Source organism: Trachinotus anak, unplaced genomic scaffold, assembly GCF_046630095.1.
Source record: "Trachinotus anak isolate AG129_WGS33_773 ecotype Australia unplaced genomic scaffold, CSIRO_AGI_Tana_v1 ptg000017l, whole genome shotgun sequence".
Classification (NCBI taxonomy): Eukaryota; Metazoa; Chordata; class Actinopteri; order Carangiformes; family Carangidae; genus Trachinotus; species Trachinotus anak.
The window spans coordinates 2,890,998-2,963,086 of record NW_027273868.1 but is presented as its reverse complement, the minus strand read 5'-3'; the positions used below and the strand labels follow the sequence as shown (position 1 = coordinate 2,963,086).

The 72,089-nt window shown below is 42.8% G+C and overlaps 3 protein-coding genes across 4 annotated transcripts; all 3 read right to left on the bottom strand.

The window, feature by feature from the left end:
* Positions 1-1,474: 1,474 nt before the first annotated feature.
* On the bottom strand, positions 1,475-8,670 carry hoxb7a (homeobox B7a). Its single transcript, XM_071501465.1, has 2 exons — positions 8,009-8,670; positions 1,475-2,948 (listed from the first exon to the last, which is right to left on the bottom strand). Exons 1-2 carry the CDS (start codon positions 8,559-8,561, stop codon positions 2,686-2,688), a joined length of 816 nt encoding a protein of 271 aa, XP_071357566.1. The 5' UTR covers positions 8,562-8,670; the 3' UTR covers positions 1,475-2,685.
* A 3,674-nt stretch (positions 8,671-12,344) lies between these two features.
* hoxb8a (homeobox B8a) lies at positions 12,345-19,318 on the bottom strand. 2 transcript variants are annotated; one of them, XM_071501472.1, is made up of 2 exons: positions 18,283-19,318; positions 12,345-13,606 (listed from the first exon to the last, which is right to left on the bottom strand). In XM_071501472.1, the coding sequence occupies exons 1-2, from the start codon at positions 18,713-18,715 to the stop codon at positions 13,197-13,199; spliced, it is 843 nt and encodes a 280-aa protein (XP_071357573.1). In that variant the 5' UTR covers positions 18,716-19,318; the 3' UTR covers positions 12,345-13,196. The 2 variants fall into 2 exon arrangements, with proteins under 2 accessions (XP_071357573.1, XP_071357572.1); XM_071501471.1 differs by having other exon boundaries at positions 12,786-13,609; positions 18,283-19,233.
* An 11,605-nt stretch (positions 19,319-30,923) lies between these two features.
* On the bottom strand, positions 30,924-41,930 carry hoxb9a (homeobox B9a). Its single transcript, XM_071501415.1, has 2 exons — positions 41,191-41,930; positions 30,924-31,623 (listed from the first exon to the last, which is right to left on the bottom strand). The coding sequence occupies exons 1-2, from the start codon at positions 41,789-41,791 to the stop codon at positions 31,388-31,390; spliced, it is 837 nt and encodes a 278-aa protein (XP_071357516.1). The 5' UTR covers positions 41,792-41,930; the 3' UTR covers positions 30,924-31,387.
* Between the last annotated feature and the right edge of the window lie 30,159 nt (positions 41,931-72,089).

Here is a 72,089-nt window from a genome sequence, read left to right as displayed (position 1 = left end):
CCTGATCAGTTGGTGTCTTTGTGTTTGTTGCTTTTATTGGGGTTTCCAGCCTTTTCATGGGCGTGATAAAGACATTAGGGGCTGCTATAACATCCCCCCACTCACCGACGCTCTCCACCACTTTCTCTGATTTTTCCAGACATGCCGAGGACTTCACCAGGCAACTGGCTCCTACGAATTTCGTTTGGATTTGGTGAATATTTGCGCAGCTTCACAGGATCAGACCTGGATGGGTTTTTTTTTTTGTTTTTTTGGTTAACTGCATATCTGCATATCTGCAGTTAACTCAGGTAAAAGGTGAAGAACAGTGAGCTCAGAGCTGAGGGTCTCTCTCGGTCTGGAGCAAGAGGATTTCAAAATAGTCTTCTTCAATCGTCCTTCAAAAAAGATACAAGCTTAAAGTTCCATGGTCAACTTCATTTTAAAGGAAAACCAAAAGGAGATCTTCATCTTCTCTGTGTAGTTGTCTTATTGACGTCAGTCAGTGTGATGGCTGCAATTACACACACAAATCTGTGAGCACTATTTTAGTCAAGTTTATCATGGTGTAATTAGGCCTATTATATACCAGACATTTTCTCTATTCCATATTGAGCGGAAAACCAAATATCAAGTTTCAAATAAAGGATGGAGATATCAGAGTGTTCGAGGCGGACCGTGTCTCGTTTTGCCTCAGACAATAAAACCATAACAGAGCATGCTACGTCTCACGTCAACACGCCTCCTTATACACCTGTAAACAAGGTGAGGATGTTTTAAGAAAACATTGTTAATCGTTACCAGTTTATAACCTCTGGCAGTAACGATTTTACCCTCAAGTCAAAGTGAAACCTATGAAGGAAGATTATATATTATATATATTTATTTATCTTATTTTTTTTAATTAACAGATGTGACATTTTTGAATTAAAAATTCTCAGAATAGAAGCACTTTTTCCTGGACACGTCCCCGTTCATTTCTTCATTGTCTTCACACATGAACAGCAACAAATCCTCTTTTCATTTTAAACACAGCGTGTTTGGTTTAAATGTCTGTTTACAGGCTAATATTTTTTTTACAAGTGATAATCAAATATTTGAATTTGTAATTTCAGTTGGATTTGTGTGTGTGTCAGAGGCAGATTCCTGCAGCTGTGTGTAAGGACGTCTGACTAGACAGAAGAATTACAGAGTTTTTACAGGAGGAGATGAATGAAGAGTGACTGGTTACATGGGAAATCCTACATCTGTTATGGCTGACCTGCATAGACTATATCTGTTGCATCTACTGCTTGATGATTATCCAAACTGTGGAATATTTAGAGATCACGTTTATTTACTTACCTTCTACTGGAAACTATTTCAGAAGTGAATCCCGAATGCTGACTGGCAGTGTAACAGTGTTTGTGTCAGTCATATCGTTTGTGTGTTGTTGTTTTATCTTCAAACAGAACCACAAAAAAAGTCCAAAACCAAAATAAGAGGCAAGCAGCTCATTGTAGTTCACATATTTTATTATTTACATTTTAAAAAAAAGAAGACTATAACTAAACTTCAACAGAGTCATTTATGAACAAACACATGACAGACTATTCAAAAACATAAGAGCTTTATTTTAAACTGAATTATTAAATGGAAAATCAATTCACAGTTGTTTAGGACAACTTGTTTAATCTCTATTATATTTGACGGTTTGATATTAAATATATCACTCAGTGTACTTAATCATGTGCCTTTGCATCAGCAGCTTTAGAGACAGAATCAAACCCATATTCTTGCTCAAAAACAGTAGTGCAGACTGTTGACAGTGTAGCCACGGCCATGTTAGCTTTTTTTTTTTAATGCCAATTTTGATACCTGTGTGATTCTGATTAGACTGAAAAAATAAAATACTTTTATTATTAGAAGGGTATAGCATCCTGCACTAGAAGCATGTGTGTGGAGAAGGTTTTCAAACATTCGGATGATGAAGTTGTTTAAATGAACAATTCAAAGTAATAAAACGTGAAATTATGCATGTCTTTCTTAAATAGCAAGAAAAGTGCATAGAGTCTGGTTAATGGCTGAGCAAAAAGAAAATTCTATAGTCATTTCAGTCAAAATTCTTCAGTGGGTGACTCATGGCCTGAAGTCTGGTCACAACCTGGGTGACAGGAAAAAAAGCAAAAAATAGAAAAATAAAATAATAAAATAAAATAAAGAAGTATCCCTGCATCCTTTCACTGGCAGGATTACACACATCAATAAGCATCATATCCACATCTCATTTCATTCGTTACCTCAACAAACATTTTGTCCATTTCTGCTGCAGATCAGATGCTAAAACTTCTCTCATAACATAAATGGATTCTACGACCTGGACACAGAAATAGATCTCCTCACTCTGCGTGACCATTATTTTCCAGCTCCTCTCTCTGTTGCTCTTTGCTCAGGTTGCCACAAACATGATGATTATGCTGTAAACTCTGATGTTGGTTGAAGTTGCTAACCCGTTATGTGGAGAAGCGGTTGCCTCTGAGATGAAAACATCCATTTAAACACCTCAGCAAATAACTACACTGACGTGAGTAACACCTTATTTCCTGGGATTTTAAATGTTTCTCAGGCTGGATGATAGTAATCTGACTGCACTTCAGTCTACACCGTTAAACAGCTGAAACCCTTAGTTATTCTGCTGTTGGTTGACTGAAGAGTCCGGTCTGGTTGTTACTCATCCTCCTCTTCCTCAGCCTCCTCCTCTTCTTTCCCAACCGCTGCTGTGGGGCCGCCTTCGGTCACCCTCCTCTCCTTCTTCCACTTCATCCTCCGGTTCTGGAACCAGATCTTGATCTGCCGCTCCGTGAGGCAGAGCGCATGCGCGACCTCTATCCTCCGACGCCTCGTGAGGTACCGGTTGAAGTGGAACTCCTTCTCCAGCTCGAGCGTCTGGTGGCGCGAGTACGTCTGGCGGCCGCGCCTCCGGTCTGCACCTGCTCACACATAACACACGTTCTGGCCAATCAGAGGGAAGTCTGCCTGCACACACACACACACACACACACACACACACACACACAGTCCTCTATTGCGGACTAGCTCACAGGCGAAAACAGAAATTCATTGTAAAGATGTTCATAAGCTTGAAAACGCAGAGCAGCCTGCAGCATGTAACCTGAGAATATATATATATATATATATGTATATATATATATATATATATATATATATATGTGTGTGTGTGTGTGTGTGTGTGTGTGTGTGTGTGTGTGTATGTATATATGTTCCACTGCGTGGAAGCTGAATGTGAATCTGAATGTGAATGCGCATGGTTACCATCTTAATTTTACACTATTTTTAGAAAAATTTAACCTGCACTTTTTAAGTCACAACTGTGGGATTATAGCCTCCCTCCAACATGTTACTCACAGTATTATCTCACACTCAGGTCAGTTTGTGTAACAATTCATGATTTTGACTTAAGTGTACATTTTGACTTATCAGGTATATGTGTGATTTAGGTTTTGGTTTATTGGATGGAGTCGATATTAAGTCTAGTTTTGTGGTTACAGAAATAAAATAAATAAAATGTTAGGATTCCCCAAACTTACTGGTAAAATATTAAAATATTTTTAAAAATCTGATACAGTGAAATAAAATTTTAACTTTACAGATTTGAATTTGTGTATTTATTTGCTTAATAGTTTGAGACAGTCAAACCAGAAAAATAATATTTATGTTTAAGAAGTGGAAACTCAGAGTTATCTCTGATCCAGGATCTCATGATTTTATCTCACAGTTTTTGTTGTTTCTCACAGTCATGCCCCCAGATACAAAAATGTCCTTCCACCTCACTGATGACGTTTTGAAATGTCACCAAAATAAAGTCATGTTATGAAACTTAAGTGTCAGAATATCAACAGAGATCTGGCACAAAATATTGAGGCTGCTTTCAAACGATAACAACAAAGTTCAAGAAACTGAAAACTGCCACAATCTGCTGAGTTATTATTTGATATAATTCATTTAAAAACAATAATGGTTTACTTTAACATTCTAACAATAGCAGCCTATGAATCATTGTAAAATGATTTTATGAATGGAGCCTCTTTACTTTCTCAGCCAGTGATTATGATGTTTGTCATCAGGCTGATTCCCTCTTGAATGTTCTTGTCACCTCTTTGAATGTTAGGTTTGTTGACCAGTCTCAGTACACACCTGGTGGCCACTTGTTGCCACCTCCTCTTCCTGGCAAACCCATTTCACTTGTGGCTGGGTAAACACCATAAAGCAGTTAGTCAATGATGTGGTTCAACTGTGGGTTTAGCTGCTTGTCTTGTGTCAGTGCTCAACATTTACTTCAAAAACACATGCAGCACAATGAAAAGGGGAAAACAGGGAAGAAAAAGATGCAAAATGTGACTGACTGCCACCACTGATGAGCTCTGGACAAGCTTCCACCACAAATATCCTCCAATGGCTGAAGTCAGGCAGAGCAGTCGGGCTGCTGGTGTACAGCAGACATGTCAGAGCACTGCAAATTCAATTTAAAGAAAAAAAAATCTATTGCTCTTCATGTCAAATGTGCTTGGGTCAGTGCTGAGTAAGACCACAGAAACCATGCTGACCTCCTGTCTTTACGAGGTCAAACAGAGCCTGAAGGTTAAAGAGAAACTGGGTCACATTTTCACCACCCAGAGGTCGTCTGTGGGCCACAGACACATCTCAGCTCACTTCCTCTGCAGATTCCCTTCCCTCTGCTGCACCACATCCTCTGCGAGGATAAAAAGTTGAGTTTTGGATTTCTGAGAGACTGTTATTGAGATTTCCTTTTTTTTATCTGAAGCCTATAGGTTTCAGCTTTCTACTAGAGAATCTGTAAATATCCCTCAGCTCACACTGCCGCTCATCTGAATAACACAAAGCAGTGAGCAGCCTGGGCTTTGTGACTGCTGTCTCGACTTTAACAGCATTATCTGGTATTTAGTGAGGGCTCATAAACGTGTGATGGCAGATTTTCTGTTGGTCTGTATCCTTACAGTGAACAGAGTCATGCCAGAGCAGCCAGCTGTGCCATCTGATGGACAACTTACAGCCTGTATCAACACCTTTGATCTTCAGCAGGAAGATTTTTTTTTTTGTCACATGCTAATCAGAGACTAAGTCCACCACAGTTTTGTAGATACCGTTCCCCAAGCCTGACATTATCTGCTGGACAAACATCCTCAGACTCCTCTGTGAGTTTTCTGGGTGTAAATGTGCTGAAAAAAAAAAAAATAAAATAAACAGAAAAAGAAAGAAAAATGGAATTGGATTGATTTGATATTGATTTTCAAGTCTTCTCTGGTAAAGACTATAAGGTTTTCTTTGCAGCCACAGTCCTGCCTGTAATCTGACACTGCAGATAAGACCTTTATTACACTCACTGCAGGACTGCTGCACATAGGCATGACCAGGGTGGAGGACACTGAGGTCATGTCCTCTGTGTTTTTTTTCTGGGAATCTGGGCTTTTAGCAACCTGAGGGTAGTTTACACTCTACACTAAAATATTATTTTACACATGGTGACAGGCTGATTCCAGCGATTTTACACGTTTATGCCCACAAGATACAAATGCTAACAGAATGAAGGCAGGGTGATGAAAGCTGGACAGCCTAAATGTTTTGTATCCAATTCAAAGGCAAAGAATCTCACTGATCATGTGATACAAGTGTTCAGATCTCCACAGTGTTTAGTTGCTGCCATGTTCCAGGCTGTGCTCAGCTTTGAAATCCAGCCTTATACAGGAGTCTGAGCTACAGCGTTTTTTTCCTGGAAGTGTAGAGAAGATTTTAAAATAAAATGTAGACCTTCACCTAGGAAAAAAAAAATAATGCACAGGTATAATAACACAGTTATTAAATAATAATTGAATAATTTAATTCTGAAAAATCCAAACTGGGCCATGAGCTACGTCATTATTTCTATGACATGCTGTGACTCCTCACAGTATCTCACTGATAAAAAGTCTAATGTGTTCTTTCTGGTTTAGGTGTGTGTGTGTGTGTGTGTGTGTGTGTGTGTGTGTGTGTGTTTGACAATAATAATCATCAACCTGGTGAAAATCTTGCGATGGGATCACAGCAGCCGCGACGCCCGAAACCGTGTTGACGTTCAGACTCATGAGGAGTCCGTGGGTCAGACCACACCCAGTCCAGGAGCACACACACACACACACACACACACACGGACAAACAATACATTTATAGGTTTATAAGTATACGCACATGCGCGCCCCCGTTAATTAGCGGCCATGTGTCTTATTCGCCGCTGGTAACAGGAACATCCGGAACTTGACTTTTCCCTCCAATCATCTTCCGGCGCACTGGACTGCAATCAAATCTAAATTAAAATCTATAAATTCGTTACACACGCTGACTGCTTCGACCTCACCTCCCTCACACACACACACACACACACACACACTGTGGAGGGAGAGCAAAACGTATTTCTGTCAGCACGTCTATCATTTTGTCTCACTCTTGTCTGTGTGTGTGTGTGTGTGTTTTATTTACATATTTTCTCTTTGCCTTCCTCTGTTTTCTCTGTTATTTCATTTCATTACAGGGTTTATTAAAACGACTCTATTTTCTTTAATAGTCTGTCATCCCCATTTCCAAAAGCATGTTTTCTCATATCACGGTCAGGAACGTGTAAATTTTATTTAATGTTTTTTTTTTTGTTTTTTGTTTTTTTTTTATTTAATTTTTATAATTTGATCTGTTGCCGTCTCTGCCCCGTTTTACAACACAGACGTGCTTGTTTGATTTCATGACACTAAACCACAAACAAATTTCATTTCACACATACACAAATTCTTTTCATTTTATGATTTAGTTTTCTTCTTTCTACCCTTTTTATAACAACTCTTCAAATGAGAAGCACTCACAAACACTGCTACACACACAGAGAGACAAATTGGTTTTGGTAAAATTAGCGGGGTCCTCGTGGCAGTGATGTGTGTCTGAAAGTTTTTTATGTGGTGGAAGAAATAAAATCATGTCATTAGAAAGTGACATGTTCATGTTGGAACAGTGTTTCAACAACGGCTTTCCACATAAGCGAGTTTTACGCGTTTAAATGTGTGTTTGCGCTGCTCCTCAGTTCCAGTAACTTCTCCTCCACTCTCAGCACATTTCCCCGTTCTGACGCGCCACCATTCACTATTTTAACGCGGGCATAAAAATACTCTTTGTGCTGTGTGCTGCTTGGTGTAGTTCGAGGCTCGCATCCATTCAGCATCCATCACGCTGCTGGCGCACAAAGCCGCTTTTACAATCTCCAGAAAGGCCATGCATTCACGGATCAAACCCTTCTGCTAATTTATAGTGTTTATAGTATTAGCGGATTGTGGTGACAGTACAATAGTACAATGGGCTTTCAGTGGGACAGCGAGCACTGACAGAGAAACACAAGACTTTCAGGACGCAGCGGCTGAGCTGAACCGAGTCAAACGTTGAACACCGGAGAGGGCTGCGGGCACTGGGAGAGAGGGGAGACCTTCCTCACTTTCTAACAGTTTGGTAGAATACTGCCGCCGCCCCTGCGCTCTCCTGTGCAATTCTTAAAACAATACCACCTAATGAATATTCAGCAAGTCTTAAATTAGCCAGTGGTTTTATGGAGGTCGCCCAGCCATAAAAGATCTGCAAAGAGAGAGTGAGGCTGTAAAGAAAAGTGACAGGCAGTCTGGGACAGGCGGGCATAGTTCAGCTACCGCCAGTGGCCGCTGCGCAACCGGGCCAACAGTTTAAAGAGCGCTTAACACACACACATACACACACACATACACACACACACCCTCCTCCACCCCAACCCCACCCTTGACACACATACACACACACGCACACACACACATACACACACACACACACGCCACAACCACTACCCTCTCCTTAGAAACACATTGCCCACCCCTCCCTTACCTCTCTCACGCCACCTCACCTGTGAGGCCTTACAATTTATCTCATCACCTCTCAGAACCCACCGCCACCCCCCCACCCCACTCCTCACCTGAGCTTCTCATCCAGGGGTAAATCTGTAGCCTCTCTGGGTTTAGCTGGGGCTGTTGCTGCTGCTCCGGGCGTCTCTGCATCCTGCAGGCCATCTCAGGAACCCTGGCAGCCAGCGAGCAGAGCTGAGGCGGACTGGGGAACCGTTCGGCTGCGCATCTCTGCAGCGGTGCAGCTCCCGGAGCGCTATAAGCCCCTCCAGTGCGTGTTTCTGCGTGGCTCAGAGGATGCGCGCTGGGCTGAGTACCCCTGCTGTTCCCGTTCAGCCCCGAAAGGGACAAACAGAACCACAAGGAAGTAGGAGGGGGGGGGGGGGGGGGAGAAGAAGAGGAGGAGGGGGGAGGGAAAGGGAGTCTTCCGCTGCTTCTCCCATTGGAGACATGATGGTGGTGATATCCGCTGGAAACCAGGGCGCACGAAGAAGACCCGGCAGGGCAGGCGGAGGAAGACGGGGAGGGAGAAGTTGAAGAGTCTGTGACGGGCTGAGCGGAGCAGCTCGCAGCGGCTTGTTGGTATTTGGAAAACAGAGCATTGGCGAAGTGGAGCGAACTCATAATTTGGCGCTGTTGATTTGTAGACCTGGGGCGGTTTAATGTCGGCGGTGAATTATTGGCGGAGTATAACTGTCTAGAATTACACACACACACACACACACACACACACAAAATCACCCCTCCCCGCTCCGTTCCTCCCCTCCCTTCCATTACCCCGCGGACCACGTGACCACAGACTCACGTGATGTCGAGATGCCCAATGACCGGCCGGGGTTCCCTCCAGATGCAGGGTTATAATGGGAGAAATTAGCTGTAACACACAGGGAGTGACCGCCGCAGCACACACACACATACCAGGCAGTCTGTATTATACAATCAAGCATCAGCATTATATAATCAATACCCAGCGTGTCCACTAATCAGCTGGAAAACAAAACGGCTGAGGCTGCCAAACATCCCGCTCACACTTCAGCCTGCTGGAATGTGTCCACTAAAGGCGGAAAACGCCATTAGATGTGATATTGATTGAACTTGAAACGAATGGCGCGGAAAGTTGCCGCTAAGACTAAAAGAGGAGATGGATTCCCCTGTTGTCAGCGTTGGATCCTAACTCATTAGACTCATGTTGGAACCACACGTGTAAGAGAGAGAGAGAGAGTCCCACCAATCAGAGCAAGCTCCCGGTGTAGGGGACGGTTGCAACACTGTGACCCACCAAACGTTTCTATATTAAACTTACATCTGTCGGCCAATTGCCCATAGGCCTGCCATTTAAAGATGATTATATGTGACATATCACTCACAGTGTTTATCTGAATTGAAGAATGGGGATGTTGCAACTTAACCTAACCCTGGGGACAGTTGCAACATGGATCACGGAGGGTTGCAACATATTAATAATACATTAAATTTCACTTATTCATTTCTGCTTTTTGTCTCAATAAGCATTGCATTCTGAATATATGGGTTGTTTTACAATAATATTGTTGTGTTATTTATTTAGTAACATTTTGTTGCATAGAACATACTCCTACCTTGGGTCAAAATAGGCACAATTTATCTATTTTATTGCTCGTGATAATCAGAGCAGGCAAATACACTGTAAGACGACGAGAGGCTCACAAAATAATTCCCAAAAGAATATTTTCTTATACCTTAAAATAAGCAGTTATTGTTGCATCTGTTGCGCTGTGGGACGAAATTAGCTGCATATTTTGAATTGTTGTGTGGTCTGTCTTGATTTGGCTGGTTAGCCTGGGGACAGTTACAATAACTTGTTGCAACCATCTAACTGAGCATGTGCAGTGTGAGTGTCATCACTCTGGCATGTTTCTGATTGGAGGAAAAAAAACTTGTTGCAACCATCCCCTTTTGCAACCCTCCCCAGGCTCCTCCACTGTCCGGCCGTTGCATGCAGAGCTAAGACAGAGCGTGTGAACAGCGTTATAAAGAGAGGGACGTGTAGAAAAGCAGTCAAACGTGTCGTTCTGAAAATCCTTCTGCAATAAAGCTCACAGTGAAAGATTGCAACAGCTGCGGCTGCACCAGGCAGCACCACTCTGGTTCAACTAATAATCAAAACATGAAGAATTACAGCTCAATATTTTTCACCACTGTGTCCTCAGCCGTGAAATATTCGAGCTATAAGCAAACAAAACCAGACACCAGAGTGGGGGTTGCAGCAGCTGAGGATTGATATGTCAGAGAAGAAACACATTTCTGAATCATCACAAGTTCGAAGGAAAAAAGTTCAAGATAAATTCAAGATAAACCACCACCGCCTCTGAGCTCAGGTCAGATTAGTTTTGTTCCCTGGTCCCGGTCCTGCCCAGCCGCTCTAAGATCTGTACCTGTGACGATGACCTTTCACGCTGCCCTGACTTCGGCGGGATAAAATCTCTGTGCTGAGTGTACTGTTTAACAGACCGCAGAGGAGTTAGGTGTATGTGTGCATAAAAACCCAGTGTCTTTCTTTCAAACGGGAGGGAAGTGGGACAGTTACAGGATTAGAAAGAGGTTGTTTAATCCACAAACACTGAAAGAAGTGTGGGGTCCTTCCCCCTAAACTCCACTTTGCTGCTTTATTATGAATGTCTTCTAAATGCGTTTTATTTTATTTTATTCTATGCACATGGTAAAGGTCTGTGAGCAAAGCCTGGGGCATGTGAGTTGAACCTCCAGCTGGAACTGTGGATGTGACTGCCCCTCTTTTAACATCACCTGCTCAGTCACCTATAATCGGAAATGAGTCCATATCCTCTGGGCAGATGTGGTTTTAAAATAGGTCTAAGTTTCACACCAGGATCGTTTTCATCAATGTGAAAATAAGCAAGATTTGATTTGAGGTTTTTTTAGCTTTGAAAAGCAGGTTTAAGGTGGACAGCTGCCCTGGCCCCAAAACCTCCAGGGTCACTACAGGTCAGCTGGTTTCTGGTTGTTTCATTAATGGCACATTTATTTAAGAATCTGTGCAACTAATGTACCATAAACAATGGCAGGTTTTTGCATTGTTACTTAACGTAGTAGCCTTGTTATCCCCTCCAACCTAAACGACCATATAGATCGTTTGTCTCCATCCTCTGCTGGATACCCAGAGGACCCTTTGAATAAGAAAAACGTTGGTTACGTTTAGGCACAAAAACAACCTGATTAGATTTAGAGAAAATCCTGGTCTTCCTTAAAATATACGGGCTACTTCATAGTAAAGGATACAGACAGGTCATGGTTAAAAGGCACAAAGCTGAAATGCCTGCATTAAAAACTGAAGGTATGGACGACAGGTGCAAATGGAGAATCCAATGTTTTTGGAACTTGATCCACACCACAGAATAACAGACGGGATATCTGGACAGGATTTAAATTTAAATTTTTTTAATCAGCCTGTGGTGAGTCCACTCATTTAACTGAAGTGTGACACTAAATCGTTGGAGGAACAGTCAAATATGTTCATTACTGTCAATATATGTTTGTTATAACATGAATATATCAAGGCGGAACAACCTGTAAGAGCTTTGCTCAAACGAAGTGCATGAACTTGGACTTTAATCATGGAGTGGGCATTTCTGCCTGTTTTCACCTGACGGAGAAACTCTGGACGTGTGTGAAGTCTGCAGCATCTGTCTGTCAAACTGTCAAACTGCAAAACTGCTCCTCCAGATGTGTTGGACTTGAGACATGTGCACCCTGGATCTGTTTCCTAATTAACACCTGAAAACGTGATCAGCGCTTTGATAAAACTGGAGATTCCCGCTATAAAGACGGAGCCAAGAGCTCAGGTCCAAACTGTATGAAGATATATATGAATGTGTAAATGTGCGTGCTCGCTGTGTTTGATCTGCCCATATGGAAACAATCCGGCCTCAAGTCGTCATCGTGATGATGATGGAAGGCGGTGTATACAGGCCGGTATAATAATGTAAGTGGAGGTAGAGGACCAGGTCATAAATAAAGTGATGTTTGGATAGGATGTGGATTGTGTGTGTGCGCGCGCGCGTGTTTGGGGGGGTGGGGGGGTGGATTTCCGAGTAAAGGCTTAACTGTGTGGCCTGGTGAACTGAACTGTTTTATCAGTCTGGGTGCTGACAGAGAGACGAGAGGAGGAGGTAACGAGGAAGGGAACGAGAGGAGGAGAGGAGGTGAAGGAGGAGAAGAGGGAATAGAAGGGAGAGGGAGGGGAGGGATGAAGAGCAGGAAGCAAGGAGGATAAAAACTAAACTTTCTAACGTGTCTTTCCTTCTACCCATCACTTTCAGATCACTGAGAGGTGATTCATTTTTCACATTTCCAATAACACCACCCTCCCTCTCCTCTCCCTCAGATTAAATGCAGAAAACAACATTTTAATTGCATTTTTTTTCCTAATTTTTATTTTTATGAATGTTCTCTTTTTTAATCTGAACTGTGCGCATGCTTTTTACCCAAAAGAGAAAAAGGATGACAACATAAAACAAACACCATCGATCAAAAAAACAACTAAAACGACAATTAGAGTGTGTAAAAAAGAGACCCGACCCACTAAAATGGCATAAATAGGCAGTTTCATGTTGTTGGAAATTTCATTAATTGCTACGTCATCGTCATCGTCATCATCATCATCAATCATTACCATAACAACAACAACAACAACAACATATAAGTGAGAAGTACAGTAAAAAGTGCACCATCATCATCATCATTTTAACTTAAAAACTATACAGCTGCCAAAGATAAAATTGTTAATGATAAACTTCTAACAATATAGAAATGTTTCCACGATAATTGTTCCACAAAGAAATGAAGCTATCGTTTTTTCTTTCTTTTTTGTTGGTTTTAAACACTAGAGTAGGCTAGACTATGTTTGTTTGACTTGGATTGACCCCCTACCCTCACCCAAATCAATTTTATTTATTTTTTTAAAGTTCATGTTCTTGCTTCATTGCATCATTTTTTTTCTTTGCCGCGGTTTCTACAGTCAGCAGTCAGAGGCGTGAGCTGCCTCCGGTCCGTCCACCAGTCGCCATTTTGGAGACTAAAGTTTCTGTCCATGGATTGGATCGTGGAGACAGCGGGGCAGTCCAATGGCCTCAATTAAGACAAAAACAGCCCCCACCCACCCTCACCCCTTCCTGTCCAGCATTAATACCCTCCTCGTCCCCCCACCTCTCTCTTCTCTTTAACTTTCTCCCCCCTAAACAAACGTCCCTCTTTCTTTCCTCCCTAAATTTGCTTGTGGGTTTTCTCGCAGCAATCCTCGTTCACCGGGGCCTGTGATCCCGCCGTGCCCGCCACCGAGCCTCCTCCTCCTCCTCCTCCTCCACCGCCACCTCCACCTCCACCTTCTCCTCCACTTCCTCCTCCGCCATCCCGCAGTTCCTTCTCCCTCCTTTCCCTCTCCACCGCCTCCTGCTCGCTCTTGCTGCTGGGGAACTTGTCCTTGTTGTTCTCCTTCTTCCACTTCATCCTCCGGTTCTGGAACCAGATCTTCACCTGCCGCTCCGTCAGCGCCAGTGCGTGCGACACCTCGATGCGGCGTTTCCGGGTCAGGTAGGGGTTGAACAGGAACTCCTTCTCCAGCTCCAGGGTCTGGTAGCGGCTGTAGGTCTGTCGGCCACGCCTCCTGCCCGCAGCTACTGGGGGGTGGGGGGGGGGGGGGGGGGGGGCGGGGGGCGGGGGGGGGGAGAAATGGTGGAGGGGGCTATTAGAGACAAATCTGCATTCTTACATTTTCATCTTACATAGTCACATGGTTATTAGCTTATCACCGCCCTTCATATTAGTCCTTTACATAAAACCAAGCAGCCACCTGACCCGGGCACCACCCACTGAAGACAGCTTGTTATTTTTGATTTTATATGTATCAGGCTCCAGTATCTGTTGATCACTTTTAATCACATAGTCCAGTCAACACACACTAAAAACAAAGACGTTTTTCTCCCTTCACAATAAAACCTTTAACTAATTCCGGATTTACATTACATTATAAAAAACTCTGTGTCAACACTACTCGAATTTGAGATTTCACATGTTCTCTTATTTGTCATATCACTTCAAATCAGATGATTTTCTTCTCCCACTCACCCTAGTACATCAGTAATTTAATATGATTACTCTGACCATATTCATCAATAAATTCACTTGTCAAAATCTCAAAAATGAGAAGTGGTGCCCCCCAGATAACGAGAGTTGTTAGTCCCAAACACCCGAAGTCTTCCGTCAGCCCGAACCTATTTTGTCTGATCATTGCATTTATATGAAAAATGGCAAATCCTCACATTTACAAGCTGAGGGAATTAACTGATTATCAAATATCAACCAGATAATTCTGTCGACACTGGGATAAATACAGGCTATTTCATGACAAGTAATGGCACAATTTACACACACACAGACACAGACACACAAACACACACACACACACACACACACCACACACACACACACACACACACAATTTTTTACTACTACACTTCAGACAGCAGGAACTCAAACTGCACCATCAGCCGCTGCAGTCATTATGAAAAACTCTTCTATAACAAAGACAGATCTACTGAGCACTCACTGAAGTGCACATGAATATTTGATGCCGCGAACAGATCGTAAACAGTTTGAAAAGAGAAAAATGATCCCGCGCAGGAAAAAAAAAAAGATCAGAACTGAGCTGACTCCAATGACCGACAATTAGGAACAGTGCAAACGATGAAAAGTAAATATAAAGACAAATTATTACAGGTGTAACAGGTCATTTACTCCGCTGGAAGAGAACCCGGCGCACACACACATCATTAAAGGCCTTGACACTGACGTCAACGCACACAGATATTCTCTTTTTTCACACAGCCATGGAAGGAAAAAATGATTGACTTTTTTTTTCTTTAAAATAAACCTGTGAAATATCATTCACCAGAGCCAGGACAGACAAACGATGGAAAACATTTTCTCATCTCTACACCTGCATCATCTTCACACATCAAACTGGGCGATACAATAATTACACCTGCTCACAACAGCCCCGATTCTGCAGCCTAGGTGGAAAATAGGAACACGTTTTCAATTGATAAAAATGAAGTGACGCTTACTCGTTTAAAACCAACACTGCTCCTAAAAGCAGACACAGTATTAACTAACTTGTATTAAGCGGGAGAATAAAACCATGAAACCCTGGCGGCAGCAGACTGCCGGCAGCTCATACATACAGGACATTAACATTTTTGATTTTTGATTATTGATTGTGCATAATTGAAAAGTTCAGTATTGACCCCCCCCCCCCCCCCCCCCCCCCCACAGCAAAGTTTCAGGATTAAATGAAAGAAGAAAGAGATGACTTTGCATGTGTCGCTGCTATAACGGCGTGGAAGTCTTGTACAGTCTGTCTGCACTGACATATGAAGTCACACAGCCTGCAGGTGAAGCATCTATTATATAGATCCACCACGACGTGAGGTCCTGCAGGGTCGTCTCTACATTTAAAGGAGGTGCTGTGGCTGACTGGGTTTCCACGTAGGGTCTGTAGGCACAGAGCTGCTGTTCCTGTTCAAGCAGCGAGGAGAAGACAAGGGAGTCTTTATGGAAATGCATGAACTTGTAAGTGATGTAAATGTCTTGTATGTGTTATCTGTCACGGGGCTGGCGCCGTGATTTCGTGCTGTGGAGACTGGAGGGAAGTGGGCGCCACATTCACTGCTGTCACCAGCCATGAATTAAGGGAAATGGGAAACACTTTCCTGGATAAAATAACAGCACGGACGCTTTGATCCGAGGGGTTCTTGACGGAGCAACATGCATGGGGAATTTAACCCCCAACCCTGGCGGATTCACAGCATCACACCCGTCATACACCGCTCCACTGTGTCTCTGCTTATGTGGATCAAACAGCTTTTAAAGAAATATTTATATATTTTTAATTCATTTGGCATTTTCCTGTCCAAACGTGAGCTAAATGACCACATGATGTTTCATTGTTTGAGAAAACGATACAAACCGTAGGATTATGAAACATTTTTCAAGCCTATTGCACATGAAACCTTTACAAAGCCAATTAAATAAGCCCTAAACAAATGCATTGCACTTGGCAGTTGACATTTTGGAGGAGGGAGAGACGAGGTTTCCACTGGACAACAGATGCCAGTGAGAGCCGAGGCAAAAGACAGTCGTACCATTACGGACATACATTAATTCTGCGTCCTAATCAGATTTTTATTCTCATCCTTTCTTATTCTTTATTTTTATGGTCATACGGTGAAAACCACTGATCAACTTTTCCAACCGCGGCTGTAAAAGTCGTAAAACGGGCTCATATTCCCGAGTTCAGAGTCAGACTCGGATATTAAACCTGCAGCTCGGGGGCTCGGGAGGATTTCCAAACATATTCAGTGAGCAGGAGCCTCCCTCAGTACTGAGGTTATGACATAAAAGGTGTGGAGGAGTGGGGCAGGCGAGATTCCTCTTTATAATACAAATTATGAAATGTACCCCCTCATTAAAGGGAAATTTCCGAGGTAAACGTGATAACCACCCCGCTGCTGTGCTCCATCCTCCCGTTTCACCCATAAAATCCCGTCCGCCTTTTTCTGCTATTATAAGTAATAAATCCTGACACTGAGAAAGGACAATATCCCATGGAACCGTGCAGGGGCTGGAGCCCCCGTGCGCACAAAGCATTCCTGGACCGGAGCGGCGCAGCTCGCTTTGACACGCCTGGTTTCCTGTTTTCACTCCACTTCTCGGCCCCCGGGTGACTGGAGCTGCCTGCACCCGGGTCTGCACTGCCTTTAAACCCATGTTTACGTTCTGAAAACTATGAATCAATGGACTAATCAACGTCCTCGTTGGGAATCAAGGTCTGAAGAAGTCGCTTCAGCCCGCGCCTACAGGCAGCGTGTGTATTTAAAGCTGGGGGGGTTTGAAACGCAGTGACACACACAGGGGGGCAGAGAGAGACAGTGAGAGAAATATACACTAACAGTGGCTTTACATACATAAATTATAACAATTCACAAGCAGCACAAACCGGAAATCTTCAAGAAGACACACGAGGGCCGACACGCGGCTGGAAGGCTGCAGGGAAAGTTAGCACCGGTTTGATATTTATCCATCATTTCTTCTATTTCATGATCAGAATCATGAGGCCACAAAACTCCTGTACAGACCAGAACCTGATCTGCAGCCCCACTTCAACAAATACAGAAATAAAAAAAACACAGCCAAGAACATAAGCAATAAACTCTCTGTCTCTCTCTCTCTCACACACACACCACACACACACGCACGCACACATACACAATGGCAGCACAACAAGAAATATGGGCTCAAACAAAATAGGCTACTATACATGTCAATCCATTCACTGCTCTTCTCTCTTCTCTCTCTCTCTCTCTCTCTCTCTCTCTCTCTCAGTTTTATTGTGGTATTGCTTTAAGCCATCAATTACAAACCCGGCTATAATGCAAAGAATTTTTAAAACCCACATTTTTTAAATGCTCTCATGTGATTTATAATCTGATGGAGGGAAACCGATCGGCTCTGATCCATATTCACAGGCCGTGTGTGTGTGTGTGTGTGTGTGTGTGTGTGTGTGTGTGTTACACAAGACACAAAAGCATCTTGAATCTGAACCACGCCACACGGACGTTGCTTGAGGGATATCATAGATATTTGAGTTGACGGATCTCAGACAGGCCTGTGACTTTAGAGCTGTGAAGGCGCTAAATCCCGCTCAAGATATCTTCTTTTCACTTTGTTCTCTCTCTCTCTCTCTACACACACACACACACACACACAGACTGCCTCCTTCTTTAACCCTGTGGGGAACTGACCACCGTGTAGCCAATAGTGCCGGAGACCACAGGCAAGTCGTAAAAAAAAGAAACAGTAAAAGTTTAACCCGAGTCAGAGCTGCATGTCTAAATGGAGCTGATACATCCAACAACTCTTTCCCATCTGCTCTAAGCAGGGGTCTCTCAGTCTGTGGAGATGCTTCTATCCAGCATCCCCCTGTCTGTTCCCTCAGTATATGACCAGGGTCATTAAGCCTTAAAGTCATTCACAAGTTTTGGTGCTGCCAATAAAACCATAAACGCACTTTTGTCTCCCACTTTGAACGCAGGGAGCGCTAAATACGTTCCTTTAATTTCAGCTTTTAAAACCACTTTCAACTTTCTCCCAGTGTTTCCTGCTCTGTGTGAGTCTCCATTCTCTGCTGTGCTCCTGACGTGGACACTCACCTTCTGGGAGAGAACAGCTCTGCTTTGAACAAGGCAAAGGATAAAAAGAAAACTGCTCTTGTAGTCAGTCTCCGCTTCCTCACCTTGCGGCCTCATCCAGGGAAACAGCTGCGTCGGTGAGGGGCTCTGCTCGGTTCCCTCCGCGTCCTCGCCGCCGAGCACCGGTGCGCCTCCCAGCTTACAGTCGCTGTACTGGACCAGATCCGCGTCCTGGGCCCCGAAAAGCGTCTGCCGCTGCAAGGCGTCGTATCCGTAGAAGTTGCCCGGCTCGCCATGGCATGTAACCGCGCAGGGACTCTGCTGGTAGGGGTTGCTGGGCAGCGTGGAGGCGCTGTGGTGGTAGAAGTCCTGGATCTGCGGAGCGTGCTGAAAGGTGGCGCCGGAGCCCGGGCCGTAAACCACGGTGGGCCGGCTGCCGGCCAGGTCCTGCGCGAAACCGCACTCGTAGTAGTTCGGACGTAACGAGTCCCCGCTTTTATATTTAGAGAACAGCGAGTTGACGAAATATGAACTCATCTTTTTGTTGTTGTTTGATGTTGTTTGAGTTTGTGTTCAGCTCGGCAGAGTCAGTGGGGCTGGAGGAAGCGAGCGGCGGCTCTCAGTTATCTTTTCTTTTCTGCTGCTTCTGTCGTGCGGTTTGAGGCAACGGAACACCAACACACGGAGAGAGAGAGACGGAGGGGAGGGACGCAGAGAGAGAGAGAGTGAGGCAGGTCTGCCGCCGGAGTCGGTGACCGTTGTTGTGGTGTTTCCCCTCACGGCCACAACAGAGGAGCCGGGTGCGATGAGAGGAGCGGCAGCGGCAGCCAGCCAGAGCAGTCACAGCCACAACCACCACCGCCACAACAACAACAATTACACCGCGTCCATAAAATCTCCAGCGAAGAAGAAGAAGAAGAAGAAGAAGAAGAAGAAGAAGAAGAAGAAGAAGTAGAGGAGGAAAAAGAGGAAGGGCTCGTGCGCATCACAATTCCGGTGTTCGCGCTGGAAGCGGGAGCCCTGTCGCGCTCTCTAACGGGTTTTCCGTGATTTACTCCTCCGCAAATGAGTTGTTTCATATTTTCTCTCTCTCTCTCTCTCTCTCTCTCTCTCTCTCTCTCGGTCTCCCTCTCTCTCTCTCTGGCTTTCTCTGGCGCGCGCTCTCCCCCTCTCTTTCTCTCTCCTCCTTGCCCCCGTGTGTGTGTGTGTGTGTGTCGGTTGCAGGGATAATTTGCATCTATTATCAGCTCTCCGTCCCATTGGCTTTTCCAGGCACATAGACAAACGTGCACGGGCGCGCGCGCACACACACACAGTCTATTTCACTTCTTCTTTTGCGCCTGTGCCCGCACACGCCTGTAAGCCTAGATGATGATATTCTCCCGGCGTCGGCGCGAGGAGCCCCACGCGCCTGTAATAATGCCAAGAGAGTGAAGAATGAAGAAAGAGAGGAGGAAGAGGATGAAGAGGAGGAAGAGGAGGAGGAGGAGGAGGAGGAGAAGCAGAAGAAGAGGGTGAAAGAGAGTAGGTGCAGTATCAACCATAAAAGCAGGAGGGGTTAATGAGAGAGCTGCTGCTTCGCATCTGAGCAAATACATAAGCACACACACACACACACACACACACACACACACAAGCCAACAAGCCAACTACTCTTACATCCAAAACAAAAAGAGATGGAGGTTTTATTGTTGTAAAGCTGAGATTGAGGTCGCTTCATGATGGCAGTGGTGGTCGGGTGGAGGGTGGGGGTGCAGGGTGGGGGGTGTATTGCATTTCATCTCTCTCTCTCTCTCTCTCTCTCTCTCATTAATTGCTCTTTCTCATCTCTCTCCCCATGAATCCTTAAAGCAGGGAGCGGAGCTGTTTGGGAATGAGGCCTGAAAATGTCAGGGAACCTGGGGGAGAGAGGCTGACACAGACTGAGCAGAGCCAGAGACTGAGTGGAGGGCTATAGCTTCCTAATTGCTCTCGCTTTTAATAAGTACCAGTCTATAAATGTAATTGAGGTTTTAAAACTAAAATCAGACGGTGGAGCCTCTACCGTCTTCTCTTCCATTCCTGCTGCTCAGCTCCGGGGCTCCGCACACACGCTTTCTGATCATGGTATACTTTTATAAATGGGATCTCCATAAACGTGTAAGGAGGACTGGGGAGAGTAATATCCTGGAGAAAGTGGCTGTAAACACTTTGACAAACTATAAAGCTCCATAAAGCGGAGGGGCAGTGTTTGCTTGTTTACGTCCGTGCAGCAGAGAAACAAGAAGTATTCTTTTACGACGCGCCCTTTGCGCGACCGGAGGCCGTAAATGCCTCATCGTTGGCCGGTACTTAATTGTCATTTTCGCCCTGTTTTCCATAAGGCTGTGGTCCTCCCTGTTTGAGCTGAGGTAGAGGGAGGGCTTTTCTAACGAGGGATAAGTTGTGGGAAGGTTAAGCTCGGCCTTGTAGAACAGCCGGGGCTCGTAAAAAGCAAGATGGCCTCAAGTGCAGCGATTAGCCCAAAAAGATTCAATTGCGGAGTTATCTCTTCTTTGATAGAGACTTAATTTGTCTCCACCACTGCCTAAGCTGCCGATCAATCAGATTTGAAGAATCAGTGATGTGGGCTCCCGCAGGAACTGCAGCTAGTGCAAGAAATCAGAAGTTCATCTTTTGATTCTGGTAATATCATTTGGTTTTGGAGCAATTGCGCGCTCATGTCCTCCAAACAGATATTACCCATTACCCGAATTTAATTTATTTAGATTAAACCGCGCAACACAAGAGGCCCAAATGTTGCCAGCACACGCTTGAATTACAGACTGTGGTAAATCAGCTGATTGTACATCCGATTTCCAGAGGAGTAATTGCCGCAGTATTTTCCACTTTATTACCTAGAATATAATCTTATTGGAACTTCACCGCGCCGTGTTTTACACTTCCAGTAAAGGGGTTTCTTATGTGATGTGCTGTCTGCGTGGTGGGATGTGAATGTGGTGCCCAAAAACACTGTCACGTTTTTTGACCTGTGTCCACACGCCCCCGCTGTCAAACAGTAAACAACCGCGTCCACGCTCAGAGCAAACCCTCCTGCGTTAGGACCTGGACTCGTAAAACCTGGACCACATCAATTCAAACATGTCAGCAGTGGAGAGAATGGATTTGACTGGATCTGGATTTGGCTGTAGAAGTAGTGCACATTAAGGCCTCTCTGTATCTTTTATGCGCTTCTCACATGTTACCTGAGGGAACAGGAGCACAACCCCTCACGCACTCTGCCCACCTGAAGGCTGCACAGCCTGCTGAGGAGAACACCTAAGGTGCGTGCGCCCTTAGTGCGAATTTTGCACCAAGAAAAATAAACATTTCCTGGCAACCTATACATATCCCCGCCCGCCCTATGGGCTATTATTTTCCAAGGCCTCAGTCTTCCTCTCTATTCCATGTACGCTGTTAAACGACCTGAAACTGACTTCAAATGACAGGATGTTCTACAGCAAAGTCAAAAAAAAAAAAAAAGAGTTGCATAATCACTTCACTTTTTCTTAAAAAGATCCATTTACATCACATTAAGAGGAGGAACACGGCGAGTTTGGCCCCCTTATAGGAGCCCCTGCGTGTTGTGGCTTCTATGCTCGCAACAACACATCAGGCGAGTCCCGGTTCATCGGTGGAGCAAGCGCGCCATCAAGTGGTGAGTCGCGGTAAGGCCTCGGGGGGGAGACTGGCCTGGAATGCGACCCCGGTTATTTACGTCCGCACATAAAGGTAAAAAAGCTGTTTCAAAATTAAACTGCGTGTTGTAATTGGGGGCCAGATGTGAGGGCTGGGAGTGAAACGAAGGCGGTGCATCGAAATGTCTGACTGGAAATGGAGTGAGGGAAATAACCTCATCTAAAGCCTTCTCCAGCTGAGACATTTAATGACTTTTAAACAGTATATATATTTATTTCTCCCACTGTTAGACAGTCAAGTCTGAACTGTAGGCTGCGTTAGAAACTGGAAATAGGTGGACAAAGAGCAGTAGGTATAATAGGCCGCTGTGTGTCCTTTCATCTGGCAAATTAAATGAATAGCTTCAAAATAAAGATCAACTAAATGTATGGTGGTTAAAGAGTGAGTTTGCGCTCTTGTTCAGCCTCCACAGCGTTAACATCAATGTTAATACTTTACAACGCTTTTTATAGGCCTATTACACTGTATCAATGTGACTATACTGTGTATAAAAAATTCTGGCGAGATGTGTTCACTTTACTTTATTTCGTTTCAATGTTAGTTTTTAACCATATTTGTTAGATAGTCTGCTTTTGACATTATCAGCCTGATATTTTCCGAGGTTTGGAAATAAAACCCTTGGTACTGGTTTTTATGTATTGATTTATATTAATGTAATGTTACTATTATAGGCTTATAGCATATGTTATATTTTTAATAATATATAGGCTATATATAGGCTGTGATATTGATAATAACAATATAAAATAAAATATAATGTTTTAAACACACACACACACACACACACATATGTATATATATATATATATATATATATGTGTGTATGTGTGTGTATGTGTGTGTGTGTGTGTGTGTGTGTGTGTGTGTGTGTGTGTGTGTGTGTGTGTGTGTGTGTGTGTGTGTGTAGCTAGTGATAAAACAATATGAAATACAATACAATACTAATACTAAGTAGTAAAACTATTATGACTATTTTTATTGTATTCGTGGGCTTTTTTGGCTGCGTAGCATACATAGCTGATGTTATAAAAAAATCAAATCAAACACATGTAAATAGCTGAAAAATGAAAAGTGTAACTGCCGCATCTGTGGCGTCCACTTCAACCCACATATACCCGTTTTGTTACCACAGATGATCGTTTCATTTCTGTTTGTGGCATCGTGTGTGTGTGTGTGTGTGTGTGTGTGAGAGAGAGAGAGAGAGAGAGAGAGAGAGAGAATGTGTGTGTATAGGCTGCTAAATTGCAGGCTGTAAACAGTCAGTAAAAAGCGGTCGTTACCATTATCTGAAGCTCTCTCAACCCCTGTAAGGCCGGATTTCAATCTAAAACCTGCAGACAGCTGCTCAGGAGGCCAAAGCCCGCTTCAAGGTTCCTCTGTGTTTCAGCAGAAGGTTCAACATCATGTGGACAAGATGTTTACAAGAGAGCGGGCCCCCGCTCTGCCCTACAGGCCGGAAAAGAAGCCTGGGAGCCAACCACAGCTCACCCTGTCTGACGGCTCTGATGTCTGGGTGTGTTTTGGGTGTTTTTGGAGAGGAGGAGGTGGGGCCCCGGCTGTAAGGATGCATCTGAGAGAGACAAAGGGAGTTCAGACAGGAGACAACATACATACACACACACACACACACACACACACACAACAGCCCTTCAAAATTACCCCCATACAGCCAAACGGCTACAAAACCATAAAACTCCCAACGCTGAAAAGAAGAGGAGGAGGAGGAGGAGGAGGAGGAGGAGGAGGAGGAGGACGGAGACTCACCCTCTCCTCCATGCTGCTACAACACAAAAGTAGCACAAAATAAAATGAGCAGAATCCCACCACTGTTCGTTCTGTATCTCTAAACAGAAATTTCTGTCATATCCTCCGCAGATTCTGCTCCTCCATCATCCCTCCGCCTCTCCGGAGTCTGACCTGTCTCACACCTGGAAGCTGCCGGAGGTTTTACACTAATGTTTGCGCTCTGCCTCTGTCTTCAGCTTCCATCAGTCCCATTATAACCTCCAAATAAATGATCAAGCTGGGGAATTTGAAACTTTCCCTCTAATATTTCCTCTCTCTGAGTATATCTTCCCGCTCCCCCTTCTCCTTCTTTCGGCGTGTTTGCTTTACAGCCGTTTAGTTCTTAACCTTCAGAAATTTATACGCTATAAACTTTTATTGCCGTCATATTCTTTTATTGCGCCGCACCGCATTCAATCCCTTTTCCTCTCTCTCCTCTTTTTCTCTTCCTTCTTCCTCTTTGCTGTTTTTACAACAGGCGGTGGCGGCTTCTTTCAACCCGCTCGCATCCGCTCCCGCACCCCTCATCATCCACCCTTCCCCTCCTACCCGTGAGCTCGAGACACCCGGTGCGTGCAGCACATCCTGCTCCTCTCGTGCTGCTTGTTTCCTTGCCTGAAAATACAAAGTGTGCAAAACAACTGACGTGAGAAAGAAGAGGAGGAGGAGGAGGAAGAGAGAAAGCTGCTGGAGCCTTATTGGGCCAAAGGGACAAATACTATCAGATTTTTTTTCAGGAGAATAAAATAAAACAAACAAAACAAACCCCGGCGGCCTGATGTGACTGCCACAGTCCACTTATGGTTTTACAATTACAGAGGAAAGAAATGCCGGAAGCCTCATCTCTGCTGTGAAGCTCCACCGGGTGACCGCTGCAGGAAATCAAACGCGTCTGAGATTTGTGGCTTTGAAGCACAACTACCGTGAATGCGGATGGATGTGTTCGCGCCGTGTTCGCGTCGCTGCCTTAACGGTTTTCAAAGTAATGGTCCAACAGGGGAGAACTTCGAGCCAAATAATATGAAACTGACTGAAGCTGAAATCTTTACGCTTCCGTTTTGGTTCAATTAATATTTTTCAACAAAAAAAATAATAAAATTATTACTATTATTATTAGCCTATTGTTATTTTTTATATAGATTACTCTGTTTCTGTATTATTATTCTGTAAATAAATAATTCTATAAGAAATTATGCAGCTTTTTATTGTATTATCTTGAGCTTGAGCAGATGTCGAAGATCTGTAATATGCACATTTAATTAAAACCTATTTAACAACAAGAACAATAATAATAATAATAATAATAATAATAATAATAATAACAACAACAATAATAATAACAATAATAATAATGACAATAATAATAATAATAATAATAATAATAATAATAATAACAATAATAATAATAATAATAATAATAATAATAATAATTGTGTCTGGTCAGAGGCAGCTGTAATATCTGCTGAGCTGCAGCAGCATTTGGCTTCCTTTCCAACTGTTAATGAGTCCAGAATGGCTGATGTGATCTGATCCATACAGCGGTTTGTATCAGCGGGGCCATAACTCTCTTTGAGGAAATGTATGAATATGAATGATATTCTCCGCTACTTGATGAATTATAGAAGCTGTGCTGTGTAAAACAGCTCATTCAGTGCGGGGGACAGGGGAGAGCTGCTCTGGGCCCGCTGCACTCTAACATCCACCCAGAGTGTGTCAGTGAAGCCAGTTATTATCTGTGGACTCAGTTTTAATATGAGAGGATAAAGTGAAGACATATTGGATTGGCCACGTTTGGTCGGGTTGAAATATGAATTTTGCCAGCAGCGGCAGCGGCAGCGGCAGCGGCTCTTCTTCTGCGGCCCAATTAGTTTTTGAAAATATCACTGAAGGATGAGACCTGCACTGACTGCAGCCGCTAAATCACTGCGCAATGAGACAATCTGAGTGTTTCTTTGCCTCACGGTTGGGATATTCTTACAGAGAAAAGGAGAGGGGAGTTGGGGGGTAGGTGGGCTGCAAGTGGGTTGTGTGTCTGTTTCAGCAGCATAACCAACTCTAACAACTGACCCCAGACCAGTGATTTGCACATTTCAGCAACGTTATTAGAAATAGGCCGAATAGAAAAGGAATTTCTCCTGATCCAGGTTTGTGTTGGTGCAAACTATCATATAACTGACATAATGGTTTTTGATTGATTTTATATGTTAGTAATACTTGGACTCTTTCCTTAAAGAGAGCTACTGGAACCTGAAGAAATACTTTTTCTACACATAGAAAGTGTCTGACAGACTTACTTATATAATTAATCTTCCTAAACTGATGCATTTAAGAGAAAATGTTTGTGCAAGAATAGAAAAAGTGTTCTTTTTTTGTTCTACACCTACAGCTGGGTCTTTGATCCTCCCTCTCTTGCAACATGTAGAAATACAACTACCTCTCATGTCACCCATAACGGCAGTGCTGCTGCTCCTGTTTCTTCTTTAGATGTGACCATGATGTCCCCCTGATATTTCCCTTCCTCCGTAACTGCACATCTATGACCTGACGTCAACATGTGTCTGTATGTCAGGTTCCTGCTCACAATTTTCTCTTCTCCTCCCTCCTTGGGGCAGAGGGTTGAGAGAGGGAGGCCTGCAGCAGAGACCAGGGCTTCTGGATTTAATGAAGCTCCAGCCCTGCTAGACCTTAAAGAAGTATCACAATCATCTGCTGTAATTCCACAGATGGTTTATGGGATGGCTTTGTTGGGGCCTGAGCCTAAATCTGCTTAAATCCTGAGGCCTCATTGGTTGGGCCCCCGCACAGCAGGGTGAAGGAGGGAAGCTGCACTCAGCTGTGCTCATCACATTTCTGCTTTTTTCTACTGAGGCTGCTTACGCTGTTTTCACTGTCAGCAGTGTGTGTCTTTTTTTTACTGCTAATACTGCTGCTGCTCCTCATACAGTCCAGGTACCAAAATAATCATAACACTTTATTGCAACCTCACCTGCCACATTTAGCATCTAAGCATTAGAAACTAATTGTATTAAAGGTCTATAACACATAAAATAGCTCTTCTTCATGTTTATCAGTGTATGTGTGCACAGACATGACTCAAAACTGGTGTAGAAACAGTTAATAAATGCTTTATAACACACTATAGCGTAGCTGTAAGCAGGTGGACCTTTTAAGTGTATGTATATGTCAACAACCTGAACCACTCCTGTGCAACATCACCAGTTAATAAATGTTTTAAACCTATATGCATCTATACAGTTAACAGGTGCTTTATAACAAAGTGATGATTTGTTTATGTGTGTAATCAGAGGCTATATCATAGAATGTGCACTAGATTGACTTCTCAAGCATCCATGAACTGTTTATGAACTGATAGAAGGTGTTATATTTGCTGATTTTTACAAATATCAATGATGACTTGCAAAATTGCTTTATTATTGTTTACAACTACTTTATAGTGTGTTACAAGCTATTTTGTGCTCTGCTTATATAGTCTTAATAGGGATGTTAAAATAAGTGCTAGTGCCAGTGTTACGACCCTATTAATCCAGCTTGTTGTACTAGTGCTACTGAGAAAGCTTTCTGGATTGTAACAGTGTTGCAGATTGTATCACTACTGGTCTCACAATCAGGGCACCAAGAGGAATCTTAACAGTTCTAAAATGCTAAGCTGCAACCTCTCCTGCAACCACAAAAGTTGAAAATTCACATGGTGCCAGTTTTGCCTTTCACACATTTCTTGCAAATTACAGCAGAGCAGGCCGCCACTAATATCTCTGTGATGTCTGCTGTCAGTGTGAGTGGCTCCACTCTCACTTACCTCAGCTGGAGCTTCTTTTGCATGGACAGCAACCAAAAGGCAACTTTTACTACTTGTACAACTTTAGTCTTTTCTACTCTATTCAACTTTTATTATCAATGTTTCCATCATGTGAGGAGCCGCAGAGGAAATAGAGATCCTGCAGACTCTGTGTCTATCAGGGTCATTTGGTGCAGAGACAAACACAGGAACCTCAAGCTCCTAATGGACGGATGACGACGTATCTAATGAATGCACTCATCATCTGTGTGTGTGTGTGTGTGTGTGTGTGTGTGTGTGTCTGTTGGGGAGGAGGGGGGGGGGGGGGGGGGGGGGGGGTTTAGGGGTTTATGACAGTCTTTTGGTGTTGCAGCCAAACAGACGCCCCACTCCTTGAAGCATCAGTGTACAACTGAAGAGACACATATTTTAAACACATGCTGGCTCGTCCGTCCCCCTCCCTTCTGTTCCTCTCTCTGTCTCTTCCCACAGACCAAATTCAATCTGGAGAAGAATGAAAAGAAGGAACCGGAGGGGGAGCTGAGCCGCTGTCTCTGAATTGTCCCATCGCAGCCACAGCGACACCAGAGAGCAGCAGCAAAGATCTTTCGATTTTCAGTCATTAATCACAAATGATCTCCCGCCATTGTGAGCAGTGAGGGGCAGCAATGCATCCACACGAAGCAGGGTCGTACTGTAAAGTCAGTTCTTTAATAGGAATCCAGCATCAGCAGTGTCAACACACAAGAGAAAAAAAACGTACAAGAAAGGACTGGAACATCTGACATGGGAGAAAGGATCAGAGTAACTGGAGTGAAGGATGAATTTACTGCGGCCACATGGATCAGATTTGTCTCATTAAAAGCGGAGGGAAAATAAAAAAAGACCTCTGGATCTGCGTCCGTTTTTATCAGAGAGAAAATCTCCAGAAACTTCGCTCCCTCGGTCAGGAGAGTAAATACTGAGACAGGAAACGAGAGAATAAGAATCGAAAGCAACAGAGTCAATAACTCAAATAAAAAATATCATTTATACAGAAACCTCGCTTGGTTTGAATCGAACCTTTCGTCCCCTCTGGCCACACCAGCAAAGTCCAACTCATGACTTTTCACCACGAAACAAATCATCCATCAACAAATGAAGACAAAAAAGAGCTCATCGGACTGACGTGAGAACAGATCATCCAGACAGTCGGCACGGCAACATGAAACAGAATCTACACAACATGACAGAAAGAAAAATCATCTATATTACAGTAAGAGACAAAACAATATTCATCATATTAACTCATTCCAATAAGAAAGACCAGATTACTAACATTATATACAATAAATTAGAAATATTTCCAATCAAGAACTTCTACTTTTTTTTTTTTTTTTTTAATTTTCCATGAGCATTCACCTCCGACAGATTGAACACACAAAGAGCTAAACGACGAAATAGCGTCTTCAAAATGACGCGTGACTTGAGGCATGCGAGAACTATGTAAACATTTTGCTCCTGCATCAAGGATCTGACGCCGCTGACCGAGAAAGTGGCGCTCCTCTATTTCAGACTTTGCAGGAGGCTGTTTGTTCGACCCGTTCACTTCAGTTTGTACCAGAGAAATGAAAAACATACCAACTCAACTGGAGGATATTCTGTGTGTGTGTGTGTGTGTGTGTATTTAGGGTAGCCTCGAGAGCCTTAACGCGCTGCAAATTAAGAAAACACGTGCAAATAGACAAAACACAAACAACATCTTCATCAGTTTGACAACACATGAGCCGCAGATACTCACAACACAAGCAAATACTAAAAAAAAGACACAAAGCGAAGACACTGAAAAGCAACGGACCTGGCTGGGACGCACTTGTTCACCGCTTTGTGACTTTTAAAAGCACTGAACCACAAGTGCGCACAGATGTGTTATATTAGATATATATTCTGGTCCATCACTATTTATTTATTTATTTATTTATTTATTTATTTATTTATTGTGGCCCCTGGAAACATTCCCGCTGTGTTGTGAGTATTTGTAGCACACGCGTTGTCAAAATGATGACGTTTTCTGAACGTGTGTGACTTTGGTCTACTTGCATGTGTTTTGTTCAGCTGCAGCGCTGAGCTCTCTGGGCCACCGTATTATGAGAGTCTTTTGTGTTTGCAAGCCGCAGCGTCAAAACACACACACACACAAACAACACGACGTTGTAAACCCTGTGAAGTCAATGTGTTGTTTATGATCCGCCAATAAAACTGCCATCGGGCGCCATTTAACTGCGCCGACACTTCAAATAACGCCACGGCAGCGCGGCCTTCCAGCGTGGCCCCTAACACTCAGTAAAACGGAACTTCTAACCGGATAAAACTCCCAGATATTAAATGCAGACGCGATTTGCTAAAACTTTTAATGCGTGATAAATCTCCCCAGTGTGTGTCTGTGTCTGTGTGTGTGTTGATATAATCTTGTAACAAAACCTCTGGGAAAAAAATTAAATAAACCCGGGGGTTGAAAATATGAGGGCGTTTCGCTTTTCGGTCCCGGGTTGTGTTTGGAAACCGGCGCTGCTTTTCCTGAACTGAGACAGAAAGCCGCCTTGCATAGCAGATAATACACAATATACTGTATGTAGAAAAATAGAGCTGACTCTTTCTTCAAACGCAACGCAACAACCACTGCGAATACAGACTGGAGTATGGCGCCAGACTTTGTGCGCACCAGAATCTGAAATCAACATTTATCTTTACAGTATAATCCTAAAAAGTATAGCAGCTATGCACCGGCTGAGCAGTCCAGATGAGAAGCGTTAGATTCCTGTGTTGACGCGGTCTGAGGGTGTGCGGCACCAAAGCATGCAGAGCCAAGAAGCCAGAAGAAGCCCGCCAACCTGCATCAGGGTTATCTGTGGTCCAGTTCAGGTCAGGGTGGATACATCTGAACACATCTGCTCTGGATTCACCCAAACACCGAATTTTGCTTGAAGCCCAGTTGTTGATGGGCCTGACTCACGTGCTGGAGGGCGGGAATGCACAATATGGACAGCAGCCCAATCGGATCCCAGGTTGCTGAGTCGGGCTGAAACCCCCTGCTGAACCCCCCCCCCCACCTCCTCCTCCTCCTCCGCCTGCTCTGTTATCTGCTCCTTACTTAGGCCGACAGCCGGTAAACAAACGGAGGCTCTCTAACCTGAGCCGGCCGTAACACGAGAGGAGGAGAAGGGAGAGCAGGATGAACACGTGCGTGGGTACCCTGGGCCCCGCTGCTTATTAATGGCCACGTGAAAACCCGGTTCAGCAACTTCGCGCGCCTCCGGTGTCGGCGTCGGAACAATAAATAAGTAATAAGAGGAAGAGCAGTGCTTGAGAAAGAAGGAAAACCTCTGCCCGCCCCCCCACCCCCCTCCCCCCACCACCCCCCACTCCCCCACCACCACCAATGTCGTAGCAACACCAGGCGGTTCGCTGCTTCTTTCCTTCCATAATGTGGCCAAATATCAAAGATGAACGAATAGTATAATATAACATATGAATACATAGGACGCACAGTAGCCATCATTTCATCAGACAATCACAACACTCCACAAGCATCAGTCCGAGCCACTGAGTGGAGAGGAGGTCCAGTTTTACCCATCATCCCCTGGTGATGCCAAAGGTCCAGCCTCCTTACTGAACAGCAGGGCCTTCAGAGCTCAGTGTGAACCTGGCGGCGTCCGCGCCGTTTGTTCGGGATCAATAAAGCAATTGATCAGTTGATTGGACTGAAGCTCATGTGGTAGTGCCTGAAGGTTAAAAGAAATTGGAAAAAGCGGACCCGTGTGTGTGTGTGTATGTGTATTGTTGAGTTCTTGAGGCCATGTTCTGTACTAGACACCAGAAGCAGGGACTTTATGTTGGGGGTGTGGATGTGTGTGCGCTGACGGAGGGTCCCGCTAGTCCTTGGGTTGCTCCTTGCTCTGTTTCTTCATCTTCATCCTCCGGTTCTGGAACCAGATCTTCACCTGCCGCTCCGTCAGGCTGAGCGCGCGCGCCACCTCATGCCGCCGGTCCCGCGTGAGGTACATGTTGAACAGGAACTCCTTCTCCAGCTCCAGGGTCTGGTATTTGGTGTAGGGGCATCGCTTCTTCCTGGAGGAGCGAGCGTGTAGCCAGTTGGCCGAGGGGTCATCTGGAACAGGAGAGAGAGAGAGAAAAAGAAAATGTATTATTTATAAAATAAAAATAAATCCATGTGCAGTCTATCTAACTCTCTTCCTGTGTGTTCCATACCATTAAAACGTTTTGAACGCATCTCCGTGCGTAAAAGTTGCAGAACCTTGTGCATAAAAAAAACAAAAAAACATCTGACTCTGAAACTGAGGCTTTTGGTGCGTCAACCAGGTTTATGGTGTCAGCGGGACGCAATTTAGATACAAGTGGACACAAGTGATCCATGGCTGTTTTATTTGACACCAGGTGAAGGACAGACGGCCTGGTCCTGCAACACACAGCGCTGAGTGGACAAATGGAAACGGAAAATACAGATCTTCAGGAGAACAACACAGAAAATAGAAAGACCTTTGGCGTGTATGCTTAGGCATGTTTGAGCTTGCAGTATGATTTAATTAAGTCACAATTTAAGCATGAAAAATTATTTTAAAAAAGCAATAAGTATTTTTAAGTTAGTGAATCAGCTGGTCTGGTCAGAACCCTGATCTATAGCAACGGAAGACCGGGAGATGCTGTTTACGGAGATACGGTTTTCCTCTGAAGGAACACACCATCATCTGAAAATCAGAAGATGGTGCGACCAAGGGGGCGATGCTGGTTATAGGATATAAAATAAATAAAAAATGAAAATAATAAAAAAAATATATATAGATATATAAAAATGCAAGGTTACTGATCATCTCCCCTGCAGCGCTGTGAGCCGGTCTGTCGGTAAATCTGTGACCGAAACAAAAAAAACGGAAGCAGAAGTTTCCCCCGCGCGATGACAGCAAACAGACAAAACCACTTTTTTTGTGTGTTTGCGTGAGAATGATGATCACATTGCAGCTCAGCGCATTGTCACTGCGTCACTTCTGATGGCTCCGAAATTAATAACTGTCGGGAAATTTATGGCCCTTGTGGGATTAGAGGGGATTTTTTTCCCCTGTGTTCATCCACACAGGCTGGTTCAATATGAGTCTGACGCAGTTCATACAGCAGATTGCACCGAACCCGTTTGAACAAACAGTGAGCAGCAGGATTATTAAGAACGCGCACAGTCTCCATGAGGTCGTGCAGGTGTTGTGATGAAACAAAGGATTTCTGCGTCAGTGGAAACCTCCTCTCTCACTGTGGGAACGTGTTTGAAATGGTAAATTACAGACTCTTAGTGGGACGTTCTTCATTTTAGAGTGAGAGAAAACTATTTTGTTTTGATTTTCTTTCGTCTCTGTCTCTACCAGGCCACCCTTCCTCCTACACCCCCACCCCCACACCACCACCGCCCCTCTTTACAGCTTTCAGACCGATGTAATTAGCAGAGGCTTCGTGTTTTGGACGCATGGGTCTGGTTTGCTGAAAACTAGTCAGAGCTTTTCCCTCTGCAAAGCAGCAGGCATCTCAGCTATGAGGCAGCTTGCAGGGACTCTCAAAAGACAACCCCAGGATAAGAAAGAAGCTCTTTGCTAAATTTTCATCCCTCTAACCCTTTTTTTACCTGCAAAGTTCCACTTCTGTTTTGAACTAGTTTCTGAACAGAACACAGAACATAGAAACGCACAAACACCAATAGATAAATGTTTCCATAACACACGAAGGAAGACTGAGAGAGGCGCGAGCTGGTTCTGCTTGATTTCCACTTTTACATCTTCTAAATAAAACCCTTAACCAAGAGCAGTCATTCCGTGTGGTGAGGTCAGGCTCTTCCTCCAGTCAATCAGTGAAGCCAACAAACACACTCTCCCACTGGCTGGAGGCTGTGAAATCAAAAACAAAATGAAAAAGTAAAGCTTGAGATTTCTGCTTTCCCAAAAAAGTGAGGGGGGGGGGGGTACTTTTCTAAAATGAAGTCTGAACAGCTGGAAAAAAAAAAAAAAAAAAACATGTGGTACAAAAGCATCTGGGATGATGAAAAGCAGAAATTAAGACCACACAGGAACTATTTTCTGTAAAGCTTCTGTTTCTTCACCGCATTATATCAGTGACACATCTCAGTCAGCAGCGCAGTTAGTTCTGGTGCACAACTCAAACGTGACTCTAAGAGGAGACTGTTATTATGTGTTATTAAAAAAAAAACGAACAAAAAAAAAACTTTAAACACAGTCACTGTTTTTGTCAGACTAAAGCCGTCCCGCGGCGGTGGAGTCAGACCAGCCATCACAGTCAATTCTGGAATAAGTGCCACCTAAATCAGCTTGTGCAACATTTAGGCCAAAAAGCTGCTCTTTGTTGTCGTCTGACCACAAAGACAAAATATATGTCAAATGTAGCCAAAGCAGACGAGATGATCTTATCACTCACAAGCCACGGGGAAAGTCTGAGCTTCAGCACCTTTTGACGACACACAGGGAGAGATTGAATGTGTGTGCGTCTCCTCCCTGAGGAGCCAGTCTTTTTCTTAACTGATGCTGGGTGGAGGCTTCGTCTGTCTTCAATTTCACTGGTAGTATTTTACCACCATGACAGTCATGCGAGCCCTGATGCCAAAGCAATTCACACAGCTAAATATCACATTCACAACAATGTTCTTTTTCTCCCAGTTGGAAACAAAGTGCTGTTTTGTGGGGCACCGTGGGCAGTATTAGTTCATGTTGGATGGAATTCTCTGAATTTAAATGTTTTACATGCGCATGTGCAGCTGTGAATTCTTATGGAAGATCAGGTCCAACAGGAAAAGGGGAAAAGAGGGTAATGGTTAAGAAAAGAAAATATGCACTCATGATGATAGTAAGTCAAAATCTTAAAATTAGTTTTTTATTTTAGTCCTCAGTCTTTTTTCTACGTTTTAATTCTGAATTATGGGAAAGTAGGAGATAGTGTTGAGATAGTACTTGAAAAGTATGAGGTAATATGACAATTAAAAAAAATCTATAATCAAAATGTTAAAGATTTAACTATTATCACCCTTTGGATTCAAAAACTCATAATTATCACTTTGTCTTTGACAGTTTTGATGGATGAAGTTAAACTTTTGATTTGTTTTATTATAAATTTGACATGCCAGGACTATTTTTTTAGTTTTGTTATTCCTACGTTTCACCATATATATCCTTGAAGAAAAGACAGTGTTGGATACACTTAATCAGTGGAGCGAGGCCATCAGTTGGCTGTGGCATTCACAGTTTACACTGCAGTTATGATTATTCATTTTGTTGGTAGCATTTCTGGTGATGATGCAGTGACAGGGAGCGAAAATCCAGCAGGACGTGTTTGAGAATCTTAGTCTGAAGCGAGAATCAGATATCAGAGCTGATCAGCTTCCTTCATGTGAAATCATCTGTTCTGCCAAGAAATCACATGAGTTCACTAAGCCTGTGAAAACATCACGATCACAACAAAAGGAATTCTCTAACTGAGAAAACGGTCCAGCTGATTCATCACCAGGGTGTGGGAGCCAGTGTGAATGAATTCATGAGCAAACGCAGGAACAAAGACATGTGGCTAATATTTTGTACTTCTCAGACTTGAGTTCTGATTGGTTTGCTGGTGGAAACTCAGCGTGTCAGATGCTGACACAGACTGAGGGTTTGGAACTTGACTGTGGGGGCTAAGATGGCTGCCAGTGATGTGCACTGCACCCAGCCTCTGTCCCTGTGTGGATGGCCCTGACAGAAAATAGCCTCCCCTGTGTTGTTCCCATGAGCTGAGTTAGTCAGCAGCCATCATCAGTAAATACGTCCTTAATACCCTCTGAAATCAATTTCCTGCTACATGGCCAGTATGTAGGGGATCGATTTCATCACAGAACAAAATAATGCTCGGTAAAGAGGTGTAGAGAGGACCGAGGGTGGAGCGTGGGGTGCAGGGGAGTGAGGGGGGTGCTTTTGTCACATGGTAAAATGGGTGCTTTGCATTCCCTGGGTGTACAATCACCTCCGAGACCATCCATTACCCCCAGAGCTGTGCTGCGACTGTGGCTGTCACCCCGGGTGACGAACCAGTTGAGGAATGGGGGGAGGAGGTTGGTGAGCTGGGTGATGCTGGATGGTATACACTTTTCCTCGAGGGGTGGGAACACGGAAGGAGAGGATGTGGGTGGTGTGTAGTTTATGTGGTCCCAACATGCAGTTCTCTCTCCGGGCTTCATTCATGTGGCCACCGAGGCGATGTCTGGCCTGGACGTCATGCGGACAGGCGCATGGATGAAAAGATTGATATTCCTATAAAGATGCCTTCTATTGCCTATGGCCCTGCAGCATGATGTGTTCTGTTGTTGGCCTATTGTGTCTTTGCCTGCGTGTGTGTGTGTGTGTGTGTGTGTTTGTGAAAGCATAGTGATGAATGCATGGAAACAGTAACCGAAACGGCTACAAGACTAATATCACATCCCATCTCTTTTGCTCTCTCCTTCTCGCTCCTTTTGCAATTTCACCCTAATAGTTCCAGAAACTGACCTCTCATATATCCCAAAGGCACGTTATTACATTTCCCGCAGTCGTATTTTATCCACCACCCACCTCAACCCTTACACCCCCATGTCAACCAGCAGCACCAGCAGCAACACACCAATTAATGGGGTTGTTCACCTGGCGTTATAACTTAATAAACTTCGGGGGTAATAACTTTCTTGTTCTGCCCCGCAGCAGCAGCACAAAGACTGAAGTGTAACCTTGTAGTTTATTCTGGATGGTCGCCCAGCACCAGTAACACAAAGACAATCTGTAGCTTGAAGCTGGCTTTAAATGGATGGGATATTTCTAAAGGTAGGATTCTACCGATGTTATTCAGATAGCAGTCATTTTACAAATCAGACCAGATCTGAACTGCTGCTGCCTGCCAAGATACATCGAGGAGACACGCTTTAAGAGACAACTGAATTAAAAGAGTCCAGGTTTACAGTTTACCACATTTAAGCCACTGCCACACACTGCCACTTCCTGTCTTCAAGCCAAGCTGGTGGTCTTGGAAGTCAGACTTTCCACTGCCCTTCATTTGATCAAATTTATCATTTTGGAAGTGGAAAGAATTATTCTTTTAGTGTTGGCTGAAACAGCATCCTTTTAAGAACGTGTCCCTCTTTGGCAGCGCAGAAGAGAAACCAAGTTATTTACCATTAGAAAACCTTAAACACCAACAATCTGTTCAGAGTTCCTTCTCTTTGTCAGTAATATCAAGAACCTGCAGGAATTCTGCCATCCTGCAACGTTTCGCACATCAGCTCACAAGTCAAAGCCCTGAGAGGAACTTGGCTACTGTTCAATGCTACATCCACATACATACGATATGTCTACTGCACACTACAAAATATGACTCTCAGACAACATGAAACCCAGTGTGCCAGCAATGATGCAGCTCACATTTCCAGTATGCCAAAAGTTATTACTCACAGTAGTGTTAGATTGTCATGCAGTGAACTCACAGACATCGGTCACATGGCTGAGATCACACTGACTTTACTTAATTTGGGGAAATGAAGATTTGTAGACAATGATACATTTTAATCAAATTATTCAATTGTAGACACAAAGTTTTTCTGTCTTTGACTGAGGACTAAACCTCACTGAAATCTAGCATATACCTTGCAGGAATACTTCACTTTCCTGCCAATAGTTACAAACCTCAACATGCCATCTTTACAATTTGTTTGTTCTAAGTATTAAAGAAACAAAATATAACATCTTAATTAGTGAGCTTTAATCCACTGGTAGGTGGATTTTGTTAGCTTCAATAAGAACCAGGTTAGCTTTCTCCTCCTCTTTGCAGTCTTTATGAGAAGCTAAGGTAAGATAAATTAAACTAAGATAAGCTGCAGCTGCTGACTCTATCTTCATATTTACTCTATGGGCATAAGAACAATATCAATCTGAACATTGAACACTTTAGGAAAGTGAATAAATGTGACAACATGCCAAAGAACTCCTTTAAATCCCATATTATACAAAGTTAGATATCCATGTGCCTCAGTCCACAGAGAAATGCACACAGCCTGTATTCAGAAACTGAGCCTTAAAATGAGCCATCAGGACTTCTGGAACTTTGTGATGTCACAACAAAACAGTCACCGCCCTCAGCCATGCCCACCTGGATCCACCATCCAACCTTACAGGATTTGGTTTCTCTGAGCTTTTGCCTGAAATCTGTTATATTTTTATTTGATCACTCAGAAAACAGTCAGCCAATCAGAAGAGAGGCTCACTGATTTGTTGTTACTACAGCTCCAGAGAGAAGCCTGAGAGAGGAGATGTAAAACTACACTGAGATGGTTTTTGGTTCTTCAAACCACAAATATATTTTCTTATGGTTATCAACACTTAAACAACAAATAAAACCCAGGAAAAATGTCAAATATGAGCCAGAGTAAAACTGCCACAAAATGTATCCAGTCAGGGCAAGTTAATGATCATTTAGAAAAGACATATTTCTACACATTTGTAGATATGTAAAATATATAAATATAATCGTTTTTCAGTCAAAGGTTGCACAATTCCATGAGTGCAACATAAAGCAGTACATCCTAACTCAGCCAATTAAACTACAACTATAGCCATGCAGCATAATGTGTTTCCAACCAGCCTCTCTTCAGGGTGACATATGCTCAGGAGACAGGTTCATATACTCTGGTCATCCCAGCAGCTACTAAACTGAGGCCACACTGACCAACCTGTATTGAAGTAATGATTATAGCCTGCATGGTGAAACACATGTAGCCTACATGTTTGCACCCATACAGCGTTCAAAATGGCTGACGTGTGAACAATAGAAATAGCATTCAGTTTCTCCAGTACAGCTCCCACCACCTTCCAGACTGACCCGCTGCAATACATCCAAAAACCACCCACAAGAAAAACTGCTGACGCTTTAAAACAGCTCAGATAGACACTTTTTTTTATTGAGAAGACTCAAGTTCTGTCTGTTCGAACAGACCATGTTTCACCAGCACCCAGCCAGACTGGGATACACAATGTTACTGGTGGAAAGTCTAATAATTCAGACTGGAGGCTGATGGGCTCCATCCAGCCCTGAACCAGCCCTCCTCTCTGATGGATAGCACACTCAGCTGCTGTAATAAGGTGAATGAGTATGTGTGTATGCATGTGTGTGTGAAAGAGAAAAACAGGGAGAAACAACTGTGTGTGTGTGTGTGTGGTGCCAGTGCAGTAATAAAATGTATAGCCCTGTATGATTGTGTATAGTGTTTGATATTTGTATTTCTCCCTCTGAAAATGTGTGTGTGTGTGTGTGTGTGTCTCTTTCTCGAGCACGCGCTCCCACATACAATGCACCTACGTGGATCCAACGCTCACGCGCTCCGACTCATGGATCAGACTGCTCTGGCAGAAATGTGGATTTATTGGGCGGGATTAGAGGAGGGAAACAGAGCCCGCTCACATCCAGCCCGGGTTACAAAAATATAAGAAAAAAAAATCAAAAAATCCAATGAATATCTTTTAATGGAGCGTTTTCCTGGTCCGCCTGAAATAAGTCAGGGAGCTCAGACTGAGCCAACCCGCCAGCACATGATGGATTAAATGTTGTTGTTAGTGCGACTGATGATAGAGAAACAGAGCAAACCCGTGTTGCACTGGCCAAACCGTCCGCGGCTTTAGATCAAGATGATTGCGATTTCATGACAGGTAAAATGTTATTATTATTACAGCGTGAGCAGATGAGTAAAACAGCAACTCTCCTGCGACTGTGCGACCAGCAGACTACAGACCAGAATAATGTGAAAACACTGGAGCTCGGTGTGAGATATTCGGGAGTAAATATTCAATCAGCTGCATTTGCTCAGTGGTTTGGGAGATCAAGGCCTTTTAACACTGATTCCATGTGGAACGTTAATTTGTTTTTAAAAAAAAAAGTTTTCACAAAATGATATAGCCTAGAAGTTTAGGGGATCGAAAGGACAAATCTTCACTCGTTTTTCATCCTCTGCTGTTCTACAGACTGAAACACCATCAGAGCCGCTGTGGGATCTGCATGATCCTCTGTAGATGTATACAGGCTTTTAGAGTCCAGAGTTCTGGTCCCCACTGGTGACTCCTGCACAGCGGACTCAGTCCACGCTGCGGGCTGAGTTACGAGGCGTCTGCTCTACTGAGAACTAATCCAGGCTGCTCTGCGGCTCCGAGCCGCTGCGTCAGTGATGGACGGCCTGACTCCTCTTATATTTTTATGATTTTCTTTTTTATTTTTTTTTTTAGAATTAACATAGACAGGCCATGCATATGGCTGGCATGCAGAGGAGGAGATGGGGGCGGAAGCAGTGAGAGGGTTTATTATTATCATCATGTTTACAACTCGGTGCTACAGAAAGGTGCAGCTGGGATTTTTGAACAGGAATATGACAGTTATAGGACCCTCCTGGAGAAGTAGGCAGACATGTGTCCAGGGAAATGATGGAAAGTTGTTGGCTGAAGAATTTATATCAAAGCAAAGCAGAAAACAGTGAGGCTCTGTGTCTGACTGGCATATTAGGCTATGGGCTACAAGCCGCCTTTATTATATGACTGTCCATCTTCAGAATGAAATCTGTAGCTGGTGTTTCCACAGTGGAGATGATGACCGTTGATTAGGAGTCTGCATTAAACCAGTGGAGCAGAGAGCAGGAGGCTTCGGCGGAGGTGTACACCAGAGTGAAGCTCTGGGACTGAGCTCTAAAACGCACACAGAAGAGCATGTGCGCGCACGGGCACCTATGTGAGAAAAGGACGGAGGGAAAAGAAGAGGGCCCTGGGATCTGCAACCTACCTCCAGTAAAAAACACAAATCTAAAGCAGGAGCCTCTTGGTCCTTTTCAAACGAGACAGAAGTGCGCATGTCCCGGTCAACAACAACAATCCTCAAACTCAGCAACCTTCTCTCATTTCTGTCAGACTGATATATTTAAGAATAGAAAACACTGAAATATCTGACTATGATTTTTTTAAAATTCCCTTTCTCTCGCATATTATGTTTTTCCACTGACCTACAATCCAAATAAACTTCCTCCCGAGTTGTTCACTAATTTTAGAAGGTTCTCACAAGTCTCTGTGATAACAGGCTTCTTCTTGGATCATGCATATGAAGCTATAAGCCTGTTATATGTGATTAATTGAGCTATCGGCAGGTATTCAAACTAAAAATTATGAGTAGGCTACTTACTTTCAACCTATCGTATGTGGATGACGTAACAGCCTCACCTAACACAAATAAATCCAATTGGCTGTAAAAAGCCCTTTTTGATTACACCAGTGTGTCGGGTGTCATTTTTTTTTTTAATTTCTGCATTTATTCATCTAATTCTTCATCGCACGATGTGCTGATGATCTTGTAAGTGGTCCATATTCTTCTGTCAGGCTGTGTGTGTTCCAAAACTGCGCTGTACACTGCGCTTGGTTTCGGATGCAGTTATTAAGCATCTCTGTATCTGTTCCTACAGGAGCCGGCGGTTGGCTCAGGGATGATAGGGACAGATACCAGAGTAAACTCAGAGAGCAGGAGGGGGGGGGGGGGCTGTGGCTCCCCGGCTCTTTGTTCAGGTTTTATGGCGGCATTAAAAGCTTTTACAATCTCTCACGCTCCGCTCTCACTCTCTGGCGCGCTATTTCCTGCTTTAATAACTTACTTTGATCCGGGCCGTCTTTGTCCTCGCTGCCTTCACAAAGCTCCTTGTTGTTCTCGAACCGCGCTCCCGGGACGGTGGCGGGGTGGTGGCTCAGCTCCCGCACAGCCGTGGATGTGGACTCCAGGATGTAGGTGGTGGACTCGTGCTGGTGCTTGGGTGCGATCTCCCCGCCGAGGTGTCCCAGCTGAGGCTCCAGCTTGACCTGTCCCGCCTGGCCCTGCCCCGCCGCAGGCTCCGAGCCGCGCGGCGCGCAGTCCAGCCACGAGCGGAGGTACCGTGTGTCCGCGGCAGGCACGTGCTGGGCCGGGATGTAAGGGTGGTAGACGGTCGGGACGCCACTGGCCCCATGGTGCGGACTGAACGGGCTCCAGGACGACGAGAAGACCGGAGGCTTGGGCTGGAAACTGCAGGACGGGTACGCCTCGGGATGGGGATGCTCTGTGTGCGCGGCGCCGCCGGGCTGCCTGCCGCCGGCGGCCGCAGTGGAGCTGGAGCCGGAGTACTGGAGGCTGGGGAAGCGAGCCGGGGCGGACAGTTCATCGCTGTCGTGACTTATGATGGAGTCCACGTAATAGTTGCTCAGAGTCCCAGAAATGGACATTCTCGGACATTATCTGCGAAGCGCCGCGAGTTCACTAAGCAGAGAACAAGAAGAGGGACATGACAAGATTTTTCTCTCTTCCCCTCTCTTTCTCTTTCTCTTCCTCTAGTGTGTCTTCTGCTCGCTCTCCCCCTCCCTTCCTCTGTGTCTCTCCCTGTCTGTCTTTCTCTCTCGAACCCCCTTCCTTCCAAACAACTTGCTCACTATAGTGAAACAAAGTGCTACAGCCTCCAGTCTTGCACTGTGCAGTGTGTGTGTGTGTGGAGGGTTTGGGGGGGGGGGGGATTTTGCGTGAGGCGCAAACTGATTGGCCGGACTTTTTCTCCAAGCCTGATAAAGCGTCAATGGAGCGTAAATCAACCTTCACCAACCCCCCCACCCCCCACCCCCCGCCTTTAATAGATTGCCCCTCTTCTAAATAAATTGTCTTGTTTATATGCAATATGCAAAATGCACAGTGGGTTCTCAGAGCGGTGTATCTCTGGCTGCTGTCATGCTACAGTTCCACAGACCCAGACAGCGTGCGTGAAGCTCAGAGCGGAGACAATGGCTGACAACCAGCTGAAGTAACGCCATTGTTTTTACTTATTTATTTATTATTTATTTATTGACTTCATGAAAATAGATGCGCGTGTAGTTCAATATGACGCGCACGAGACGCTTTATCACATCACATCCACTCTTGTTGAACTGTGCACGAGTAATCCCCTCAGTGGGGCCCGGCATCAGGGAGCGCCGTCAGCACAGGGGCCAGTGGTCTTACACAGGCCCATGTTCTGTGCACAGGACAAGACAGGCAGTGAGATCCACACCTAGGTGTGCTTAATTGTTTAGCCGCTCTCTGAACGTGCTCTGGAGCCTTCCGCTGAGCAGCAGAGCGCCTGACACGCGCTCACTGGCAGATGAACAGTCACATTTGTTAACGAGCGCCGTTAAACCGGCTCCTGCGTGCTTATGATCCTTGTCTTAACAGCGCAAACTACTTCAACTACTTTTTTGGGCTCCGTTTAATACCATAATAAAATCCTACATGAGGTGTGATGTGATGGTGCGGACCGTAAACGCGGCTGAGGCTGTTGCTGCCTTTTCCCCGGTCGGGTAAAGGGCGCATCTCACTCAGCGGTCAGACCGCCGAGAGTAAACACAGCTCGGGCCGGAGCTGGATGGAGTTTTCGGCACTGAGGCTGGACGCATGATGGACTTGATGGAACCTGGCTCTGTTGCTGTGTGTTGGAGCTGTCGCTGCTCTCCACTTGTGCGCAAGTGGAGAGACATTTAACTTCCTGCTGACCCTTAGCAAAGTCACCGGGACTGTAAGTGTGTATATTTCTTTACAATTATCACAGACGTGGAGTCTTGAGTCTTTGGGGAAGGCAGGGTGCTGGCCGGGGCTATAAATCTGAGCTCTGCGTCGCATACACGGCTAAGACAGTTATTTATGACAAATAAATATGAACTACGCATTGCTCATAGGGGCTAACGCCTTTATTTACGAGGATGAACGTAGGCTGTAGCGCAGCTAAGGAGAAATGATGAGTTGGGCCAGAGACAGACCGAGTGGCTGCATGGTTGCACTTTCATTTCAGGAGCAGCAGCAACAACCCAAACCAAGAGTCCTTTAAACACCAGCTTTGGCCTCTGAGCTTAAATCCACCACATCCATCTGTCCTCCCGCCTTAAAGGACCTATTTCCACCTCATCCGGACAGCTTCCGTTGGACCACAGCGAACCAGTAAGGATCACACTGAAAAGTGCATCAAATGTGTAATCTGTGATAAGTATCTGCATAAAGTCACAACTGGAAACTTTAGATATGACCTGAATGATTAGTCACCGACAAATCTAGAAATAACTGATAGTACTGACAGCGCTGTGTGGTATGGAAGAGTGTAGCCTTACTTTCAGGATGGAGGGTGCGCCCTCATCCCGGGGTGTCTTGCATGTGTTAGTTTGAATAGGAACGGAACTTGTTTTTCACAAACACAATCCCAGCCCCGTTGGCAGCATTTCTGATATGCTCAGGGTAGAAACCGACTTCGGTTTCCAGTGAGAGATGCTCGGGATATTTTTCAGTCAGCATGGCCTCTCCTCAGACCGCAGGCTGTGGGATTTTAATTGTCGCAGGGCCCCCGCCCTGCAGGCTGGGCCGCCAACCAGATTGTGCGTTAATTGGAGACACTGGTGCTGAATAAGCTTGAAAACATTATCTGCAAACTACCTTCATTTTGCACACGTTGCCTCACTGCTCTAACAGAAGAGACGTGTACTAACGTTCTCCACGCTTGAAAAAATGTATAGGCCAACGGGGTGACATCAAAATGGCTATGTAATATTGTGAGTATTGTTTTCTTGTTGCAATTCACTTTGGCCACATGCTTCAAAGTGCACTTCCAATATCATGAAGTTGCAATAGTTTTCCATCAGTCACTGCACAGAGGAATCGGCCAGAGGGAGGTTATTTACGGCCGAAAACGCTCCTTTTGCTGCCAGTAATGAGACCTACAGAGTAACATGCAGATTACAGTCTCAGCTCTCTCTGAGCCGTTGTTTTAAGTTTCTCCAGACTATTAAGGTGAAAAATTACCATTTCAAACATTCAGCTGATATAAATCGATTAAGTTCTAATATAAGTTTATTTACAGTGAATGACAGTGACCAAGTGAGTGGATGCAGTTTACAAGCCAGGCTACCAGTAAAACTATTTACAGTACAATAAATGGTATTTATGGTGGCCTAGCTTCTCTCCTCTTCAGGCATGTGATTTGATGTTAATTCCACTGGACATGCCAGTGAACGACCATAAAACCAGCTGGCTCATTAAAAACGAGATCAGAAACCCAGTCAGTTCATCATGGAGAAAATCTTACATTTCAGCGTCGCACGGTTGTTGCCCGGAAGATTTTAAATAATAGAGACACTCCTGTCATAGACGGTGAGCCGCAGTCTTCTGTGTTGATTTGAAATGCTGACATGTGAATTCCGGGCGGGAAGTTGCTTTTCCTGGAGCGAAACCCTTCATTTCCACCAGTGGACCTAGATTTAGAAAACATAAATTCAGCCCGTATTTCTAATTACACTACACACATCCACTGGGTATTTTATTTTGAAAGTGAAATATTGTCTGAATATTTTGGGATTCAGCCACTGCCCCAAAAAAGAACTGAATACATTATAATCAGTTAAAAAATTCATTTTAGGTTTAAAGTTCGCTATTGTTTGTTAAACCTACCTCATAAAAAAAGTTAAATTATAACACCTGCTCAGTAAAATATCCCAGCAGCTACAAAGACAAGGTAACGGACAGAAATCTCAAAACAACAGATTTCCTTGTGACATTTTTAATGAGCAGGACGTGTCAGTCCAGTCAGATCCGTTCACAGCTGTAAGGTAGAACATCGTAGGTTAATGACTTCGTTGAACCTTAAATTCAAGCTTGTGCGTAAAATGTCGTGAACAGGATTAGGATTTATGAAATATCACACAATGATCAAAACTATTTCAATTTGAAGATTTCAATAAAGTAATAATAATAAAATTTAACTACAGAATATCTGAGGGAGAAAGTCGAAATAACTTCTCTGGGCTATATGTTGTTTTTAATTTGGATTATTGGAGCCACAGCTCACAGAGGCCTGTTACATTAAAGCGGGAACAACGGACAAAATAGTGAACATAGTTACAACGAGGCGATTTTTAATCCTCGTTTCATCAGATATTTTTTGTTTATTTATTAATTTATTTTTTGTTCTCTTATATTTTTGTGAAAGATGACGCGCTTCAGTGTTGTTTCGGTGCTGGATAAAAATCAAAAGCTCCAAAGCTGCTTCAAAAATACTATACTTCAAAAAATTCTCTCTCTCTCTCTCTCTCTCTCTCTCTCTCTCTCTCTCTATATATATATATATATATATATATATATATATATATATATATATATATATATATATATATATATATAATTTTATAAAATTTAAAATAAAATAAAATTTTATATATTTAAAATAATTTAGGTCAATGAAAAAAGATGTCGAGCCCAGCTGCTCAATGAAACACAATCTAAATTTAACATAATGAAGAACATGACTTTATTTGAATACCGGGCCTACGTACGCGATGTGTATATGTTGAATATATAACTGAAACATTTCATTACAATTTATTGTTTTTCAATAACTCACTATATTAAAATCACATTGGACTCTCGGATCAGATCAGATCAGATAAAGGGTGAAATACTAAATAAAATGATGGGATCGAGGTGGATTATGTATCTGGCAGATATGACTAAATATTCATCATAGTCTTTAAATTTAATACGCGCACGTAACAGCAACACTAAATTCTGCAGTGTAAAAATAAATAATTGAACAACATCATTTGGAAAGACTGATTGAAGCTTTCTATTCTCATGAAAAAGCATCAGTAGATACCGAACAATAATGGCTCCTGAGCGTGATAACCTGTTTGATTGAAACACGCTATATATCTCAATAACAGCCAGTGCCCGGGCCTCATAGATCATGCACAGCATCGCATTTTTCAACTGAAACTCTTGAGGAGGCTCCAGGCTTCCTCCCCGAGCCTCTTTACAGCTCTGATGCTAACGTTGTCTTTGTAAACGAAGTCAGCGGAGGCTTATTAACTGACGGTCCATGAGAGCAGGGAAAAGTACAAATGTAGTGGGAGCAGCTCCAGGAATTGCCCTGAGACACATCTTACTGAGGAAAGTCCAGCTGATATGGAATGTGGTGTGTGTGTGTGTTGTGTTGTGTTGTGTGTGTGTGTGTGTGTGTGTGTGTGTGTGTGTGTGTGTGTGTGTGTGTGTGTGTTTGTGTGTATGTGTGTGTGTGTTAACTCTACTTCCTCTTTCAATATCTTTGCACCATTTTGTCTCAGTGAAGATAAAACAACAGTGTTTATTAAAAAGTCTGTTTGAAGCTTTGATGTAGAATGATGTCTGTCCCATACAAGAAGATATGAACATAGCACAGCAAGACCTGTGTGACATGTATAATAATTATGTTATTAAAAGTTGTATCATCTTATAATAGGTTTGTGAGAGACGTGAAATACAAAAAAAAAACTTTAAATGTCAAAGTTGGTGTGTTTATTGGAAGGACTTTAACAAACATCACAACAGACTAAACTTCTAGACTTTGGACGTCCTCAAACCAGGAGAGCCACTGCACCACTTTGGAGGAGTATGGATGATCTGGAAAGATGAACTAAGGGCAAGCAGGAACCATACATGAACATTATACATGATGCAAAAGTACAGGGAAATATATATATAAATATTTTTTTATGCTACCTGGTATCAGTGAAACTAGATGTACATGTGGTTGTATGCATAATGTATGTATTTTTGATACCAAACTGTTGTATTGTTGCTGTATTTTGCATTATGTATGGGATTTTAAAAGAAAATGACAATAAACATATTAGGAATTTTTTTTTTTAAATTCTCAACCAGCAGTCGAACACACTTGAGGCTTCAGAAAGCTTGTCCCAACACTGTGGTAGAAATGTGTTGCACTCATAGGCTGCTTTGCTTTCACCTTCCGTCCAGTTCATCCCAAAGTAGCTTCTCTTCCATCATGTGAAGACCTGTATCACCATTCATATAGCAATATACAATACTACTATTAGTAGTAATGCAGTTTCTTCCAACACTGCCTTTGTACAGACAGAGGGGTTTGTAAGTCATCAACAAAAGTTGGGACACATGTAGACATTGTTTGAATTAATCTTAACCCCTGAAAAAGGCCTGTTTTGGATGAAATTTAGATTGGGAACTCCTTGAGCAGCAGTGACCACATGATCCTTGGCAGAGTAAAGTGCTGGTAAACCCACGCCTGGCATTTTCCCGTCGACATCTCTCAGCCACCCCTCCAACTCCCTGCAGATGTTCTTAATGTAAGTCCCAGTGGCTGCCATCAGGGAAAGTAAAGCAAGCAGTACTTGTCCAGTTAAAGCTAAAAATAGACACCAGTTAGAATAATACTGAAGTGATATCTCCCCTTACATCTGGTCAGAACCATGTTCTGTCCCATAAAGGATCTGATGTTGCCTGTTTGCATGCATCTTGTAATTTGCTGCCCTCTTGTGGTGGCTATTGTCACTGAAAGCTAGCTTGCCTGCCAGCCTTGGTATGAATAGTTCATGTCATTCTTGTGGGTGTGACTGTGTCCCGTTGATAAAGGCTAGGCCTTGTTGAGCAGGAGAGGGAGCAGCATTTCTTTTGGAGGTTTTGTGCATTGAGGATAATCCTGGGATCTTTGACGAGTGATTAGCTATGGCCAAAGTGTTCCTGTCAAGCTGTGCATGACTCAGCTTCACCATTCTAAGATCAGTTATAATTATAAAGCATGTGCAGATATGTGCAGAAACTAAACTTGCCCATAGAAATTACCTCTTGTCTTTCCTTCCTTTTCTTCCTGATTAAGAGGCAGCAGTAGCAAATAAACAAGCAATTCACACTACATTTATCGTCTCTGTGCAAAATCTGCCGTGAGTTTAAGAAGTTTGAGACAGAATATTGTTAGAGCAGCAGAGCAGCTCCTTTCAGGAACAACTCAGTATGTAGTCTGTGTGCGGACCAGGTGAGAGAGAGAGAGAGAGACAGAGAGGTGAAGCAGGTGACTGGAACACAGTTAGAAGTTAGCAGTGTAGCTGTGAACATAATGCAATGTTTGTGTACTCTCAGTCGTTTGTCAGTAAATAAATGTGGCAACTCCTCAAGACCCCCGTGCTTCCAACTACAGTCCAGATGCGCATATACTGCACATTTGATATGTTTAGAGTCAGTTCAGAAAAGTAACCCTACCACATCTTCAGTGAGGAAGGAGTGCAGCAAGATGCAGAAGAGACTTACCACACAGGAAAGACAACAGCACAAAACTGTGAGACAGAACAGGCCCTAAATTAAGGAGATATCAAAGAGAGACTTGGTGCTGCTGCTGTCGTGAAACATTGTTTTAGTCTAGTCCATATATTTTCTCATTGTTGTTGTAAACAGCTGAATCGCACACTGAGATGGTGGTTTTTGGAGTATTGGTGGCGGAAACAAATCCTGTGATGGCTTCCACCTCCAGCCTGTGCTTGTCAGGTGTTGTTGGCCATCTTGAGACTCTCAGGCTGACATTGCTGTAATAATCCAGGATGAAGTCTCTCACTGAGACATTGTGCCTCTTAAGCATCTCCAGCACCAGCTTGTGGGGCATCGAGCCATGGGTATTGGCCAGGCCTAGCCTCAGCACCTCCAGATCACCCCTGTTCTCCTTAGCTTCTCTGCTGCACCGAAGAGTCAATGGATCCATTCCTGTGGAAGAAATCAGTCAGTGGCTTTGTTACAATGCTGAAGAAAATCTTTCCTTCCACACAATGACATTATACTAAACTGCCTGATATTCTTGGAGTCCTCCTCTTTAAGAATCCACACTGCTTCTGCAAACTGCCACTGATGTGCTGTTGAGCTTAAAGATCTTCCCTAGCTGGTTCAGCAGCTTGGGGCAGTTCTTGTACACCTTGTAGGATGTTCTGCTTGGTCCTGGTGCTGACCTGGACCTTGCTTTCTTCAATACATCTGTTACATTTGTTTGTGTATGTGTGTGTTGTGTCCTCGGCCCCTCCACTTTTTCCAGCAGGTGAATCAGCACAACTGTACCTGGTTTGACAATAAGAGCTGGAGTATGAGGAGGATTGAGGAGGCCTGGTCTTTGCCAGTGTACCAGACGGCAGCGTGAGGCTGTGTGTGCGAGCAAGCGAGTGGTGATAGTGCTACAATTATTGTTATTGGCCAGTGGGCCAGTTTTCTAAGTGTATACACAAGGTAGTGTCTGCGTGTTACTCCCTGTGGCAGGTTTTACCGGCTCCACCCATTTCCCGGAGCTCATTTTGCATTACTATGAAAAGATTTTGGTTACCTTATTTACTTTTTAATACTTCATTTATACTCCCCTGGACCACCTGGAGACATAACATCCTAGACGTCTTTTCAGGAGTGTCTCCTTCAGGTCAAGTGGCTCTGGTGGTCTCATCACACCTCACAGTTCCCTAGCTCTTGCTCTGTGATGAGGTCAGTGAAGGTGATGTGGAGGTGTAGGTTGACTTACCCCCTCGACCAGGCTAGAACTCCACTGCATCTCTGCCTGAGGAGACGCCTGGTTAATCCAAACAGATTTTTGATGAAGACAGTCCACATCCTAGACCTCTCCCTCCACTGTCCCATTTGGCTGTGGCGTCCGAACCGAAAATCAAACAGTTTAATAATGCTGTAGTCACTACAAGTGGATATTATACTGCATGTTCATATATTTTGATGGAAAACAAACATATTAACATATTTGCGACTTGCCAGATATTTAAAATGAACAACTTGTTATATGTTAGTTGAAAACATAATCCACTTTTCAGCAAAACAAATTTGCTGTTTTATTAGTTTAATTATATAGAAACATGGGATTAGATGAGCATCCATGTTTGCCAAACAGAACCAGTCAGACAGTTTTCACTGCATTTAACAACAGGAAGGAAACATTTGCTATTTAAAAAAGCAATGGCTTTGAGGTTTTAGGAAATGCTGACACGTAGCTTAAAAGATGTTCACATCCACATAGTCTGAACAGTGAAGGATTTTGTTGCCCTTTATAAAGTCGCCCAAATGTATAACAGTGCTTTGGTACTATGACTGCAGACATTATTATTATTATTATTATTATTAATAACAATAATAAATGCTTCATTTAAAGTAGTCTCATTGAGATCTCTTTTTAAAGAGTGACCTGTGTACAAAAATAGACAAGTACACACATAGATTCACAGGCATTGAAATGAACACACACAGATAATTCACAGACATACATTTTACATTTTCACATAAAAAAAAAAACAAAAAACAAAAAAAAAACCCAAGGGGTGGCCTGGTAGTCGAGTGGTTAGGGCGCATACCATGTGTGAGTGCCAGACGCTCTTAGCAGGCAGTCACCGGTTCAACTCCCGATCGGTCTGACTCTTTCCTGCATGTCATTCCCCTCTCTCTACCCCCTTTCCTGTCAGTCTCCACTGTCTATCATAAAGGCACAAAAAGCCCCAAAAAATAATTTTAAAAAAATGTGCAAGTGTGATTGAAATTAAGTACAACCTTTTAAAATGTTCCAGTCAAATAAAAGAATGTATTTTTTTTCTTTTCTTTTATATGCTGTGTAGTATTTGAGACCGATTTTTCATAGTTCAGTGTGAACAAGAGGTACAGCTAAAGTTAAAATGCCCTGTGAGCTGACAGTTTAAGTGCTGTATTTCAATGTAACCAGAGGGCAGAGGTAACTATAGGCAGTTTCTTTGCAGCAGAGCCTTATAAATAAACTACATACAATACTACTCCATTCTAGTTGTTAAGAAGGCCCTTCCAACCTTTTCATACATGGTGTCCAACCAGAATACTAAGTATTTATAACATTCAACTGTTTCAATTTCATCACATACAGACAAGGTGACTGATGAGTTTTCAGGGCCAAACAGCAGAAAGTTCTTGAATAGTCACTTGACCTCAACCCAGCTGATCATTTGTTCACTGCTGAGGACCAGAACAAGTGTCCCCTGATTTCTCTAGGTCATTGACCTCAGACAGTCATTGACAGTGGGAGAACATTTCTCAGTTCTTTAGTACTACTTCAATGTAGTTGTCCTTAACTTGATCATTTCCATCTTGAGATTCTAATTTTTCCTCCACTGCATTTATCTGGCAGCAACATATACTCGGCAAATTCACATTTTACACAAAAAAGTATATGATGAGTTTATAAAATATGATGTTGTGGATCAAATTAACAATAACATAAGATGTGGTTCAATTTTTACCATCTAACCAGCTCCAAAAACACTGCTTGGACAGGCAATAAAACAGTAATATATAAAATGATGTCCCCTAAAGTTTTGAACTACCCAGGCCACAGTCATTGCTCATCTCCAAAGATGTAATCGAATTAGCTGATATTAACCTACAACCCTTGGGAGCATGCTAATGAGCATGAAAAATTTCTAAATGTCTAAGAAAACTGCAATATGATGATAGTTATATATGATGAGATGATACTTCCATGTTATTAATTAAAGTAGTGATACAGGAACTCATGATTACAGCTCTGAAAACTAACAGACTTATCTAAATTTACCGTGGTAATGATGAAATACTGTGAATTTCAGTAAAATGCACAATTACTTTTTACAGTGACCTGCTTCATTTACAGTCTGTATGTCAATAACATTCTACACCCTGTGTTTGATGTAACATGAAGAGAGCGGGGAGCTCGTACAGACGGCAGCGCTGGTGCCAGAGCACAGTCAGACAGTGGACTGTGGTTGTTAAATGTTAATGTGCTATTAAATGCACTGCAAATTACACAGGGACCCTCCACCGCTGACACAGGAGAGAAAGAGCAAGAACAGATTTACAGCTTGATGGCGGCACGCTCAACTTCATAAAACATATGATGTTTGAAAACGAACAGCCAGAGTTCATCATCACAGCACTACAGTGGAGGAACAGGGAGGGCCAATTCCATCTGACCTCTCTGCCACACATACACACAAGTGTGTGCTGTACATAAATATTCTGCTACAAATATGAGTCCTTCATTGAGAACTTTACTTGAGTAAGTTTTAGAGGACCAAGAGTAGCAGTTCTCATAATTTATTGGATTATAATTATTTTCAATGTGTACATGTGGAGACTGTCCAACTGTAAAAAACAAGCCCACAGGTCGTCTGTCGGCAGGTTATGATCCATAGTTAGGTTCTGTTGCTAGGTAACATCTAGTGGTCGTAGTAATTATGACAGGAGCAAAGGGAACAGTGCAGTGACATAGTTTATAGAGCAACAAAGTCCACGTCAGGAGGAGGTTGGGGTGGATGGATGAATATGACACAGGAGAGCGGTGTTCGATTCCCATGTGAAAGTAGCAGTTTATGATGTTTCTATTACCCATGACCATTCGTTGTTTTTATTGTAACCATGACAACAAAGATCGTCTAATGCTGAGGAAGTACTCATTTTAACCCAAATCACCATCTTTTCCTAAACCTAACCAAGACTTGACCATATGGCTAGTATGGTATGCTGCTCTTGGTACAGACCACATGTTTATTATTGTTACCATGATTACCAAGGTTTGGTACACCTGTCACTATTTCAGGAGACACTCCTATGAGTTGTATCAGAGGGTAAAAAAAAATGTCCTGTATGGTTATGCAGGTTGGAGGACTCGTTAGCGTGGTCCCAGCAGCACACGTTTCAGGAGTCACATTTTGTAGCTTGGGTAAACTTCTAGTTGTTGCAAGTTGGAGCTTCATGTTTATATACTGCTGCTTAGCTAAATTGATAAATCATTATTTAAGTGTTCCATGTGTTGTCAACAAGCTGAATCTAAAAAGGGTACAGTATAGGTCCAAACCTGCAGCCATTTCAGGGGACAGTTTTTGAATGTATTAGCTATGTAACAGAGTGATGGAGTTGGGGGAGATATTTTGGCCACCCCTGGTTCCAGAGGCGTAATTTCCATTCATTTTTCCTACAGATGTTACATGACTCACAGTAGGAGCTCTTCTACAGCTTGGATGAGATTCTCACATTTAAACCATCAGTCCAAAAGATGATTGACTGCATTACAAAATATCAGGTTCTTTGATTCAAAGAGTGCAAGCTTGTGTAAATAAAAATTTTCATTTTATTAGACATCAATTACAACAACTACAACAAAGATGCATGTCAGCCAGAAACATAGGCTACTGTCACCAAGCGTAATGATCTGTGACATTTGCCACTGAAGGCAGATGGATGCTGAAGATTATGCTGTTGCAAAAACTAAAAACACAATCTGCTGTTTCTGTCAGACCACTTTTAGATTCAGTAACAATAGCACTGCGTTTTGTTAACAACTGCAACAGTGAATTGCTCTGATTGGCACCTCTGACTGGCCTCTGCTCCACTGCAACAGCAGCAGAGGCTCGTGGGTATTGTGGTATTTAGAGCTGTCTGTAATGATAAAATAGGATTTATGAATCAGAAACAAAGTGAAATAATTACATGATCCTACATGATCATCTGGGAGAATCCTGTGTCTCTATGTTAAACAACATCGAGGATATTATTGAAGAGAAAAACAGAAATGGGAATATAGACTGAAGAAAAACACCTCTGGAAAAAATGGTCTCTCCTACTTTGGGACTACAATTTATCCACAGGCCTACAAACTATTACTTTGCAGCAATAATTGCTTTTTGACTTTGGATGTCTGTAGGCCTGAAGGACAATGACGCTCTTCTGGAAAACTATGGACACAACATCTGTAGAAATGTTGAGAAAGGAACTTGCTGCCTGTTTTTCCTTGGAGAGATCGACCTGTGTTGTTAAAGGGGAAAGAAATAACAATAAATATAAAATTTGTACAGGAGTTAAATGTAGTTGCTGTCCAACACTGGTACAGCCTTAAATGTCTGTCAAAATCATTGCATCAGTGGCACAGCCTCATGCAGTCTAACTCAAGAAAACTCATGAATAGTTGCAATTTTACAACATTTACTATTTTACACACAAATAAAATGGACCCTGGTGTGTGTATAAGTCCAGGTTCTGAGGTATCTTCATGATAGGAAGACACAGGATTTTGTTTTATTGACATCTCCCTCACATTTCTGTTAGCACCTACTGTTCTACCTGTTAATGCTACAAAAACAAAGGCTCTCTTTAACCTGAGCAGAGGTTTAATCAGCCAAAACAAATGAATACGCTTGTGTGAATGGACCCAGTCTTTAAATACTGGAGTTGCACAACACTGTTGTCATTAAAGTCAATGAATATTCCTCACTTTGTGTGTAAAAAAATGTAAAGATGCCGCAGGTGTTTTGGATAATTCTCTAATTTTTTTTTTTTTTTTTTTTTTGCAGGAAGTTAAAACCATTTTTTTTTTTTACGATGGCAGCAGCTGACCAGCTGAACCTTCCAGAAATTATATTCATGTACATGTAAAAGTGCCATAAGTGTTGATATCCATAAGAAGATATATCTGTGGTTTAAAGTACCAAAAGCAGTCTCAATGTAGTTTTACATCTCCTTTCTCAGGCTTCTCTCTGTTAAAGGCTCTGAGCCTCTCTTCTGATTGGCTGACTGTTTACTGAGTGATTGGATGAAAATATAGCGGATTTCAGGTAAACACTCACAGAAACCAAATCCTGCAAGGTGGGATGGTGGGTGCATGTGGGCAAGGCTTGGGAAATAGCTGAGAGTGGTGAGTGTTTCATTGTGACATCACAAAGTTCCAGAAGTCCTGATGGCTCATTTTAAGGCTCAGTTTCTGAATACAGGCTGTGTGCATTTCTCTGTGGACTGAGGCAAATTCACAAGATAGAAAGACAAAACATTTCAAACCCACTACAGGTACTTTAAAGTGGCTGGAGATGATTGAAGCTGTCACTCTGAAGAAGCCTTTCAGCATATGCAAAAAAGGTCCCTGTGTTTTATTACATTTCATTATAACCCATCATAACATTTTTTCTATTTTATTTTTCCATTTTAACACAGTCCTCCATAAAGATTCATAAAGAATGAGAGGGATGTACAGATGATCTCCACCTCAGTAAAATCTTACATCTGACTAACAAGTTAACAAACTCTGCAAAGTCTGACAAACAGGTGCTTTTCATACACAAACTGCGATTCACAAAAACTATATTTTTTCGTGTTGTGTATGATTCCTTCTGTACATTTTCACCAACACTTTAACAATAATTATATTTCTGTTTGAAAACTCAGTACAAATTACAAAAAGGAACCATGCTGGTAAAAATGTAATTTTCACATTTAATGATATCCAGGTCCAGGTTTTGAATACACATGGAGCTTTTTGAAAAATTAACAGATCTGAAAAGGCATCAATTTGTTTTGTCCATCAGATCGTCCATTTAGAAACACTGAAAAAATGATAATTTTGATGACTGAAGAAATGCACAGTAAACAGCTGGCAGAGGTGGTCTTGGGTTCAGTGCTGGCTGTGCTTGGTTTCCTCCTCTCCTCAGTCTGTTGGTGTGCAGCTGGTGTGATTCAGGCAGTTTCAGGTTCCTGTGATCTTAAGTAACCAGCCCAACAACTTGAAACTACCTACATCACACAGCTCCCACATGAATCCAGTGACTCTATTCATGGTGAAAGTGGAAACACTCCAGCTGGTTGCGGGATTTCACACAAGATCCACAGGAGGACAGGGCAACATGATGAGGCCCAAACTCTTCAGTGAAGCTAATGGTGAGAATCTGTGAAACAAACAGAGAATCTCCCAACGTTTTGTTAAAACTTAATGACAACATCTGCTGGGTGGACTGTTTGTACCATCCTTGTTTATTGTCCCCAAACGGCCAGTGAACAAACTGAACATGCATTAGCTGTGACACAATAATCAATGCAATGCATGCATCCGTGCATCAGGTCATACTGCTATACACGAATTAGCATCTGCTCATGTCTTTCCATTGACTTTGATGCTGTCACACCGCCGCTAAAATTCTGTTCCCATTCTACCTCAGCACACAGGAAGGAAATGAAGTTAACAAACATAAAGACATGCGAGGAAACTGGTTGCTGCTCATTGTTTCAAATGTTTATGATTTTACAGAACAATACAGCACAAACTCTTTGTAGTGTTAGGTTCTTTTATCTTCTTTCTCCACAGCTATGTTGCATCTGTTTTATATATATATATATATATATATATATATATATATATATATATATATATATATATATATATATATATATATAGTACCAGTCAAATGTTTGGACACATTTTCTCATACACTTTGATGGGAAAGTGTGTCCAAACATTTGACTGGTACTGTATATATGTACCACAAGTCAGACAAATGTAAAGACCTTTTAACTGAATGACAAAAGACCCACGTCAGATGCCAAAACTTTGCAGCATTGCTTTCCTGTGGTTATACTCAAATGATTAGAGTGCATGAGACTCAATCCAGCAGCAGGAGGTCAGACTGCTGCTGTAAATCACATCTAACAAGTAAAATCCCTTCAGCACCAGGTTCCTGCTCAGCTTAATGAATATCCAACTGTGTGACCCAGGCACGCAAAGAAGTTTGGGAACCTCTGGAGCAGCAAGGTGATAACACATTATAAACTTTGTGAGAAAACAGGGATGGCCTGAGGCCAGCTGGCATGTGGGTTAAATAGAAGAATTTAATTTAGGAAGGGAATGGTTTTGTAGACAAGGATGCCTGTGAGAGAAAAAAAACATCATATCTGCTCATCCATGTACATTTGAAAGACAAAGTTGACCATCAAAAGAAACTGAGACAGACAGGAAGGACAACAAAGGAAGCACAAACCTTCTTTGGAGCATCTTTTGTTGACCACCATTAGGAAATAAGAGCAATAAGGCTGCCATAAAACCACACTGTGTAGTAATCTACACCACTGGTACAACCACCTCCTCCACTTCCTTTAACCACCAATAAACTAGTTGGTCAATTACCCCTTATAAGTGAGGGTGGGGGTGGGGGTGGGGGGCAGACAGGAAAAAGAAAGGCACAGCAGAGAGGCAGACAGGACCAACATGAAGCAGGAGACAGTGTGGCGCTGCAGAAACGCTGCTGTCTCAACATGGCGCCTACGGACCTGCAGCCCACAAACTGAGGCTATCTTCCCTCCTTTCCTTATTACTACTTTCTCCATCTTTCTTCTTCCATTTCATCTCATTGTTTGTTTCCCTCTGTTTGTGCTGCCTGTCTGACTCAGCTCTTTATACTTGCTCTATTTTCTCTCCACTGAATTGCAGTCAGTGCTGCCTCCCTTTACTCCAGTGTATTTTCTTTTCCTTCTCTCCTTCCTAAACAAACCGACATCAGCTGGCTATTGCAGCAGCAGCAGAGGAAGTTCAGCCATGTGTTCCTGATCAAAGCTCCACATTGAAGTAATGCCGGGTGGTTCTCATGCGACATAGTGACTCACTGTCGCCTTTACCCTCCAATCAAACAGAGCGACAGTCAGGGTGAGGGATGTCACTCGAGCACTGACTCACTATCCTGTCACAAGATTGTTGAAATGTCCAACTGCAGAAAGATTTCATAGCCTTAACCATGAATGTTTGCACGCATGCAACAACTCATCTAATCTCAATAAGCGAATTAGATATGTACACTGCAAGATGACACCTCATTTTCCAGCCACTGTCTTGAACCCCTACCCTACATCATGCAGTCAGGAAACAGTGCAATGTTTTCTGAATGCTCAAATAAAAATATTGCAGATTTCAGGTACACAAACAGACTTGGAGTGAGGCTGAGAGAGGTGACTGCTTTGTTGTGACATCACAAAGTTCCAGAAGTCCTGACAGCTGGTTTTAAGGCTCAGTTTCTGAATACAGGCTGTGTGCATTTCTCTGTGGACTGAGGCTTTGATACTTTCACAGTATTAATATAGAACCTAGACCTGCTTTATAATCAAAAAAGACATGAAAATCTCTTTATACTATATGGGACCTTTAATATGTACTCTGAGTAAATGTTACAGTGTTACATTTTTAAAAGGGAGAAGAGGAGGGGTACAAAATGTTGTATGGTGATGATAATAATAATATATGTAAAACTATCAAATTAAAGAACATCTTAAGGCATATATGCATTGGTATTTCAATGCATATATATGCTGTTCCAGGTGCAAACTACACTGAAACACAGTAGTTGTTGATGCTGTACAGTGAGTTACAACAATCACTCTTGTTCACCATAAGGTCCTCCACAGTCTGCTCTAACTCCAACTTCTCTGCTCCTTCATTCTCTGTGTAAAATATAACCTGTCTACTCAGACTTTCTGTCTCATTGTACTCAGTTTTCTGCAGTCACAACATGGATCATCAGAAACAGCAGAAAGGTGGTGCAAAGGTGACTATAGAAGTCACAGTTGAGGGATCCACTGTCTGTATTTTAACATTTAGCATTTAGCCAGACCCAACATGCACCTGTTGGTCACACAACACAGCAGGTGTGTTTAATTTCGGACACTTGCTGTAGTTGCCATTAAATCAGCAACTTTTTCTCTGCAGCAGCTGATGATTTGGCTCTTTTCATTTGTTGCATAGATAATCATAACTTCATCACACGACTTGCTATAAAAAACACTTAAGTCACTGTGTCTCAGCCTCTCTTCTAATTGGTTGACTGTTTTCTAAGTGATTGATTAAAAATATAGCAAATCTCAGATAAACAAATCTAATAATAATAAAGAAATCAAATCCTGCAAGGCTGGATGGTGGGTCTGGGTGGGCGGGGCTTGGGGCATGGCTGAGAGAGGTGACTGCTTTGTTGTGACATCACAAAGTTCCAGAAGTCCTGACGGCAGGTTTTAAGGCTCAGTTTCTGAATACAGGCTGTGTGCATTTCTCTGTGGGCTGAGGCTGTGATACTTTCACAGTATTAATATAGAACCTAGACCTGCTTTATAATCAAAAACACATGGACATCTACCTTTATACATTGTGGGACTTTTAAAAATACCCAATACTAGTAATAATACAAGAAGTACAAGTACACAATAACACAAGTTTGTTAGAGTAGTAGTGAGAGTAAATGCAACTTGTTACTTCTACCTGTGGAAATTAGCTTGTTCTTCCTAAATACAGTATATGTATATCTATAGAGTGTTTGATCTAAGATCTATGTATTAAAAGACAATATGAATATGTTTTTGAATATGTCTCTGCCTCTCTTGTCTGTCTAATGGAAGTCTCCTGCACCATCTGTATCTCCTGCTATTTCAACTCAAGTGAACAGGAAGTGGACCTCATCAAAATTCATAAATAGATATTAGAAAGCTCTCACAGGATATATTAGCCCACATCAGTACAACCACTAACATGTTTCCCACAGACTGGGCTGACCTAGAAAAGAAACCCAAAGAGCAAAAATACAAATGAGAGGATTTTCTGATTCCCATTAATATGATATGAACAGGCTACAACTGCTGGTGCTGCTAATTTTATCACCACTACAGTGGCTACAAGTGCAACTGGGATTACCACCATAACAACAGCAGCAGCAGTACTAATGTCATTACTTATACTTGGAGTGTCATTTCTATTTGCTGGGTATTCATTGCTGCATTTGAGGGGACTGTGAGGTGCCTCATCAGCCCTCTGCATTTGGACAAACTATGAATTAAGGGAAGCAAATATTGGTATGGCTTACCATTTGCAATAAGGAAGTGGGAGGGAGTATATATATATATATATATATATATATATATATATATGCACACACATATATGTATGTATGTGTGTGTATATATATGTATATATATCCCACCCTAAGACATATCTCAAACATATCTCAAACATTAGTCAAACCAGATCTGTGATCTTTTTTCAACTCAGTATGCAGCAAAATGTATTTGTCTTTTTATTTGTGTGTTTAATATTTGTACTTGTTTTTTGTGAGTTGTAATGTTTTTTGTTTCATGTTACCTGCCTAAGGACGCCAGATGTAAATTATCATTTTCCGGCATGTTTACATCATGTATTTTTCACTGGTAAACAAATAAATAAATAAAAGTCAACATAAGCATTTACTCTTACATCATCAATGTACGCCACTAACTATTGTGCATATTTCATGTTTTATTTGATACAAATGAAAAATATCCTCCTGGACAAGCCAACATGGAAAAGTAATTGAAATGTCATCACAGTTCAACAGTCTCTGATATTCAGAGTCATTTATTTTAAGTCTAATTACAGCTGCCGATTTTGACTGAGGAAAAAGAGGACAACCGTAGAAGCATGAAGCTAAATACATAATTATAATATTTCATAACTGTGGAATTAGTGTGTGTTTAAAAGAAGAAGCATTATCAGTGCTTTTCAATTATCATAGCAATACACCCTGTATTTTATCTGAAAAAAATAATTCAGCATCAAAAATTATGAAATTGTTGTAATTTATGGATTTTTTTTTTTTTAAACTTGCTATTGCTAACACAGGCTGTAGAAATGGAAGTACTTTATTAAAACAGTGTGTCATGGCAAAAACAGAAATAAGCTTCATTCATGCAGACAGGAGAGCAGCTTTACAGAGTTTACACAGAAATCACAAAAAGGTCTGACAAATGTGGAAAATTTAGATCTTCACTGAAAGGCTGTAGACAGCTCTAACACTGAGGCCATATCCACTTTATTTTATTTTATTTATTTATTTATTGTTTGTTTGTTTGTTTGTTTGTTTGTTTGTTTGTTTGTTAAGTTGTGAGTTTTAGGGATGTTTACATTCAGCAATTCTTATCTTACACATGATGGGTATTTCATAAGCTTATTTCAGTCGTTTTAGGTTAAATATGTTCAATGATGTATATTACCAATGAGTTTCACCATTTAAAATGTACTTTTGTTTTGTGATTATGTTTTTACTCTTTTGACAGTTTCCAAGTTTAGAACAGTGAAATATACCTTTGATTTTATGTGTGTATATATATATATATATATATATATATATATATATATATATATACATACATACATACATACACACACACACACACACACACATATATATATATATATATATATATATATATATATATATATATATACACACCAACTTATATAGTAATACCTTACTTAAACAGATGAAACATTCACTGGTGTCTATATGTTGTTTGTCAGTGTCCCACTTAAACAGACAAGCTGCCACACTACGCCTTAACAAGTGGGTAAAAATGAGCTCTTGTTGGGTTTAAATGTGCTTGTAATTTCTAAACAATTATCATCCCCCTTAAATGAAATATTATGGCTCCATGTCACAAAAAGTAGCCCACTTCTGCTGAACCTACACCCACCCTGACCCTGATGGTGTCATCTTTTCCTCCAGAATTTTAAAAAGGCTTTCACCCACTATTTAGACATGAATGTTAGGGTATCCAAGTACACTTAAAGAAATTAAGACTTTCGAGGTGTGCACCCTGACCTTATTATTTCTAAATCCCCGGCTGGCACTGGATCCTTGACACCCTATAAACTTTAATGAATGAATAATAAATAAAGTAATGATGACAAATCAACACCCATCATGTTGTGAACAATCCGGGGCTTTTTACAGAACAACCTCATGGAAAAAAAAGACCCAAACTCACCATTAGATGAAGACAGGCAGACTGAGTCCCAGTGACTGAGATGGTGAGATAAAATATAATGTAATTCAAAAGGGCCTCATATTTCGATTCAAAAAAGAAGTGGACGGGTGTACTGGAACATCAGAGAATAAGAAGCGGGAAAGTCATCAAACAACACGATGATGTTGATTTCCATGATAATATTTCACAGTGATGTCCCGTTAAACTGCTCATTCCACTTTTATCTCCGTGAAATAACACATTGTCGGATCGCATAGGTTTATGTGGTCACTGGCGGCATATTTCTAGTCTTTGACCAAGTTACTGATCTCAGGCCAGCCATCCTACGATGTAAATCGAGCCTTGTGTGTAAGCTGTGTGTGAGAGCAGAGGGCAGACATTGCACAACCAGTAAATAGCGACTCACAGCCTCCTTTCCATCATCCCCTCTGTGCTTTCCAGCTTCATATAATCCGAGCCAGGCGCTCCTCTTCTCAGACAGTCTGTCAGATCCTGTGGTAAAGCGCGGCTCGGGCTGCCCAGCTTCTTCTTCATCTTCATCATCGGGCCCTTTACCTGCCGCTCAGGAAAGGCTACTCTCCGTCTGCTGTTGCCGACAGCCAGGCGCCGACGGCCGGGCAGGACCGAGTGCCTCTGGCCCGCTTCATCTGGAGAGGACCGGAGGAAGACAGACAGACAGACTGTTCACATTGTGATACGTTACAAGTCATCGTCAGTTACTACTGGAAAAGAAGGATTTTTTTGAAAAAGAGGAATGATTACTATAAAGGAATGTATCTTCACGCTGACCAAACACAATCCTGCAATTCAACATTTTCAGGAGAAATAATTCTTAAATTTTATATTTCATCTTTTGTTTTTAACATTTAAAAAACTCACCAAATGGGGCGAAGTTACGTCTGATAGCAGAGACACACGTAGGCTAGCACACACACACACACACACACACACACACACACACACACACAGTAAGATGTGAAATATAAGCTGCTAGAAAAAACATTATTAATATATTAATACTACTACTACTAATATTAATAATACAACTACTACTAATAATAATAATAATAATAATAATAATAATAATAATAATAATAATAATAATAATATAGGACTATTAGTAGTAGTAGTAGTATTGGCAATAGTAGTGAGTATTATTATTATTATTATTATTATTATTATTATTATTATTATTGCATTATTAGAGAGAAAGTCTTATATCCTGTATGAATAGTAATGAAAACATGACGCTGACGTAATGCGGGCCAAATGTAGACTAAGAGTTACATTTTATCTTAAAGCTTTGCACAGTGTATCTTAATGTAATTGTACAGCAGTAAGCTGCGGACCATGTTGTGGGCCTGCGCATTAAGAAATGTTGTTACCTATTACTAATTATTTCCTCCGTGTGTTGTGTACGATCCTGTTACTGTCGGAGGTCCATTTGAAACTCCAGTGTTGGATACGGCAGAAGCTGAAATACGCACCACCTCTTCAGATAAACATTGACACTGAACTAATATGGTGAGGAGTTCTTTGGTGAAACAAACTGACCCCGTTTCAGCGTCTATAATTCAGAATGGACAGACGCCAGAACCACTAGCACAAGAACGTCTTACAGAAACAATTTATGAACACGCTCATCTGTAATCACAACAAATGTTTTTTCACTTTGAAACTTCTCAGTGACAAAAAAAGAAGAGTACGAGGAGGAAGCTGAGTAAACAGAAATCAGAGACACGGTGATCCAGAGGCCACACCGCCGCACCTTTACACCAGTCAACAGCAACCTTTGTTTACTGATACCAGATGATTTCGTCTTATAGTCCACACAGGTCACACGGATATGTCTTCCACGAAGATATTTGCCAGCGGCTCTTTGCACACTATGCATGTTACAGGCTGTTTGTCTCCTCAGTATTCTCCCTCTTGTGCAAACTGTGAGCTGTTTCAGTCGTAGCATATTCACAAAACCCTCCTACAGAGCAGAGCAGGCTGCGGCCTACATCTTAGATTAAACCGCACTCGACGTCGCTTTGTATTTTGACGGACGCAGGTCGTTTTAGTCTGAAACCTGAGGTTTAATAATCATAATTTAAAACGGCCTCAGTCCCATCCAACTCAGCAGGGGATTTCAGCATAAAGAATGCATAAAGAATGTGCATATGATATTTTGTGATACATGTATCACAAAATATCATATGCACATTTCATCATTTATGTGACTCCGCAAGGCCTCTGTTTATGTGACGCTCGGCTGAGCGACGTTCAGCTCTGAGCTCTGATCTGCCCCCAGTGTTTTTACGGAACAGACAGTGTTGTCGAGCAGAGGGAAACGCTGCAGACTGAGCCGACTGTCGTTTAGTCAGAATATGTGGAAAACTACTTTTTTAAAGAAAAGAAAAAGAAAAAAATACAGGTCCATTGTTAACACAAAAAAATGACTTTTAAAAATGTCACTTATCAGAGAAGCGTTGCCAGCTTCCAACATGTCAGTGCTGATTCTACACATTGAGTCATGTAAACTCGGGAGCTGTGTGCAGCGGACAACAGTTAGAAAGTACAGACTGATCTTTCGGTGAAGCTACTGTCGCTTAAAAAACACACACACAATACTTTCGGCCTGAGGGTTAAATTGTTGTGAACCAGCTAAATTCAATTAAAAGAAAAATCATCATCAGCTGCATCAGCACTTTGTGTGTGTGCGTGTGTGTGTGTCCATGTTTGCTGTGGATAAAAAAACGGAAGTGGCTGTGATGTTATGCTTATGACTACATTTGATTTGATTTGTTCGATGCACGTGATGAAAAACACCTGGATTCTCTCCATTCTCTCTCTCTCCATACATATATATATATATGTGTGTGTGTGTGTGTGTATGTATGTATGTATGTGTGTATGTATGTGTGTATGTGTGTATGTGTGTGTGTATGTATGTGTGTATGTATGTGTGTGTGTATGTGTGTATGTATGTATGTGTGTATGTATGTATGTATGTATGTATGTATGTATGTATATACTCAGCGCCTGCTGCTGAAGCGAATGAGTCAGTTACATGTTTTTCCTGCAGCCAGATCAGGTGGACACTAACATTTGGTTCAGGACAGGAGAGCGGGTCACCACACCGTGCAGGCCCAACCTTCCGGCCCGGCTGCTGGACACGGGAAGAGAGCAATTGAAACATGGACCAATAAATTCATTTCAGGGAAAGAAGGAGAGAAGTGGGGGGTGAGATGAGGGGGGCTAAATGACTCTCTTTGTCTTTGAGAGCCCGCAATAAAACGAAAGACGGACAGGACAGAGAAATAGTGAGAGGCAGACAGGAAAGAGAGACAGAGGAGTCACCTTGTCTCGCCACCAAACAGCCTCCCCCTCCGGCTCCTGCTCTCTGGCCACGCTGTCTGTTGCTTCTGCTCCCCTCTTGTTCGTGTCTTCTTTACATTCCACCTCCATCTGTTGTTTTTGAGTCTCCTCCCCTTTTGTTTTCATCTAACCTTTCTTCTTCTGTCCATCCCGCCTATCTCGCCTTCTCTTTTAACACTCATCCCCCGCTTCTTTCCTTCTTCTTCATATCTCCCATCATTCACTTTTTGTTCTCCTTTCACCGTCGTCGCTCTCCGCCTCCGTCAGCCGCTCGTCCTCTCCATCTTGTGTCTGTGGTCCCGGTACCCGTCCCGGTAACCTGCAGTGCTGTCCGCTGTCCCCCGATCAGGCTGTCCATCTCCGCGCAGTCGCAGCTGCAGCCGCGGTCCCTGCCGCTGTCTTGGACCGGATCCGAATGACAGCCTTCGGTCGTGTTTTTCAGTTACTCGCTCCGTCAGCTGCACACCGGCTGCCATCGCCCCGCGAGGCCAGCGGTGAGCCCCCGCTGGAAGTCCACGAGGAAGCACGGAAGTGTGGGTCCGCAGATGTCGCGAGGTGTCATCTGGAAAAAAGGTGTGCAGGGGGCTGGAGGAGGAGGAGGATGTGGCGGGGGGGGGGGGGGTTAAACACGTGCGTCAGCATGCTTCGGTCTCCGGTCCGAACCGACTCTGAGGTCTCGTGCCCAGCCGCTGAGGTGACCTCACACCTCCTCTGCACGCTGAGGTTACTGATTTCTGACAAGCTACCTGTGTGTGTGTGTGTGTGTGTGTGTGTGTGTGACATTGACGGGGACACTCTCGGTTGATGGGGAAGAGACAGAGTTTGACTGCAAATGTTTACTGTTACGCCGCCAATGACAGTCTGAGGTTCACGGGCAGGCCACGCCCCCTGTCTTTCTTTCTTTCTTTCTTTCTTTCTTTCTTTCTTTCTTTCTTTCTCATTTATAATAGGAAATGACTCCAGTCTCCATTAAAACGCCCCGTGTCCATATTTCACCGCCGCTTCCAATAAGAGGAGAGGTTTTTTTCGGAGTCTGAAATCGGACAGTAGGTCTAGACAGGGACTGAAGCGTCCTGATTCACAAGCTGCATCCAATTACAGAACACAGCAGTGCCGCAGTCCGCTGAGGAATTTCCCCTCCGACGAGCTCCGTACGTTGCTTTAAGATAAAGAGGGCCGGAGTTCTATGAAGTCGCTGGGCTGCTTTTATGTTGCAGAGTTTGCATGAGTCGTAGCTGCAATGTTCCGGAGTTTAATCTAATCGAAACATGAGGAAAAAGAATAATAATAACAGAGCTGCTGAAGTAAAATGAGCAAAAAGCAGGCCTACCCCACCCTCACTTTTCTGCATGGACAAAAACCAGCGCGCATAGCTGTAGTCTTTGTCACGTATCTAAGTCACCCCAACATTCTAGGTTTAACTCTAGAACCCTTAAAAGCGTCTCCGTGTTTCATTTGACTTCTACAAATGTATATGTTTCCTGAATCTAAAGTTCCAGCGTTTAGAGTGTTTAAAGTGTAGTGTAAAATGTAGAATGGTGTTTAACTTCTAATGTTTACTGCTCAGCTCTCCAAAGGTCAGGCTGTCCTGCACAACGCGTATTCTAACCAGGCCTCCTGCAGCACTGCACTGGCTAAATACTGCACACACGTTTACTGCGGTGGACAATCCGACCTGCGTTTCTACTGTACTTATACTTGTACTTGTACTTGTACACATAAAACACACACCATTTACCATTTTGTTTTTATTCCCTTTGTGAATACGTTTCTATTTGATCGCTGTTTATCATTATTATTATTATTATTATTATTATTATTACATTTTACCTCATTTATCCATCTTGACGGTAACTGGAACACTCTTGGGATTAATCAAGTGTTATCTTATCTTAACGTTACTAATATGAACATTGTGGTCATTATGAAGGGTTCTAATGTAAACACCATTTCACCACCGTTTCTTCCTTTTGCAGGAAGTGTTTCACTGATACAGGCAACATGGTGACGTATGGCCCCACATTTGTTTCTATCTTTCTGAGTGAAATGAAACATACACCTGTATCCCACTGACCCCAGAGATGATGTACAGGCTGGCAGTGGAGGGCTGGTGCATTAAAAGATTCAAGAGGAATCACGATGGCACTGATGGCGTCTGCAGGGCAAACCGCTGGCCCCTGTGCTGCTGTCAAACTGGACCGAGAATGAGTGTCGCTGTTGTCTCTGACACTCCTTTTCATTCCCCTCTGCAAAGACAGAATTTTTTTTTTAAATTTCAGTATAGAGGTGACGCTGATGCAAATTTCTGCTTCTCTACAAGAGAAACTGTTTGATTTCTGTGCGCGAAACGAATCAGTGCGAAACCAAGTCGAGCACATAGACACAGAATTCCCGCCTATAACAGAACAAGTAGAATCAGTTTGGTATAATAACTTAGAATCATTTCGACCAATTTTAATCACAGCTGAAGAATGGTCAAAACAGCTCTGATAATCTAAGTGCTTTGCAGGCTTGAGCTCCAGAGAAGTTGGAAACAATAATGATGTAATCACAGGTACTAATGCATAAAAGGCATGATGATGTAATGTATTGATGAAGGCAGGGTCGTGAATTCCTGTTGCTTTCTATTAAGATTATGTCAGTACTTTAAAGTTTATGATTAGTTTATGCTCAGTGGTTCATTAATGAAAGAATGTAAGTTTACAGTTTCGTCATAGCCTGGGTTCATTTCTATAATAAGTCACAGTCAGACTCGCTTTAATGACAGTGTGAAGTGTTAGTTTAAGCTTATACATGTCCCCGATTAAACAAAGCAATAAACTCAAGTCTCATGCTGCGGTTTGTAAATGTGACACAAACAAGGACAACTGGGACATGCAGAGACATGTAGATCCCTGTATCCTGCTGCAAGCTTGATGAAAACCACTTCATATTTCCATCAGGACCGGTTTGTTTTCAGAGAGGCTGATCACTTTTCTGTGTGGCCTAACTCCGTGCCAAGCGTTTAATCATGTTTTGCAGTGTAATGCGTCATTTCCTGCAGCCAACTGACTCTGAAACATGCCGTCAGCCGCAAATCATTTAAATTCTACCTGATTCAGGAAAAGTCACCTTTGAAGTTAGCTCCACATTCGTGCACTTTTCTGTCTCCTACATCCAATGGGCTATTAACATGATCATTAACAGCGACTGATTATCACATTAACTCCAGTCCTGGATCAAACTTCATGTTATTTGCTGTTTTCTTGGAGGTCGCCAAAAAAAAAAAAAAACAGCTGGTTTTTGGAGGGCTCGAAACCAAAGTGAGCCTCAGTTGCATATGAGTCCCAGATGGATGTTGAGTGAAAATAGCCTTTACGCAGATCTACGGTCTGTGGATGAGCGCACATGTGGTGAGCAGAGAGGCCTTTAACGCTGCTCTCATGTTACTTTCAGCATTGATCGCCAGCCGCTTTAACTCCACGATAATGAGTCAAATCACTGCTTCACTGAGGAGTTAGTAAATCACCACATGTGTAACAGGACAGTGCGCTGGATCCACGTTAGTGGGTTAAACTGCAGATCCCCCGGGAGGCGCTCTGACCATGATCCATGATGGAGAATTAGTTTTTTTATTTATTTTTTTCCCCTGTTCTCTTCCGCGGTGTCTGGCCAGTTTGTGTGTGGTTACTGTGACGAGAGGAAGGACTGCACTTACATGCAACCTTCCTAGTCTTGTGGACCCCTCAAAGCACTTCACTACAAGCCACATTCACACACACATCCATTCATCCAGCGCGTTTTCCCAAACACACAGCAAACACTGAACTATCACTCAGACACAAAGGACACTTCTACATGCTCTACATCCCGAGCAGCCGCCCACTGAAGATAAGCACTTAGCTTCCTATGATTTCTACTTTTCTCCACCCCTCACCCCCCTCCACACATACACACACACACACACTCTCTCTCTATATCCTCTTTTCAAAACCCAGTCCCATGCACTCCTTTCTTCACACCGTCCTCTTAATTATAAGCAGAAGACGAGTCGCCGACACAGACACATCCTCAACAACAACACACCACACATACACAAACACCTCTGTAAATGTGGAGCCCCCCCACCCCATCTCATCCACATCCCGGTCAAGCTCGTATAACCGGTTACCATGACAACCGGGCCCCAGCTTGCTATAAAGTTTTACAGCACCGAAAGAGGCCCGAAACTCCCACTGAGCTTCTTTTTCTCTTCTGTGCGTGTGTGTCACTGGGAGGGATGGTGAGGGAGAAACGGAATCCACGTCATAATAGACTGGAATCCTTCTCTTTATTCCTCTCGTGCCTTCAGAGGTTGTTTTCCATAAAAACGGATCGCGGGGAATTGAATAATTTTCCCATTAAACCGGTTCAGTCAGCGGATCAGGGGATTCAGACAGAGGCTGTTAATGGAGCTGGTTCTGCATTTCTTACAGGCGCAGGGCCAAGCGGCCCCTGGTGACCTTGAAGGTCTGAAGGTCGAGGTCCCTTTGGATTAAATGTAGTTTCGCTGCTCCCCAAGTCGATCAATAGTGTGACCTGCTCCTGCTGCAGGGTCTTCACAGCCACACGCCGGTGCTCGTTTTTTCTACACTTAAAGATCCGATGAGCTCTTTGTGAAACACCTGGTGGTATATGGGATAAAGTGCACAAAGAGAAGGAAAAGCAGAACCATTGATTTGATATTCGACTCAGACACTGAGGATACCGGCCTACAGGTGTGAAATCCCCAATGAAATGTCCCATATTGTGTAAAGTGATATTTCCAAGTGTTTTTTTATTATTATTATAAATCAGGTCTAGGTTGTATGTTAATACTGTGAAAGTATCAAAGCCTCAGTCCACAGAGAGCCTGTATTCAGAAACTGAGCTGTCAGGATTTCTGGAACTTTATGATGTCACAACAAAGCAGCCAACCTCACAGGATTTGCTTTCTCTGAGTGTTTACCTGAAATTTGCTATATTTTAATTTGATCACTAAGAAATCAGTGAGCCAATCAGAAGAGACTCTCTTGTTTGTGGTAACACAAATATATCTTCTAATGGATATCAAGACTTCAAACTATAAAATATGAGACCTTTAAGTGGCCATACTTAGTTGTACACACATAGAGTCCAAATTGAATATGATCATTCAGGATATTATTTTTATTTTTTATTTTTTTGCGGTGAAGCTTCATGTTAAAGGCTTATTTCTACTAAAGCCGGATGTTTTCATCTGGACAAATGGTTTGTCTGAAATAGTGCCACATTAAATAGATATTTGCTGCTGTACTAAATATCCCTCCTCTTCAACTATTCAAGTATTTGTTTGTGTGTGTGTGTGTGTGTGTGTGTGTGTGTGTGTGTGTGTGTGTGTGTGCGTGTGTGCGTGTGTGTTTGGGTGTGTGGGTGGGGGATGGGGGAATTCAGTCAGCAGACCTGTTGAGGCTTCCTCCACACGTTCTCAGTTTAATTCTGTCTCTGCCACATGGTTCCCTGATTCATGTTTAAGTGCAGCTGTATGCAACACATTAATGTGTGTTGTGTGCAAAATAATTATATGAACATTCAGCTGTTGACTGCTGATGTATGGTCTTTAGGCTGTAGGTCTGAAATGACCTTAAGTATTAAATTATTCTGATTCAACAGCTTATGATTATATCCTGTAGGAACACAACAGTTGTATTTAAAATCTGTAAATTAATCAGGGGATTTATTTATTTATCTGAAGTACTCTGAGGGTTTTATCCTTATATTTTCTGAGATAATCTGAAAATTGTGTCTCTCAGATGATCACACCTGTCCGTGGACAGTTTTACACTACATATTTAGTCCTTCTTTTATGCAACCTGAAGATTTTCAGTTGGCTGTCTGAAATGCAATCCTGCTGCAGTCTCCGTATCTGACCACGGGATGGCACTGTGGTGCGTGGAAAGAGAGAAAACACGTAGAGAGGAACAGAGGAACGGAGACGATAGGCTCTGTCAGTGTAACACAGATGTATAACTTCATCATCAGTTAAACCTAACTAAAGATACAGTAGCACTGCAATGAGTCAAACTGTTGTTATTTTGTACGGCAGCTTAAGATCATGTTTGTGTGCATTCAGGTTATAATCACCAGTTCCTGTAAAAATGTCTTATTCATGAAGATTGGAACATTCCAGCTGTGTGATCTGGAACATCAGCAGCTGTAAGTCACCTTCCAGCTACTGGAAAGCATGGATGCTAGTTTTCATGCAGAATCATTTCCAATCTGAAATGCATCCTGCAGCCTAATTTGAATTTTAAGATGAAAGGCTCTTTGTCTGATCACTTCACCATCACATCCAGCCCCTAACCCGGAGTTTTATTCACCCCCGTCTCTCAGGGTCCTCCCGGCTCCGGCCTGCAGCTCTTATACGGTTGTGTATTTCACCGGGCCTTTTATTGCCTGCGACAGACAATTAAAGTCTGCTGAACACACGCCTGCTGCCCGTCAGCAGCCTGCGGCTCCATAAAAAGCGGCTTTCTGTGAAAAACGAGCGGGGAAGCCATCACGGGGAGGAAGAATAGTAGTAGATAGAAAACCCACAGTGATCAGAGTTTTATTCCCAGCGCTATAAAATCAGGAACCCCGAAGCACACCACCCCAAACAGGTCTTATTTGACCTTGGTACTGAGCCAAAGTCCAGCTTCTTTCTTAGCTGTTTTCTCCTCCATCACACCTGAGCTGAGACAGCATGACAGCCGAATAAAAAGCATATTCCGCCCG

Excerpts from the sequence above, each read along its gene's own strand:
- hoxb8a (XM_071501471.1), bottom strand. The coding sequence starts at position 18,715 with ATGAGTTCATATTTCGTCAACTCGCTGTTCTCTAAATATAAAAGCGGG. Across the intron at positions 13,610-18,282 it reads TCCCTGGATGAGGCCGCAAG|TAGCTGCGGGCAGGAGGCGT; the intron begins GTGAGGAAGCGG and ends CCCACCCCCCAG.
- hoxb7a (XM_071501465.1), bottom strand. The coding sequence starts at position 8,561 with ATGAGTTCGCTCCACTTCGCCAATGCTCTGTTTTCCAAATACCAACAA. Across the intron at positions 2,949-8,008 it reads CCCCTGGATGAGAAGCTCAG|GTGCAGACCGGAGGCGCGGC; the intron begins GTGAGGAGTGGG and ends ATGTGTGAGCAG.
- hoxb9a (XM_071501415.1), bottom strand. The coding sequence starts at position 41,791 with ATGTCCATTTCTGGGACTCTGAGCAACTATTACGTGGACTCCATCATA. Across the intron at positions 31,624-41,190 it reads CAAAGACGGCCCGGATCAAA|ATGACCCCTCGGCCAACTGG; the intron begins GTAAGTTATTAA and ends CTCCTGTTCCAG.